Source organism: Nuphar pumila, chromosome 2, assembly GCF_984573655.1.
Source record: "Nuphar pumila chromosome 2, dmNupPumi1.hap1.1, whole genome shotgun sequence".
In the NCBI taxonomy this organism is placed as follows: domain Eukaryota; kingdom Viridiplantae; phylum Streptophyta; class Magnoliopsida; order Nymphaeales; family Nymphaeaceae; genus Nuphar; species Nuphar pumila.
Window position 1 is genome coordinate 61,799,971 of NC_143250.1, and position 63,871 is coordinate 61,863,841.

The 63,871-nt window shown below is 36.4% G+C and overlaps 1 protein-coding gene across 2 annotated transcripts; it reads left to right on the forward strand.

Annotated features, from left to right (window-relative positions):
* The first annotated feature begins 7,203 nt into the window (after positions 1 to 7,203).
* Positions 7,204 to 50,479, forward strand: LOC149845549 (DNA mismatch repair protein MSH1, mitochondrial-like). Of its 2 annotated transcripts, XM_089995820.1 has the most exons (10): positions 7,204 to 7,392; positions 7,607 to 7,742; positions 7,932 to 8,029; positions 15,862 to 15,937; positions 16,996 to 17,115; positions 17,611 to 17,658; positions 34,245 to 34,309; positions 42,420 to 42,505; positions 44,293 to 44,458; positions 50,158 to 50,479. In XM_089995820.1, exons 1-9 carry the CDS (start codon positions 7,280 to 7,282, stop codon positions 44,376 to 44,378), a joined length of 828 nt encoding a protein of 275 aa, XP_089851946.1. In that variant the 5' UTR covers positions 7,204 to 7,279; the 3' UTR covers positions 44,379 to 44,458; positions 50,158 to 50,479. The 2 variants fall into 2 exon arrangements, with proteins under 2 accessions (XP_089851946.1, XP_089851947.1); XM_089995821.1 differs by lacking the exon at positions 50,158 to 50,479 and having other exon boundaries at positions 34,245 to 34,293; positions 44,293 to 44,415.
* The last annotated feature ends 13,392 nt before the right edge of the window (positions 50,480 to 63,871 follow it).

The following is a 63,871-nucleotide window of genomic DNA, read 5'->3' on the forward strand; positions in this document are numbered from 1 at the left end:
GGTCTGCCTAACCTCAGCTTTCTCTGTCAAAAAAAAAAACTTATGAGGGAAAAAAAATATAGTACCGTGTGAAATTCTAGCCATCTTCTTTCTATACGTTTTGGAGATTATAAAAAGGCATACCATAATCAATCATTATTTGAACCATTGCATTAAAACATGCAACTGTTTATTGAAGAGGGTAAGTTTGATGCTTTTTTTTACCCACTATTCTATTTAAACTTTTTTAAAATTACACATTCTGTTTTTTAAGAAGAAGAAAGATACAAATGCCCAAACAATGTTTTAATTACATTACCCAAGCACATGACATGAATGTCATTAGGAAAAAAGTAAGAATCAAAATTTTGTTTTTATAATATTTAGGATAATGATAAAACTAGGTCACACTTGCCTACAAGCGCTCCTCTCATCTGGTAGGAGCGACTTGTGAATGTCACCAAGTTGACGGGACATCATCAGTTCAAAACCCATGAGTGGGCATCCTTTGCCGCAAAGTCAAAACTGGGTGTACTCTCCCGTGGGTAGAAAGGACTTCAAGGGTTTTATCATCCTAAGGCGCGATAATGTTTGGTTGGTGATTAACCACACAAAGAATACCATTTGCTGTATGGGTTACAAGTGGGTATAATCCTAAAAAGAAGAGGTTTTACCAACGGCAGGCCTACCAACGTGTAGCCAGTGGTAGGGGTTTCCCTTGGCCTAAGAAAAAACATTTCTCATAAGATGCAAAATAGCAGGCATACCAATGTGAAGCCAATGATAGGTCTTCCTCTTGGCCTATGAAAGAAAAAAAAAATACTCATTTTTTGTGGGAATTCAAACGGTTTGGATCCTTAACTGTTAAATACATGAAAGAATCGGATTCGAAACAGCCAATATTTGCAAAAAAAAAACATCATGGATGAGACCCATTTGCATCCCTAATTTCCCAAGTTCATCCAGCCATTAATTCACTTTTGTCGCGTTGCTAATGTTAAAAAGGTTAATCAAATTAGAATATATCACATATATGCACACAACTCTCATGAGCTCTTGTGTCAACAGACCATGCCATGGCTTGGAAGATATTTCCTACGTCAGTATAATTTTGAAAAAAATTAAAAACCAAAACTCTAAAAAAAAAATGAAACTAAAAAAAAAATGGTGAATATTAAAAAAAAATGATCAAAATATTTTTTCTTCTGAGGGGACAAGCTATCATCTTCATTGCAGGATCATACTATTCCCGTTGATAAGACTAAGAAAGCTTTTGTCAAACCTTCATTTATTTTCTCTGATCATTCTCAATAATGCATTTCTATCGAAATCATGCGCCGACATGTTAAAAGAATTAAAACCTACATAAAAACCTAGAAGTAGAGCATCATAAAGTCATGTAGAATTCAAATCTCTTAAACCATAAAAGTCATCTAGCAACTAAACATACAAACAACTACTATTAACCTGGTTTGATCTCATTTGACAATACTTAAGTGGTCTTGAAAGCCCAATTTACCTTTGGACACTGGCCCGACCTCGTTCGGCAAGACCACAAAATAGTCTTCACGTCTCAATTGACCTTAAACTAGTTCGATCTCATTCGATAGGACCCATAATAGTCTTGACAGTCCAGTTGACTTTAGCTCTCACAATCATAAAAAAAGGATAAAGCTTTGTCATGATGCTAGAAATATCATTGAAATATCATTAAAGGTCAGAGAACTTATCTCAAAATGGATTTCTCTCTATTCAAAACAGTCTTTCCCTCAAGTATGTCCTTATACCTGAGAGTCTGTTGCATACGACATCTAAGACTTAGAAAAAGATAAGCAAGTGACACAATGAAGCTAAGGGACTTTAATCAAATAATTTTAGCCCATGAGTCTATAAAGATGAATTATAATGTAAAAACCATAAAAAAAGGGTTTCGGACCCGGGTGGGGGTTGGACCCAACCCGGGTCCGTTAGGGTTGTAAAACCCGATGCAGGGGTGAGTTTTCTTAAAAAAAAAAAAATCTCCCCTGTGCACCGCACCCCACCCATGCCGCTTTTCCTCTCCCTCCCTCTACTGAAAAGGGAAACCCCTTTGTGGTTCCCAAATCAACTCTCATGCTCCCAGTATACCACGCAAGGGTGAGGGGGAAGCCCTCACCCATGCGCATCTCTTTCACCTCTCATACTCCCTTCCTCTCGCTCCCTGCATTCGATCGTCGCTACCGTTGTCGTCGACTTTCCAGGTACCCCCCCCCCCCTTCTCTTTTTTTCTTCTTCTTCTCCAACTTTTTTTTTCTCCTCTCTATCTCCCCTCTTTGTGTTGGCTCGCCAGGGGGGGCGACAAGAGGTCGACGGCCCCTGTCGCGCCCTCCCTCACTCTCCCCTTTCTCTGTTGTCTCATCGGGAGGCTAAGAGGAGACCGACGACCTCTGCTGCGCCCTCCCTCCCTCCCCTCTCTCTGTTGGCTCGTCATTGGGCCGCCCTTCTTCTCCCCCTGTCTTCTTTCTCCTCAGTTGCTAGATGGCCGACAGAAGTTCGACAGCACTTGTCGTACCCTCCCACTCCCTTTGTGCCTACTGGAAGGTCGGCAGGGGACCAACGACCCCAATTCCACCTTCCTCCTCTTTCTGGCTTTGTCAAAAGGCCGACAGAAGGCTGGCGACCCCCTGCCGCACCTTTTCCCTATTTTCTTTGTGTTGTCGGGAGGCTGCCAGGAGGTTGGCGACCACTGCCATGCTCTCCCTCTCTCTTTTTCGATGTCTTTATTAGGTAGGGGCCTCGGGCCCTGCCATTTGATGTCCATCAGGGCCTTGATCCCTACCATTCACTTTGTTTAGATAGGCAAGGGTCTCAACCTCTGCCATTCAAAGACCGTTAGGCACCTCCCCTTGTTGTTCGATATATTGTCAGGCAGGGGATGAGGTTTCTGCCATTTAAAGTCAAACTGACAGGGGTTGAGGCCCCTGCCATTCAAAGTCTGTCAGGCAAAGACCTTGGCCCCAGTTGTTCATTCATCTCTGTCAGGCAGAGGCCTCGGCCCCTTTTGTTCGCGAGGTTGTCAAGCAGGGGCTTTGTCCCCCGCCGTCTGTTTAGTTTCGTCAGGCAAGGGCCTCAGCCTCTGCCATTTGATGTTCGTCAGGTAGGGGTGAGGCCCATGCCATTTGATGTTTTGTTCGATAGTTTTCGTCAGACAGGGGCCTTGGCTCCTGTCACTCATCAGATTCCATACGATAGGGGTCACAACTTCTGCCGCTCATGCTTTCCACCGACAGTGCATACCCTACCACTTCCTTTTATGTTCTTTATATAACTATGGCATAATAGTTTTCACACTTTTGTAGATTTACGCATCGGGTATCGCTCGTGCCTCGTGGCCTGAGTCCTACATCACCTACACTCGTAACAACGACGTAACATCCCGAGGTAGGGAAAAGTTGCACAAGAATTTTGGATGAATTAAATAAACTATAAGGATTCTAAGATATAATAATTGATATTTCATACATGTGTATGTGTAGAGCAATATAACTTGTGATTGCCTGTTTTTTATTTCCTCATTCTTATTCTTTTAAAAAATCCATGCTTGATGTATTTTATATGGGTAGGCTCATTTCTACGACAATTCCTATTACTATGTTTTTGTACTTGCTCGTTGTTGTGATTACACTATAGATGTTTAGTTTGTTATTATACATTGGATCTTGATGCGGGCCTCGTGCAAGCCTCGTAGGATATGCAAGTGCGCGTATCATATTTTGTGTTTTTCAAAAATATACAAAATTGGGTACATGCGCCAAAATCTCAAGAAGAGGATCTTCCTAGTGCAAGGCTCAACTTTTTGAGCACAAATCCTGCTTTTAAAGTGAATATTTTATCTGTGCGTTATTAGATGCTACTAAATGTACCCCGAGTCGATTACTCGAAGGAAATTATTGGATCCACAACCATCCCAAGACTTGTTTGAGATTTTTGATTTTTGTAGTGATTAAGCATGCCAATTATATTTCTGCTTTTAAGTCATAAAAAACAATGTGATGAGTTATCCTTCGAGAAACCCATAACCTACTATCGTAGCCGTACCCTGAGTCAAGTATGGTATATACATTACGATAGGAAGTATGAAAGGTCGTTGAGTACCTCGAAGTGTGCAATGAGCACTTTGTTGAAATAAAAAATAATAATGATGTTCGCCTCCATAGGCCAGATGCTCAATGATCAATGGATGACAAGTTTGAACTAAATGAATTGCAACACATTCAAAGTTTCCCTCTCATCGTAGCCATATATCTAAATAGGTACGGGTGTACTTTTGGACAAGTACATCATGTTGGTGTTACGATGTTTGTATGATGAGGTCATGACAACCTCAAAGTGTGCATGTAGCACAATGATGACATCACATAAATGATGACAATTCGTCTTCATAGGAAAGATCCTCGAGTGGGTCTAACAGACCAAAGCATGTAGAATAGGACGGCGGTTAAGAAACCCCCGTTGTACCAATTTGACTTTCATGGTTCATCAAGGGCGAGGATAGATGGTACAAAAACTTTGATGGACAGGTTGTTAACAACCACCCCACAGACAAAACACTCGGCTTCCTCAGTCATCGAAGTTAGGAAAATTGAGATCACCATAATTTTTCCTAGGTGGTAACTCTCATGTACTTTTGTAGAAGTTGGATGCATCCATAGGCCACAAATGTCTTTGGTGATTTACTCTCTTGGTCACTGACCATCTCCTTAGGAGCGAACTCAGTCAGCCATTCAGGTTAATGAAAAACACTTAACATAATAAACCCCCGGTTCGGTCTGGCTAGTTTTACGTTTCATGTCAGTGCGTACCCACAAGCTAGTTAATATCAAAACTTAAAGAATATATTGTTCACTATAATTGTAGAGTAATTGAGATTCATACTACTTATAATGTTGTTTGTATCTTGTAAAGAATGTCTACTTCAGGACAATAGATATTTGCATATGTTTCACCTGCTAGAGTAGATTATACATTTTAATTATTGTTTTTAATGAAATAAACGGCTTATCTCATGAATGTCTTGCTTTATTTTATTACACATTGTCTATTCGTGTACCTACTAGTTCGTTATGAAACTTACTCATTTCATGAACATGTGACGAGTATGACTTTAGAGACAGTCGATGGCACGATGCAACATGGTTCAAGATTTTGTTCTTTTTCTTTTTGATGGCGCCTTGGCTCTAACTTTTGAGTTTTCTTTAGATTTTTTGATTGTGGAAAAAAATGCTTGTTTTTTTTGTAATAAACTCAAATTTCTATTAATAAGTTAGGGTTTTGTTCTGCACTTACCCTGAGTAATGATTTTATGAACGATGATGATTTTTTAGCTAACATGCCTAGAATTTGTTAACTTGTGCTCCTTTTTAAATTGCTTCCGTTGTCGATTTTAAAAGTAAAAACTCTAATCTTTGAAAGTTTTTTCATCAATGTTTTCAAAATTACAAGTTGAAATTTTGGGACGTTACATGTAAGGCACGAGAAGATTAGCAATGTATAAATGTAGATCTAATAAAAACCTACCTAGGCAACCAATTCTTTAGGAAAGAGGTTGGGTGTTGAATACCTTCAATGTTAACCAGTCTCATAAGTTGCTTATTCTCTTAATATTTTTTTTTTCATTTATCTCAATGGAGAAACCATTGAAATATGCTGGAAAAAGAAGAAAAAATGCAAAAAAAAGAAACAGCACAAGAGTCATTTATGCATTTAGGGAGACACCTACTATGAGTCCACGAGTTGATAGGTTTTGATTATAAAACTACCTTAGGAGTAGAGGTTACAATGAAAAAGCGAGAGTTAGGAGAAAGCCAACACTTACCTCTAAACCTAGGACAATATGACATATTTCAGTAATATTACCTTTAAAGGCAGATGTTGGATAGTTGCACCGAAAAGTCATAAGATTCATGGTTTCCCGGTCTTATGTCAAAGAATAGCAAAAGTAAAGAATAAAGCCCTCTCAGCTAAAATCAAATACTGAATAAAACTTACCTAGGGGTAAACAAATGCACTTGAATGTATTCTCATAAAATCTTACTTTTTCAGAGTTTAATAGGACTTTATCAAGTTGTGATTGTGGTTAAAAAGGCTGCATATTCTGCCGTTACATCTCAAGTAAGCACATTTCCTTTGATTTGGGTTTCGAGGCCATGCATAGCTAGCTGGTTGGGGATATAGTCATCGACACTGATTCCTTTCGTAAGACTTTGGAGTTGCTCTTTAAGTTGTATCACTTTTGATATAAAGTGTGTAGCGTATGCTTGTTTGAGAGCCGTCCATACTTCAAACAAGGCTTTCAAGCCTACTACTTGTTGGTTTGGTGGAGAAGAAGGTATGAGTTTGGGTGTCCGTGACCCCAACGATGATTTACCTAACAAGGGACGGCCCATTAAGTGGCCAAGCACTGCATATGAATATGAAGTGGATTGCCATCATTGTCTTTTTGTATATTTTCCACTATTACTCCATGAAAAATCATTCCATCACAATGATGAGAACATTATTTTCGTATGTCTCGTTTCTCACATGCAAGCAAACGTGAGAAAATGCTGCTATGAGATTCAAAAGCACACTACGTTCAGTTTGATGGGCCACGTGAGTTGGGAGCATGAACCATAATCACAAGACGCACTTGTGAGTACGATTCCCATGTAAATGAGAAAATGACTCTCAGCGATCATTTTACTCCTAGAAAACCCTGTGGCTAGATAGAGTCCTTGGCGACAGGATTGGGAGAGGCCCAAGGCTTTTGTGACCTTCCTTTAGATAAAGCTAGAAAACAGTTTCTGAAGGACGTCCACTTCTTGCCAACGGGGGCTCAGCTTGTTTGGTAAAAGCTGTTAGTGCGCTTCACCCTGTGTCGGGACGTTGCAAGTTCAAATCCCAATGGATGTGTATATCTCGTGGGGGTCTGAGCTTGCCTATAAAAAAAAATGACGTCCACTTTCTTTTTCAGGAAAGTCTTTTTTTTTTTTTCATGTTAAATCCTTCGAGAAGAAGTCGACGCAATTCGTCCAGCGATAATAATAAACGTTAATATCGCGTTATCTTTGCGCATGCGTAGCTGGACGTGTACCTGCCAACACCTAGGCTCAGACTGAGTCTGTTCCGTTCCGTTCCGTTCCAGACAACATCGTCCGAAATATAACTGCACCCGGCCACACAAAATCCCGCCTCTTTTACCCTATTCAACGGACCCTTTCCCTCCATTCTTCTACTTCCCTGCAACGCCCCAAGCCCTCTTCCTCCCTCGCGCACAGCCAGCATGCAATGGATAGCCTTGTCCAAGCCCGCCCTTCTCTCTCTGCCTCGTCTCAGATCGTTCCCTCTCCTATTCTTCCTCTCACGGCACCGCTTTCATCTCCCTCCCTCCCCTCGGTGCGCATTGCTCTCCTTCCTTCCTCTCGCTTCTCCTTCTTTTTTGCTTTATTGGACGGTCACGGGAACCATAAACTGATGTTTTTTTTTGTTTTTTTTGCGGAAAACCTTTTCCCTTTGTTTCGCATTCGCTGCTTAGAAAACCCTAACCCGTCTGCCGATTCACGTCTTTTTTTTTTTGTTTTTTCGTGTTACTTGGCCGCTCGCGGTGCAGGCGGCGCCTGCGCGTTGCGGATTCGATCGGGACTCATAAAATCGCCAGGGAATCCCACAAGGCGACGAAGAGAAGCAAGGATCCAGGACCGCGTCTGCGTGGAGAGGACCACGCACACTTAATCTGGTGGCAAGAAGTGCGACGGATTCATCTCTTCTTCTTCTTTTTTTTTGATTAATTGTATTTGGATTTAAGGTCGTTTGTGTATTTGCGTTTTGTTTCTGGGGTCAGAGCTTTAATTTTCTGTGTTTTGACCGTTGGCCGCGGCCTTCCAATCCAAACACGTTTATTGTTATCGACTGTTTTTTTTTTTTTGGTTTAACAGAGGATGGAGAAGTGCAAGAAACCTTCTTCTTGCCAATTGATCAAAAGGCTAACGTATTCCAATTTGCTTGGGTTGGATAGTACTCTCAAGAATGGGAGGTCAGATGTCTAGACCATCCATTTATTTGTGCCAAATGCATGATTAGCTTATTTAAGCTCCATCTCTATTATTGCTGTTGTCGTTGTTATTTACAATTATTTTTCTTGGTTTCCGACTTTCAGTGTGTGTGTGTGCGTGTGAGAGAGAGATGTAACATCGTACACCCTTGTCATCGAACTGACGAGTGTATGGTTGTGATTATACAACTTCATACAAGTGACCTTACAGGTGTAATCTACATGGTATGTTTAGTAGAAATAGGCTTTTGGATCATCTAATTGTGATATGTGATCAGGTTTTTATTGTAATGAAATGGTGGTCTTCAACAAATGCACAAATAACTCACAAACAAGTGTCTATTGGAGACACTACAAGCATGACCCTTGAAAGGGTATAAAAGAAAGAACACTTGAAAAATAAACAATACTTTATTCATGAACAAAATGCTTAAGAAGCATGAATGGTTTATATTGAAGGGGTTCACCCCTATATATACAAAAAAGTGGAAGAGAGAGGAGAGCTCATTTTGAGCTCTCCAAAAGAGACGTTGGATTCCGACGTCTCTTAATATAGCTGTTGGACTACAGTCCAACAACATTTATTATTATAGCTGTTAGACTATAGTCTAACAACATTTATTATAGCTGTTGGACTACAGTCCAACAGCTATTTGCACAGTCAAGTTCCAACAGGAACTTGACTAGATCAAATATCTAGTTTCTATTGAACTAGATGCTAAAAAGAAAATAAAGCAAAATAGAAAAAGAAAATAATAAAAGAAAATATAATAATATTAAATAATATATATATATATATATATTACAGTTTACATTTTAACACTCCTCCTCAAACTTACGGTACAATGAGCGAAAGTTTGTCTAAGAGGAAGTGAAATCTGGGAGCAGCGAGAGGCTTGGTGAAAAAGTCTGCTAATTGATATTCTGATGTAACATATGGCAGATCAATGGTTCCATGTAAGTATTCCTCTCTGACATAGTGACAGTCCATCTCAATCTGTTTAGTACGCTCATGGAATGTCCGGTTGCTTGCAATGTAGATCGCACTTTTGTTGTCACAACACATCTTTGAAGCTTGTGTTGCTTTATCTCCCATATCCGCTCGCAATTGTCTCAGCCAAACAACCTCCATAGTGGTGGTTGCCATAGCTCTGTATTCAGCTTTGGTGGAGGAAAGAGAGACTTTCTGCTACTTCTTGCACCTCCACGAAATTAAGGTTTCACCTAGGAACACACAAAAACCAGTAGTTGAGTGTCTATTATTGGGATCACCTCCCCAGTCAGCATCAGTATATGCAATTAAATTTAATGAAGATGAAGCAGACAAGAAGAGTCCTCGTGAAAGAGAGGATTTTAAGTATCTAATAATACGCAAAATCGCTCCCATGTGCACGGAGGTGGGAGCATGCTGAAACTGACTGACTGTATGAACCGCATGAGTTATATCTGGCCTAGTAATGGAAAGATAAGAAAGAGCTCCAACAAGCTGTCTATAAGGAGTAGGATCATCAAGAAGTTATTCATCATCAATTTTCATTTTAACATTGACAACTTCTGGAGTGTCTACTTTCTTATCATCTGTAATTCCAGACCTGGAAACGATATCAAGAGCAAATTTAGATTGAGATATCAAATACCCCCGAGGGGAATAAGCAACTTCAATGCCTAAAAAATATCTTAATAAACCTAAGTCAGTCATTTCAAAGTGAGTTTTAAGAAGAGATTTGATATTTGCAACTCCCTGGTTGTCGCCTCCGGTGATGATCATATCGTCCACATAGAGAAGAAGAATAATGATGCCTGCATCAGATTTCTTAACAAACAAAGCAATGTCAGTTAAACAGGGTTGAAAACCAATATCAAGCATAACATGACTAAATCGGTCATACCAGGCTTTTGGAGCCTGTTTAAGACCATAAAGAGCTTTTTCTAGACGAAGAGCTTTACCCTTAGGGATACTAATACCAGGTGGGGCTTCCATGTATACTTCTTCAACGAGATTCCCATTCAGGAAAACATTTTTGACATCTAATTGAAAGATAGGCCATGTTCTAATGGAGGCCAAGGCTATTAAAGTTCTAATAGTGGTCATACGGGCCACAGGAGCAAATGTTTCTTCATAATCGATGCCATACTCTTGGGCATATCCTTTTGCTACTAAACGGCCTTATATCTTTCCGGGGTCCCATCACTTTTGGTTTTGACTTTGTATACCCACCTACAACCTATAAGTTTCTTACCCGGAGGAATATCTTGTATCGTCCAAGTATTGGCCTTTTCTAGTGCATCCAATTCTATTTTCATGGCTTCTATCCATTCTATATGATTTTTTGCTTGAGATTAGGATGATGGTTCAACATATGATTGTATTAATGTAATTGCGGCCCTATACGTGGGTGAAAAAGATTCATAAGACACAATTTTTTCTGGAGGTTTAGAGATTCTAGATGTTCTTCTAGGTGAGACTTCAGAGTATTTTTGTAATGCACATGGAAGATTTTGCTCTCTACGTCTTAATATTGTAGACTAACATCCCTATGGATTTGCTCTTCATTATCATCATTTTCAACAACAATAGGACTTCGATCATTGTCAAGGTCACATCCAACATCACATTCATTGGATTTTGAAGTTGGATCAATTAAAAACGAGTATTCAGTGACATCCTTCGATTTTTCAAATTCAAAGAAGCTTTCTTTTTCCAAAAAAGATACATTTCTTGACACATATAATTTGTCATTTTCAAAATCGAAACACCTGTAGCCTTTTTGATTATCAGCATATCCTAAAAAGGCACATGGGATTGCACGAGGAGAGAGTTTGTCATTTCTGTTGGTGAAAACAAAACATTTGCATCCAAAGACTCTTAATCTAGAATAATCTGGAGTTAAATTAACAAGCTTTTCTATTGGAGTTGTATTCTTTAATGAGGAAGATGGCATCCTATTAATGAGGTAGGTGGCAGTTAGGACCGCTTCAGCCCAAAAACTTTTTGGAACTTGATTTGCAATTAGCAATGTCCTAGTAGTTTCCATAATGTGTCGATGTTTGCGTTCGGCTAGGCCATTCTGTTGTGGAGTGTGTGGACATGATCTTTGATGTGTAATACCATGTAAATTGAGATAGTCTTTGAATTCATTGGACATAAATTCTCCCCCTGAATCAGTGCGAAAAACAGAAATATTATTTTGAAACTTATTTTTAACCATTTTTTGAAATATTTGGAAGGTAGCAAAGACATCAGATTTATGTTTAAGAAAACAAATCCAAGTATGTCTAGAAAAATCATCAACAAAAATGACATAATATGTATAACCACCTTTGGAAATAACTGGTGCGGGGCCCCAAACATCCGAATGTATTAACTCAAGTGGTCGTGAGGAAACAAAAGTTCTACAAAGAAATGGTAACCTTTTCATTTTGTCAAGAATGCAGTCTTTACAAGAAAAATTTTAAGAATTACAAAATTTTTCCAAACTTGGAAAATATTGAATTCTAGACATATGAGGATGGCCAAGCCTTTTGTGCCATAAATCCAATTCTAATTTCTGAATATTATAACAAAATGCATTCTTGGGTAATTCCAAAAAGTCCATGTAATAAAGTCCTCCTTCTCTATGGCCTTCCCCAATCAGCTTCCCTGACTGGCGATCCTGTACCCAACAACCATGAGAAGAGAATGAGATATTACATCCATAATCAGATATTTGCGAGACAGATAAGAGATTCAAATTAAATTTAGGGATATATCTAACTTCTGGGATAAAAAATCTTTTGGATTTTTGAAGGTTTTCAAAACATCCTATTCCTTTTACTTCAAGAGATGTGCCATCGGCTGTAAAAACCTTTGACACACTTGAGTTATTTTTAAGACATTCAGATAGACTATTAACATTTGGGGTCATATGAAAAGAAGCACCAGAATCTAAAAGCCAAGGAAAGTTACCTGGATGGGAGAAAGATGCAACTGCCGCTCCAGTTGAGGCTTCGGTTGAGGAGGATACCCCTTTGAGAATAGGTTGAAGGATTTCCATCAGTTGAGCCATAGACACAGGTGCATCTTGATCTTTTGACTCAGATTCAACAGATGCAACTCTTTTTTCTTCTCTTCTTTTTAACTTTGGACATTGAGGCCTATAGTGCCCCGGTTCATGACAATGATGACAAATAACTTTTCTTTTATCAAAGTCGCCGTTTTACCTTCCAAAATGAGGCGGCTTGTAAGTACGAGTATGATTCCCCGGTCTAGATACAGCTAAAATGGAGTCATCATAAACTTTTGGAGTACTTTTTCTAAGTCTATTTTCCTCCATAGTGAGCTCTTCTATAGTATCAACAATAAAAGAAATTTTTCCACGATGTAAAATGGCCGATTTGGTGGATTCAAACTCCGGCCTTAGACCATTCACAAATTGATAGAAATGTTCCATATCAAGTTGCTTTTGGCGAAGCTCGATGTCTTCGGCACAATGCCATTTGGGCTCAAGAAGAGCCAACTCTTCCCAAAGTTCGGACAACTCATTATAATATTCTCGAATAGTTTTATCTTTTTGAGTCATTGTCCGAACTTTATCTTGTAAATTGCATACATGTGCAATATCTTTAAGGGAATACATGTTTTTGAGGTATTCCCAAGCCTTATCAGCATGCTCAAACTTAGCTAGACTAGAGCATTTTTTAATGTCTATGCTATTGATGAGCCATGACATAATTTTTGCATGCCCTATCCTCCACTCTTTTCATTTCTTTTATAAGTGGCTAACGCCTTACTCTTCTCTTCTTCCGTTAGAGGAACCTCTTTATCACCCTCTTTCTTGGTAAGAGATAGTTTAGGTTCCAAATCAGAACCATCCACTATACCCCATAAACCTTTTCCCCAAATGTGGTGCTTCATAATCGAAGCCCACATTACATAATTAGTATCATTTAGCTTCATAGGAATGATGGTGATCTTATCATTGTCATCCATCTTTTACAAGGGTAAGAGAGGAATAAATAGGAGGAGAGAGAGAGAGAAAAATAAAAAGAAAAGAAAAAGAGTAGACAAGGGAATAAGAGAGGATACAAAACCAAAATTTTTTGTAGCACAAGTTCGCCTTTCTTCAAACAAATCTTCTTGAGCCAAGAACAAGGTGATGAAACACCTTTTGTAAATGTGGCACGTAAATCGAGGTGGAAACACGTCAAGATCTAAGGATTTCGTAGCTTTGATACCATGTAATGAAATGGTGGTCTTCAACAAATGCACAAATAACTCACAAACAAGTGTCTATTGGAGACACTACAAGCATGACCCTTGAAAGGGTATAAAAGGAAGAACACTTGAAAAATAAATAATACTTTATTCATGAACAAAATGCTTAAGAAGCATGAATGGTTTACATTGAAGGGGTTCACCCCTATATATACAAAAAAGTGGAAGAGAGAGGAGAGCTCATTTTGAGCTCTCCAAAAGAGACGTTGGATTCCAACGTCTCTTAATATAGCTGTTGGACTACAGTCCAACAACATTTATTATTATAGCTGTTGGACTATAGTCCAACAACATTTATTATTATAGCTGTTGGACTATAGTCCAACAACATTTATTATAGCTGTTGGACTACAGTCCAACAGCTATTTGCACAGTCAAGTTCCAACAGGAACTTGACTAGATCAAATATCTAGTTTCTATTGAACTAGATGCTAAAAAGAAAATAAAGAAAAATAGAAAAAGAAAATATAATAATATTAAATAATATATATATATATATTACAGTTTACATTTTAACATTTATAAGGCTTAAAAAATCGAATGCTCAGAGTTTTCATAATTTGAAAGATTCATAAAATCATATTTTTTCACCGAGAATTATGATGCAACACTCAATTCCTAGAAAATGCAACACCCCGATCACATATGTACGGTCAGATGTGACAAACATGGCTTGAAATACTGAAAATCAACACTGTCACCATATGAACGTTAGGTGGAACCAACCTATATATATGTATGTATGTATGCTAGCTTTAGAATATGAGAACTGAGTGCAAAACCAATAATTTCATGGGTTTTTATTTATTTTTCTTAAATCTGATTGTACACATGTGTTCTGTATGGTTGGTTTTATAAGGATCGGCTCTTGGTTCATTTTATTATGATACATAACCCGATGTTTTAAGGCTTGAAAATTGTTGTTTCAAATTTTTCATGCATTTAAAAATCATATTATTCCATCGAAAAAGCATGGTCCAATAGTCGATTTCTAGCAAATGGATTGTGCCGAACACATCTGTAAGGTCGGATTTGCAAAAAAGAGAAAAAGAAAAAAACTGTCAAAAATTTCCTAGTTCATACTCCAGTTCTCATATTCTAATGTGTGTGTGTGTGTGTAATGCTTGGGAATTGCAGTTATTCATGTTCATATCAAGTGAGTGGCTGTGAGGGTAATGTGTTGGACAAAATGGACTTGACAGTTTTCCAATTGTGTCAGTTTTTTTTCATGCTTTATTGTTTTTATTTTACGTGGGGATTCTTTGTCTTATCTCTCTCTGTTTGCACACAAAAAAGTGAAAATGTTGTAGAAATATCATAAATGCCATAAATAGTTATTCTTACATATAAGTAGGGATGCCCAGATGATTGGTTGCATGTTGATTGTAGAACATGATGCACAAAAAGAAATTAAAAAAAGTAGTAGCCAAGATGCCAGCTCGAACGCTTGCAATGTGCTCTTATCATTTTTTTTAAAAAGATGACATCTGCAATTCAATAATGATTTTCATTTTAATCATTCTATTATGCATGGGATGCAATACGTTCTTCACATTTTTGCACTTGGCCTACCAATGGATTTTCTACTAACAAAACAGTATATAAATGATCATGCCGTTCAACTTATACATCCATTTTTCAGTGCTAGGACTGACTTATTTACATGGTGCCATTCTCTTTAGATCAGACATATTGCACCTTTGTATACAATTGAAAGACGGAAAACTTTAATATACCACGTGCGTGGAAAGTTGTAACAAGTACTAATACCATTGTATTGCACCCAAAAGATAAGGACCTTATAAAAAGATGACTTCCATGAAATGCGGTTGACTTGGTGGTCTTGGCTGGAATGATTGAACTAAACCAAGCTATTATTATGAACGACTATGAGCAATTGATGTTCACTCCAGGACATGGAGGACACATGTATCATGTATGCATGTATATGCATATGCCTATTGCATCCATATTCAAGCACGCATTAGTATACGTACATATAATGCACATATGTAGGCATGCACTTGCGCATGCATGTATTATGAAATTACTTTCATGTGAATCTTATCTTGGAAGTAGACATTTAAGGGTTTTGTTCAAGAAGAAAGAAAAGATGATTGGCAGGTCTCCGTGTAAGTTCCAAACAAGTCAGTATAAGGAGGAAACGACTTGAAGTTTAATAAGAACTGAAACACAAATTTTCCATATAATCATTTTGAAATATTTCTAGCTTATGTCTGTATGCGTGCTATTGAAAGTTCCAGTTAGAACACAACCTATTTACTTGTTTTATTGATGAGGTTGGTTATTATTTCTATTTGTCCTTTGACATTTTATATCTTCTTTAAATGTGTTGGTCAACACTTTTAGTTTCGTATTATGCATCATGAACAAGGCTATGCTTAAGTGGGACACTTTGCAGTTAGGACTAAAGTTTTCTTGAGATTTTCTTGTGGATACTAATACAGAAGCTTGACGATTTTTAAAATTTCTAGTCCTTCAAGTTGTTTTTATCTTGATTGAGTGTATTAACTAGTGTGTTTACTTGCATGTTGCCCAGCTTGAAAGAGGGAACACTTAACTGGGAGCTATTGCAGTTCAAATCAAAGTTTCCACGGGAAGTTTTACTCTGCAGGGTAGGCAACAGAATTTACCTTTAGTTACTTTTGAATGTTAAAACTAGAGTTACCGGAGGCTTCTTATACATGTGGGAAACACACGTCCTCGAAACTCGCTTTGGAAGCACGATACTCATCACTTCCGAAACTTGATGAGAATCTAGATTCTCCTTAGTTTCTCATTTCGTTTTCAAATTGATTCCTGGCTTCCGCTTCCTAGTTTGACAACCTTGGTGAAAACACCTGATTCAGGTGGAGATTAACAACATGGATACTTTTGATTTCACTGAGACTTTCACTTTCTTGAAGATATATCATATGTCAAGATGTCAACAAACTGATTGTTGTAGCTCCACTGAAAAGCTATCAGATCTTATTTGTAACAAATGGTATGTACATAAACCAGTGAAATAAGAAGCATCCAAACAAGCCAAAGTAGCATGGGCGTGTTTGAATCCCACCACAGGTGTATCCCGTGCGTAAGCCAGAGTAGCTGGCTTTGTGGTGGCGAGCAGGGGATCTCAAGGTTTTACACTGCCAGGTGTAGCGATTGTAGTTCGAGAGGGCATTCCAGCACAGCAGGTCTCCTGACCCAGTGTCGGATTCCCTGTGTTATCAATGAAAAAAGAACACAAAATCCATCAGTTTGCTCACACAGTTCCTCCCCAACAAAAAATTAATACTGTTCTGTTTGACTGATATTCAACTTGAGAAGATACTCTGTTGAGCAATGGGTGCCTGAATCTGGTCTTACAGAAGCATAGAACAAGGTGCTGGGAATGAAGCCATGTTAGCGGTCACTATTGAACCCACACAAACAGTAGGCTACTCCACTATTGCAATGAACAACAATGAAGGAAACATGAGAGTGGACTAAAGGACGATGGTTACTGATAGGTTTAGCTTTGTTACACGTTGTCGATAAAAAGTATATCCCTTATCTGTCAGACTGCCGCTATTGACTGGCATTGCTAATTATTTTTGAAACTGTAGTTGTAACTTTTTTACTCCAGATGTCCATCTGTTTCGGAAACCTTGTCACGGTAATGAACATGTTTATCATCTTGTCCTTTCAGGTTGGAGATTTTTATGAAGCTGTAGGCTTTGATGCGTGTATGCTTGTGGAACATGCTGGATTGAACCCTTTTGGGGGCTTACGATCGGATAGTGTCCCAAGAGCTGGCTGCCCTGTCGTGGTATTGTGTTGATCCTTTTTCTGGTACTATTGAGGGTTCACCAGAACAGGATGTGCAGCCTGTTTTAGGTTGCGTCCTGTTAAAGTGAGATGGAGTGGGTGGACCTGATTTGATGAAAGGTATCACAGGTTTGAAACCACTCCGTATTACTTGGAAGAACTTGAATGGTGGGAAGAGGTATGGTAGCCCTACTGCATGGGGTTTGGTAACCCAAGATTCTCACAACCAGGAATCCATTGGACTGGGCAGGTTCTCTGCTATCCTAAAAAGCCAAGGGTTGCAGTTTTTGGATGAGGCTTTGAAGGACCAAAGTCTGGTTGAGTGCAGCCTGCTTGTTTACCTGCTCATACATCACATAGTCTGCAGACTAGTTTTTAAAACTAGATTTTGTTATACTAGTATTTTCTATATTTATTCCTTTGTTTACTTCAGTTTTTAGTTATTTTGTTGCATGCTGTTCCTTGGGTTCTGAAAAATGCTTTCTTTTGTCTGCAGAATTTACGGCAGACTTTGGATGATCTTACTCGCAGTGGGTTTTCTGTTGTGAGTAACACCTCATGGTTGCATGCCTAAGATTTATATTATCCTTATAGTAGGCTTGAGAATATCAATAGTATGTATGCTGAGTTTTGCTTTCTTGGAACTATTGTCTTTTCTTTTAGTGCTGCTCAAAGTCCTAGCATTGCTGAATGAATGCTTTTTCAATATTTGAAAATGCTGGTTATTCTTGAAAAGTTATACATTCTGTGCAATACGAACAGGAACTGACCGTACATTGACACATATGAATTTGGATCAGTTATTGTTTGCTTCGTGGTCCATGATTTTTTTTCTTTGTTTTTTTCCAAAGAAACTTGTGGATAAAATTATATCCAACCTCTAACTGTGGCTTGGGGCTAGTTTTTTTTTCCAAAGAAACTAGTTCAAACCACTTGCTGATGCTACTTCCTTTTCTGGAAACATATGTGTTAGTCAAACGCGAACATACTTCTCTGTAATATTTTTGACTTCTTGGATTTATTGTGATGGACTGGCGGATGTTGATATTTTGGAGGCCATTGAATTCGTGTCTTGCACACAAGAGAAAAAAAGTAGAAGGAAAAACGAAAGAGAGGAGAATAGGGAACTTCTTACCTGCTGGGACGTCCCTTGTATTTATATTAGAAACATAATGCTAATTACAAACATACCCTTAATGAATAAAATACAAGACTGGACCAAAATACCCTTAAGTTACAAACATATATGCATATATATACGTTCCAACATGCCCCCTCAAACTGTACATGGATCTTCAACAATCATGGACAGTTTGGACTTTACGAACCAATGTCTCATGATAGGTAAAGGCTTAGTGAACAAATCTTCAACTTGATCTTCTCCATGGATAAAAATTGGTTGTAGTTCTCGATTTTCAACGTTTTCTCGCACAAAATGCTGATCTATCTCAATGTGTTTCATATTACTATGTTGTACGAGATTAGTAACAATGGATACCGTACTACGATTGTCACAAAATAGAAGTGATTGAGATACTTTCTGATGAAGAGCCATTAATAAATGTCTCATCCAGAGAACCTCTGCTGTAACAGATGCCATTGCTCTGTACTATGCCTTTGTACTGGATCTCGCTACAGTCTTTTGCTTTCGACTTGACCATGATACTAAATGTGGACCCAGGAAAACAACATAGCCTGTTACTGATCTCCTGGTTGATATATCACTTGCCCAATCTGCGTCTGAATATGCAAGAATCACCAATTCCATGTTCACAGATTTACCTGGGTCATGTTTCTTATACACACGACCATTTGGTACCTTTAATATATCTAAGCACTCTTTTGGGTGCCTCCATGTGACTAACTTTAGGAGCATGCATATATTGAGAAACCTAATTCACAGCAAAGACCAAACCTGGTATAGTGAATGCAAGATACTCTAAAGCTCCAAGTAGACTTCTATTTCGACAATAACTCGTCCCCATCGACATCTTGAGATAGCTTTACATTGATTGCTGCAGGTGTGTGAACTGGTTTCCAATCAATCATGCCAAAATGAATAAGCAAGTCAAAAACATACTTACGCTGTGTGAGGACAAAATGATCAGGCCGTTGGTCAACCTCGACACCGAGAAAATACCTTAGAGTACCCAAATCTTTCATGAAGAACTTTTGCGTTCCCATAAATGGCTTCTTTAATCAAAGAACCATGCTTTAGACATCTGATTCTGGATACCCTAATGGATGCTCCATATATACTTCCTTGAGAAATGTATTCTTTACATCCATCTGGCTAAGACTCCATCCATATGCTGCTGCCAATGATAACACAACGCCTATAATATCCATTCTAACAACATGACTAAAAGTTTCATCAAAATCCATTCCATGCTCTTGAGTATAGCCTTTTGCCACCAACCTAACTTTATATCTTTCGATGCTCCCATCTGCTTTGTATTTAATTTTGTATACCCATCGACACCCCACAACATTTTTATCCTTCCGTCTTGGGACAACTTCCCAAGTATCACATTCATGTAGTGCAAAGATTTCTGCATTCATGGCTTCAACCCATTTAATGTCTGTACTAGCTTCACTATAGAATTTGGGTTCTTGATTAACATCCATGGAAAAGGCAAAAATTTGAAAATCAACTGAAAAAGTCTCATTACTCATATTTGAATTGGATGTCGAATTTTGGTCGATCTTCTAGCTTCACCTGAATGGATTGTTTTGGTGACTCCTTCAGCCACATCATTTTTTGACTGCACAGTTGAGATAGGTTGCTGATTATTTTTCTGATATGTTGGCTGCACCTCTGGCTGCCTGCGCCTATGATAAATCTGATCATAGTACTGGAAACTTAAAGATTTTGCTGGAATCTCCATCTGTCCTTCACTGTTCACGGCATCTTCATTAGAAGTGTTCCGGATAACTGCTTGCTCTTCATTTACGTGATGAGTTTTTTCATTAATAACATGCTGGTCATGTTCTGTACTCGGTCAGAAAGAAGAGAAGAAGAGAAGAAGAGAAGAAGAGAGGGCAACAATTTTATCAATTATATGATCATGACCATTAAACTCTTATTCATGAAAGGTGACATGCCTAGATATCATCAATTTTCTTGTAGTCAAGTTGTAACAACGATACCCTTTGTATTCATTGTCATAGCCCACAAATTTGTAAATATGTGCCTTTGGAAAGAATTTGTTACGTAGAGAACTATCAATATGAACAAAACACCTACTACCAAAGGTCATTAAAATGGAATAAGCTGGCTCTCCATAAAGCATAAAATATGGTGTGTTTCCTCCAAGAGAAGTAAGAGACATACAATTTGGTAAAAATACGATCGTGTGATATGCTTTTGTCCATAGATCCAATCTAATCTTGGACTCCGTAATCAGAGCGAGAGTTGATTCTCATATATGCCTGTCCTTTCTCTCTACAACACCATTTTGTTGAGAGGTTATTGGGCTCCATTCTCACCTAGGTAATTAGAGAATGTCACAAAGACATACTCACCACTACCATCACTACGAAAATGAAGAATTTTGCGAGAAAATTGTTTTTCGACAAAAAACTTTGATTTTTTGGAAAGTAGACAACACCTGGTCTTAGATTTTAGGAAATATATTCAGGTGTATCTCGTGAAATCATCAACAAAAATAACATAATACCTTAACTTAGAAAATGATAATATCGGGGATGGCCCCCACACATCAGAATGAATCAATTCCAAAGAAAAATGAAGCTCTTTTATTAGAATTTCTAAAAAGGAGTTCATGACTCTTACAGACTCGACAATAAGAACAAGACATAAACATAACTGGGGCCTTATCATTTATGGTAATAAGACCTTTATTATATAGAATTTTAAGGAGCTTTGAATTGCAATGACCAAGACACTTGTGCCATAGTTGGGCACCTTTATTAACACCAACGACTTTAGAAACAAGAACTTGAGCACGATTGACAAGAGCTTCATCTACGACATATAATCCTTCGCAACACTTTCCCTTAACGAGGCTCCGCTTCATGTGAATATCTTTCACAGAAACAGATGAAGAAAAGAAGGAAACTTGAAAATTAGTTTGATCAGCGAGTTGAGAAACTGAAATAAGATTACACTTAATGTTAAGAACAAAAAAGGTGTTAGGAAGAGAAATAAAACCACTAGATGTAGGAATGATGACAATGCCTACGTGAGTATTGGAGTGGGTTTTCCCATCTCCTATGACTATCCTACTATTATCGTGATAAGGAATAAGGTTTCTGAGGTTACTTGAATTGCCCGTGACATGATGTGCAACACTAGAATCAATAAACCATGTATTGTTGGTGGGAGGAGATTGATGAGGCTGAGGAGGAGCAGGCGCCTGTTAAATCATATGTATAAGACTATAATACCCGATAGGGGTATTATAGTCTTTTCACATTGTTTATTAAACAATGTTTTTTCTTTTCTTATTTTCTTTTTCCTTTTTTATTTCTTTTATTTTTTGTTTTTGGATTCACGCCATAAGGGGCCCCCACCATAGAGTCATTGGGGCCCCCAACGACTCTTTGGGAGCCCCCCTCTTGGCTTTTTTTTCAGCCCTCTCTCTTTGTATAAATAGGGGTGAGACCCCTTGTATTCCTTAAGCATTTTTATGCTCTCTCTTTCAATAAAAGAGTTCTTTTATTTTAGTTCTACTTTTTATAAAGCTTGTGTTTGTGTTGTCCCATAGTGGACTTGTGTATTGCTCACTTTTGATATTTCTCCGTTGTTGGTGATTGTGAATGCATTTTTGCATACTTCATTACATGGTATCAGAGCCACTCGACTCTTGTAAGGTGAAGTTGTAACTCTCTCTCTTCTTCATTCTCATACTACCTTGTTGGTAGCAATGGAGGCCAAGATCGACCTATCATTCAAGCTAAATGGCAAAAATTACATGATGTGGACATCCGCAATGGAGAATGACCTCAAAGGAAAAAAACATTGGGGTTATGTAGTGGGGTCCATTTCGGAACCTCAACTTGAGCTCACCAAGATTAAAAGAGGTCAAGAAAAAGCTCTTGAGGGAGATGCTTGCCTCAAAGCTATTGAAGATCATCAAAGAAAAGTAGAAGATTGGGAGAGCAACCATGCAAAAATCCTAGCATGGTTTATGAACAATGTAGAACTCAAGGTATGTGCAAATATTGCCAAATTTCGCTGAGCCAATGAGGCTTGGCTTTTTATGAAGGGTATGTTTACCCAAAAAGATCTTGCAAGAGGCCATTTCTTGCAAAAAAAGGTTAGAACTACTAAGCAAGGTGAAATGAACATACTGTAGTGCTCTAAACCCTTTGTGGGATGAGTTGGCTCTTTTAGAGCCAAAATGCGTATCTATGGAGGATGCTGAACTAAGACAAAAACAAATGGAACAAGATCAATTGTTTCAATTTTTGTTCGGTGTACGTCCCGAATTTGAGCAAGTTAGGTCTTCACTCCTCCATAGATCTATTTTTCCTCCTATAGAAGATGCCATAGCCGAAATTACTCAAGAAGAAACTAAGCTTGGCATGAGTAAAAACATTGATGAAGTTCTTGCGTATCCAAACCCGACAACAATGTCAAAACATACAAACCACCTCATTTTGGAAAGCAAGACAACTATGGTGGAGGAAGAAAAATGATTGGATGCCATCATTGCCATGAGTCGGGTCACATTAAACCCGTTTGCCCGAAACTAAATGGGACATTCAAGCCTAAGGTGACTTCTCTTGAAGAATCCACTACCAAAGAAGATGAAGGCAAGAGCGGAAACCTCAAGGAAACGCTTGGTCAAATTTCTATGGCTCTTCAACAAATTCTCAAAGCTACTTCCTCCACATCGGGTGTGGCTATTGCATCTACTTCACCTCCCAGTACGTACTGTTGGATCTTAGACTCTGGAGCCTCATTTCATATATGCACCAATTCAAGAGGCTCATGTGTTTCTATGACCGATGAAACCTTTTTAAAAATCACAAGTATTAGAACTCTTGATTCTAAAAATTCTCAAAATCTTTTTGTTCCAAAGGATAGAGTTGCTCCAAAATTAAATCTAAATCTTTTTTTAGTTTCCCAAATTGCCCACCATGGATGTGAGATATCTTTCTCATCTAATGGATGCTATGTGCAGGATCTCCAGTCCGAGAAGCGGATTGGGCAAGGTCATAAGAAATGCGACCTCTACTATCTGGATCATGTAAACCTTCCTATAAATTCTTTTTGTACTTATGTCCAAGATAAAAAGATTGAAACTTGGCATAAAAGACTTGAACATCCAAGTATTTCGAAAATGTATATTTTTCCATTTAGAAACAAATTTTGTAAGGAAAAAGACATCTATTGCAAAGATTGCATTTTTGGGAAAATGAAATCTATTCCATTTCCAACTAGAACTTTCCTCTCTTCAAGACCTTTTGAATTGATGCACTCGAATGTATGGGGTCCATCTCCGGTTATGTCTAAAGGTGGTTACTCTTATTATGTCACTTTCATCGATGACTTCACTACATATGTTTGGATTTATTTTCTTAGTTATAAATCAGAAGTGTTTTCCTTCTTTAAAGAATTTCATATAAAAATACAAAATCAATTTCAAAGTAATATATCCATTCTCAGATTCAATTCTGGTGGAGAATGTTAAAATATGTGTATTATCGTCATTTGTAATCTCGTATATATTTATATTCATATATATATATATATATATATAGATACATATACATATATATATGTATATGTATATGTATATCTATATATATATATGAATATAAATATATATTCTTTATTCACCCAAAAGGGTATTTATGTAAATTCCTGTTTTGCGCATATTCTACTTTGGAATATTGCTTGTAATTTTCCATTTTTATTTTTTATTTTTCTTCTTTTTTCCCTTTTTAATTTTCGGCTTTTGTGCCACATAGGGAGGCTCCCCAAAGAGTCGTTGGGGAGCCTCCAACGGTCACATATGTGACCGTTGGGGGCTCCCAACGACTCTCTTGGGAGCCCCCTTTGTGGCTCCTTTTCTTGCTTATAAATAAGGGCTCTCTCCTTTGTATTTTCTCACTTCTTGAGGGAGCTTATGCTCCATTTGTAATGGGGTTTTTACCCCTTGTCCATTGTTTCTTCAATGATATGCAACTTATGACTTTATGCCATATTTTTTCCTTTTTATGGGTTTTATGGGTTAGCACATTATGTGCTTGTGTTGTTTCCCTTTAATGGGTATATTTGCACTTCACGTGCATATGTATGGGTTCATTATTGAACCCAATGTATTCCAACTCACTTTCTAACATGGTATCAGAGCAAGGTCACGATGGGGTTGTCCTTGGGTGCAACGGAAAGCGTGTCGCTCAAGAAATGGTGAAGTATTCATTGCTCTTCCTTTTTGTTTTGAAGTTATTCGGTATGTATCCCTTTTCTTAAAGTATTATGCATTTGAAAATATGTTTCTTGCATATAGTTTGTTCGTTTAATGGTTATGATAGTTGAATTATGTCTTTTCACATTTCGTATGCTCGTATATTTTAAAAATATCTCCCTCAAATTTGGTGAACTCGTTTGTTGTTCAAATATATAATTTGCGTCTATCTAACTACTCATCGCATATAATAGCAATTTATGGTTTTTAAAATTACCTTCAATTATGTGAGATTTATAATAATTCTTACATAAGTATCTCATGATTGACCTATAAGTTAATTTTTAAAATTATATATATGATTTCTTGCTAAAGTAATGATCTTTGCTTAAAATTTCTTAATTCTCATATGAACCCTAATTTGATTTGAGTTCCTCTTTTTGATTATGAATTTTAGTGCATTTTTTGAAAAATTTGATATAATCCTTATATGAAAATCTCTCACATCTAAAATCTTTGTTGAATCCTAAAGTAGTTCTTGTTAATGATAACTTATAAGAACTCCTAAAAGTTTTTCAATGTTTCTTTTTTGAAAAATTGTTTATGATAAACCATTAGGAAAGATTTTTTAAAAAAGGAATTTCTCACACTACATAGAGTGCATAGTTCATCTATTGCATCCTTTTGGTATAAATGATTTCATTTTTCATCTTTATAAACTTGTTGGTTTGTATTTTTCATAAGGTTTCGAAACCTCTTAATAATATCTTTTAAAAATGCCTACATTGGCCATAATATGGTTTTCTTTGTCCTCAATTGCAATTATTAAAGTTTGAGAATTTCAAGCATTGCTCTTTTTATAAAGTGCATACTTGCTCACTTTTGTGTATTTTTGTATTTTGTGCACATTTGTTTCTCAAATATTTGCGCTTGTATGCATTCCCTCTTTTTTTATGAAATACATGCCTTAGTGCATGTTTGTTTACACCTTGGTGTGTATTTGTTCAAGTATTGTATGAGTGCCTTCGTGCACATCTTTTATAAAGCCTTTTGTGCTTACATGTGTATTGTCTCTTCGTAGACATTTTTGCATTATGGAGCCTTTATGCACATTTCTTTTTGTGAAAAATATAATGAATTTAGATATTGAGTCCTTTTTAAATCATTGTAAGTGCTTTTAGCACTTTGTATGTTTCCGCATATCTCATCACAATCAAAGGATTTTTTAAAATTGTTGTATGGGACTTCATCCCTAAATCTATAAATTTTCAAGTGTTTTAAATATTCTTTCCTTGAGTATTGTGTTAAAGCCTTCTTTGTGAACCATTACGGTTCTTATGATTTCTTTGATTAAAAGCTTGATTGTCTTGATGAATTCTTTATGTTGTTGTGTTTATTGCTTAATAAGTTTTTGGTATAAATGACTTGTTTGAAGATTAAGCATAATTTGTGTTTATGCAAAATTGTTGTTATAAAGCACATTATTGATTATTGGACCTTTTTTAATCGGTCCTCTTTTCTTTGAAAAATGATTCCTAAAGTGTTTATTGCCTTTTTGTGGCATTTATATTTGTCCATCACATGTTATTTAATGCATCATTGTTTTGGCCTTATTATTGTTTTATTAGAGATGTTTGTTGAGGTGAGTTATGGGCACCTCGTGTTATATCATTTTAGATTGTCCAAATTGCCATATTATAGATGGTGGTTGAGGTGAGTTATGGGCACCTTGGGACTCTAGAATGATTTGGTATATGATCTCTAATTATGAGTGTGACACTCGTTGTTATGTCTTTTTAGATTGTCCACTTACCATATTATAGATGAGGGTTGAGGTGAGTTATGGGCACCTTGGGACTTTAGAATGATTTGGTATATGAGTGTGTCACTAGTTTGATGTTGGCCATTGATCTTATGGATGCTCTTATTTATATATAAATGTGATGGATATATGATGTTTGAAACCTTAAAATGTTTTAAGGTATATTGAAATCAAGGTTTTAGGGATTATTGCCCAACCTTCCATTGTTTATGAAAATTATGAGTGCATTTGCACATTTGTGATTTTGTGCCTTTTTGCACAAGTGTTTCATATGTTCTTGGTGTGCGTATGTTCACACATTTATTTTCAAGAATTTTACTTTATCGATTATAGTATCTTGTTGAAATATTTTTTTACATGCATGTTATTGTTATGAGAATTCATTTTAAAAGGAGTATTGTTTTATTCGAGGTTTATTTTCATTACAAGTTTATTGCCTCAAAAGTCTTTTCCTTTTATGCCCATTATCCAAGTGTCATCATATGTAGACAAGAATTTTATTACACCTTCGTGTGTTTTTAGCCCTTTGTTGGCTTTTGCTCTCTTGGTCTAGTAGCTGAACACATTTGACTTGAGTGTTTTTATATGTAGACAAGACATGTTGATTCACACTATGGTGTGTGATTTTTAGCCTATGTTGGCGTTTGTGTTCTTGTTGTAGTCGCTTAGATGTATGTCCATGGTTGACTTATTTCACTCATTTCAAGTGCCATCTTATGTAGACAAGATATGCATTGTGTTTTAGCCCATGGTTGGCTTATTACTCTTGTTCTAGTAGCTGAACATACTTGGTTTTAAGTGTATTTTTTACGTAGACAAGAGATACTTTTTAGTCCATGTTGGCATGTATTCTCTTGTTCTTTTCGTAGATGCACTTATTTCAAGTATTATTATATGTAGACAAGAGGTTCTTTTACACACCTTTGTGTGTGTCTTTGGCCTTTAATGGCTTTTATATTCTTGATCTAGTAGCTTATACACTTGATTTATGGGTCTTGGAGGACTAATGAGGTAGTTGTTTGTAATGGATGAACTATTGTTGAAATTTGCAAAATCTCATTCATGACTTGTGTTTTTCAAATGAATCATATTTTTGATATGCATATCAAGTTGATTTTTTAGCATTTAATCGATATATTAAGTGCTTATTGTTTTTGCCACCCTTATATGTAGAATGTGTTTTTTGTCAATTAAGTGTGACTTTCATAATCAATTTTAAAACCTTGTGAACTCTTGGGTTTATTTTGCCTAAAGTATGCTTGGAAACTTCGTTTCTCTTGTTTGGGACTTCATTACATGTTTGAAGCATGATCATTAATGAGTTCTTTGAGTATTAATTCATTTAATGATAAGTATATGCATATGCTCTTTATGGCCTTTTTTGGGCTCTCATTCAATAAAGCATAGGTATTTTATGCCTCTTCGTAGGCTTCTTGTGGTATCCCTTTGTGGATCATTTTGTTATTCCCCATTATGGGGTTATATTTGTTCAATGTTGGACCTTATGAATGCATTATGCATTCTTGCAATTTATTTTTGCATAATTTGCTTCTGCTCAGTTTGTTTTAACATGATGTATGATTTTGAAACTTTAAGTGTCATTTCTGCATAATTTCTAACATAGGTCATCCATAATTATGCTAGTTAGAAATGGTCCATTTGAGTAAAAGTGCAAAGATATGTTTTACTTGTTTCTTTGTTGATTCTCTACAGGATCGCTAAAGATGTGCAACATTAGATGCATCATGGATTCGATCGATGGGGAACTGGACTTGAAGACCTAGCTCAAACTGTCATGAAGATGGAGTTTTTTTTTTAAAGACTTTTGAAGAATTGGACTTCGTCTCAAGACTTCCCTTTGATTTTCCAAACTTTCGGGTTTTTTCCCCGCAAAGTTTGAGGGGGGATGTTAAAATATGTGTATTATCGTCATTTGTAATCTCGTATATATATATATATATATATATATATATATATATATATATATATATATGAATATAAATATATATTCTTTATTCACCCAAAAGGGTATTTATGTAAATTCCTGTTTTGCGCATATTCCACTTTGGAATATTGCTTGTAATTTTCCATTTTTATTTTTTATTTTTCTTCTTTTTTCCCTTTTTAATTTTCGGCTTTTGTGCCACATAGGGAGGCTCCCCAAAGAATCGTTGGGGAGCCTCCAACGGTCACATATGTGACCGTTGGGGGCTCCCAACGACTCTCTTGGGAGCCCCCTTTGTTGCTCCTTTTCTTGCTTATAAATAGGGGCTCTCCCCTTTGTATTTTCTCACTTCTTGAGGGAGCTTATGCTCTATTTGTAATGGGTTTTTTACCCCTTGTCCATTGTTTCTTCAATGATATGCAACTTATGACTTTATGTCATATTTTTCCCTTTTTATGGGTTTTATAGGTTAGCACATTATGTGCTTGTGTTGTTTCCCTTTAATGGGTATATTTGCACTTCAGGTGCATATGTATGGGTTCATTATTGAACCCAATGTATTCCAACTCACTTTCTAACAAAGAATACTTGTCTATTGAATTTCAAAATTATTTAAAGCAAAATAAAATGTCATCAAAAGTCGTGTCCTAGGACCCCACAACAAAATGGACTAGCAGAAAGAAAGCATGGGCATATTATCGAAACCGCTAGAACTTTACTTGTATCTAAAAATATTCCAAAAAAGCTTTTGGGCCGAAGCCGTCCTGACATCAACATATTTGATCAATAGAATGCCTTCTTCTAAACTAAAGAATGTATCTCCATATGAATTTTTTTTTAAATTTCCTCCTGACTTCAATCGTCTTTGCATCTTTGGTTGTAAATGCTTTGTTCTCTTGCATAAGAGAGACAAGTTATCTCCTAAAGCGATTGAATGTGTGTTTCTAGGTTATGGGGAAAACCAAAAAAGCTATAGATGTTTTGATTTTAAAAATAACAAACTATATGTTTCAAAAGATGTAACTTTTTTGGAAGATGAAAATGAATTTGAAAAATTAGATAACCAAAACGAAGTTGATTACATGTTTCTACATGACCTTATTGATGATGTGTGTAATGATTCCATGAATCATCTTGAGGATATAGAGGATACATGTGATGTATCCAATATTGATATATCACCATCTAATGATGATATAAACATTAATGTTTATACGAGAAGAGGTCAAGAAAGGCCTATTAGTGCCTTGGAGAAATTTTCTCATCTCACCGAATCTTCAGAAGAAAATCCTATTAGAAGTTCTTCTAGAGAATCAATCCCACCTAATAGGTTTGTGACATATGAGTATCTTACTCGTAGCTATCGAGTATGTTTGATAACACTACATTCATATTATGAACATGCTCATTATAATCAAGCCAAAACTATACCACATTGGGTTGAAGCCATGCAAATTGAGTTAGATGTCCTAAAAAAAGCCAAAACGTGGAAAATTGTAACCCTACCTCCTCATAAAAAGCCTATTGGATGTCGATGGGTTTTAAGGTTAAAACCAAAAGCGATGGATCCTTAGAAAGATATAAAGTCAGATTAGTGGCTAAAGGATATGCTCAAGAATATGAAATTGACTACGAGAAAACATTTGCTCCTATAGTCAGAATTACAAGTGTTAGAACCTTAATAGCTGTCGCATCAACCAATAAATGACCTATATATCAACTTGATGTGAGGAATACCTTTTTAAATGGAAATCTAATTGAAGAAGTCTATATGGATCCGCCTCCTGGAGTTAACATTAGACAAAGTCAAACTCTTAAACTTTTAAAAGCCTTATATGGTCTTAAGCAAGCCTCAAAGGCTTGGTATGATCGATTTAGTGATATCATGAACAAATTGGGTTTTCGTTCCTATTATACTTACAACTCTCTTTGTGAAAAATGTTGGTACGAATATTGTTATCATGTTGCTTTATGTTGGTGACATGATTTTCACAGGAAATGATCAACATAGTATTGTTAATGTTAAAAATATGCTAAAAGATAGTTTTGACATGTCTGATCTAGGTTTTCTTCGGTATTTTCTTGGCATTGAGGTTGCATATTCTTTTCGAGGATATATATTGTCACAAATGAAACTTGCTGCAGATATATGTGCTAAGTCTGGTATTTCAGATGATAAAAATGTGGAGTCTCCAGAAGTAATCAATGCAAAATTAAGGTTGGAGGATGTGGTTCTTCTAGAAGATCCCACACCGTACAAACAACTCATTGGATCTCTCACATATCTTACTATCATCAAACCTGACATCGCTCATGCTGTTCACTCTGCTAGCCAATTTCAGCATGCCCCTACAACTGTGCATATGAGTGCTGTACACCGGATCATCCGATACATCAAAAATACTATAACTAAAGGGCTATTTCAATCCTCCTTCTCTTCATTAAATTTACTTGCTTATACTGATGCAGATTGAGGAGGTAATCCTAATGATAAAATCTTAACTACTGGCTTTTGTGTCTTTTTAGGAGATTACAAGAAGCAATAGAAAGTCTCAATATCCTTTACTGAAGCTGAGTACCGGGCTATGACAACTACTATAATGGAACTTGTGTGGCTTCGAAGTCTTCTCAAAGACATGGGGGTAGATATCACTGGCGCCTCAAAACTGTGCTGCGATAGTAAAAGTGCCATTTATATTGTCAGCAATCACACATTCCATGAATGGACCAAACATATTGAAATGGACTGTCACTATGTTCGAGATGTGTATCTACGTGCAACAATTGCATTGCCATATGTTACTTCAGAATATCAGCTTGCAGACCTTTTTACTAAAGCATCCGTCGTCACCTCGTAAAGTTTGAGGGGGGTGTTAAATCATATGTATAAGACTATAATACCTGATAGGGGTATTATAGTCTTTTCACATTGTTCATTAAACAATGTTTTTCTTTTCTTATTTTCTTTTTCCATTTTTATTTCTTTTATTTTTTGTTTTTGGATTCACACCAAAAGGGGCCCGTCATAGAGTCATTGGGGCCCCCAATGGTCACAAATGTGACCGTTGGGGGCTCTCAACGACTCTTTGGGAGCCCCCCTCTTGGCTCCTTTTTCAGCTCTCTCTTTTTGTATAAATGGGGGTGAGACCCCTTCTATTCATTAAGCATTTTTATGCTCTCTTTCAATAAAAGAGTTCTTTTATTTTAGTTGTGCTTTTTATAGAGCTTGTGTTTGTGTTGTCCTACAGTGGACTTGTGTATTGTTCCCTTTTGATATTTGTTGGTGATTGTGAATGCATTTTTGCATTCTTTATATTTCCTCATACTTCATTACAGAGCCATCCATGAATGCTGATTGAAACTCATAGGCCATTGCGGACTAGTAGGAATACCTTCATACGTGTGGGTGTTTTGCTGCACCCCCATTTGACTGAAGGAAGTACTCAGGGCATCCACATCTTGATTTTGATGTTGTATGGTAGAAGTAGACGATCCAACTGAAGTAGGGTTTCCTGAATGAAAGCCTGCATTGAATGCACCTGGACGAGGACCTCTGGGATTTCCAACATTGCTGCTTGGAGGAGCAAACTGCCTAAAACGCGCTGGATAGGTCACAATAGGTGGCCGATATGTAGGAACAAACCTCCAATAACAGTTGGAACTGACGTGTCCATGCTTCCCACATACCTGACAGTTAACATTTTGTCCCTGACCTCCATTAGGCTGATTTGGGTTAGGTAGAATACCAGCTCCCGTAGGGTCAAAGGAGCCATGGCCATGTCTACGACCACGTGACGAATTAGCCACAACAAGAACTTCGTGTTGGGGAGATGGATCTTCCTTTTTGGAGGAAATGTTGAAAGTAGACTCAAATTCAAGAAGTTGGGTTCTCTCAACTGATTGAAAGCCCCCTTTTTTTCTATGCCGATGTTGTTTGCAATAAAAAGATTATATTCTTCTCCCAAACCTTGAAGCATCTGAGTGATCATCTTCCGGTGGAGGACTTCCAATAGCAGCTAATTGATCAACGATGTGCTTTACTTTATCAAGAAAATCCACAACATTCTCGTTTCCTCTTTTCAAGGTACCAAACTCCGATTTAAGATAGTAGATCTCAAGTAGAGATATTTGTTCATACCATTTGTGCAAAAGATCCCATAACTCATATGCTGTCACACGAGTGGGAGTGTGAAGAAGAACCTGCTTGGATAACGTTCAATAATGAACGCAACAACTGACTGATCATTCTTGAACCATGAAGTGTAATCTGAATTTCTGACAAGAACCATCACATCTTCCACGTTCTCTTTGTCTTTTCCTTCTGTATTCCCTTGTGGTTTAGACACAAATTCCTGTGGGGCTAGTTTGGATCCATCAAGATGGCCCATAAGATCAAGGCTGCATATGAAAGGAATAATCTGTTTTTTCCATGTGATAAATTTGGTCTCATCCAACTTTTCAGTCACAAGTTGTGGTAGAAAAGAAGAGGAAATATGAGCAGAGGAATTCATGATGAAGAAGAACGAAAATCAAGGATAGATAAATGAAAAGAGAACAAAATTAATAAATAAAACAATCAGAATCAGAAATTACTATTCAATATCCCTGATGTCATCCAATGACTTGAGCACGGACATCGATTTTTTTTTTGAGAATAAGCTAAACTATAGCAGAGTGTAGGCCAATCTGATCTAAAGGAGCTGAATGCACAATCGATTGAAAGATTGAAAAACTTTGAATATTTAGAGTGAGAAAAGAGAACATTTACGACCCAAGAAATCTTGTCTGTGCGAACTCGACTCAAGAAATCTATAAATTAAAGACCAAAGGGAATGAAAAAAAATGTGGATTTAAAGAAATCACAGATTTGATTGATTTCTGCGTGAAACTGCAGATCTGACTTGGTCGATCTGCTGTCTAGAGCTGGTCAGATCTGACCCAAAATAGATCAGATGTGACGCAGGGACAGAATAAAGAAAACGATGAAAGAATAATAATAAAGAAGGAATAAGACGTGAAAGATGATTCGAACGACGAAAGAATAAAGGAAAAGAAGGAGATGAAGGAAGAGAAAAACTGATTTGAATATAGAGAGACAAGAGAAGGAATATACAGTTTGATCCACGGGACTTACCGACGAACCTGCTCTGATACCATGATATTTTGGAGGACCTTGAATTCGTGCCTTGCACACAAGAGAAAAGAAGTAGAAGGAAAAACAAAAGAGAGGAGAATAGGGCACGTCTTTCCTTTTGGGATGCCCCTTGTATTTATATTAGAAACATAATGCTAATTACAAACATACCCTTAATGAATAAAATATAAGACTGGACCAAAATGCCCTTAAGTTACAAACATATATGCACATATATACGTTCCAACAGTGCTTTAACCGAGGTATATTTTGCCTTGCGTATTAGCACTCAAAGTCTAGTGTGATCCCAGTTATCTAGTCAAGCTTGTCTTTGCAAGATGTTTTCTCATGTAGCAATCTGCTATGTTCTTTTTGTCTGTTGAGTGGTTCATGGAATACTGCTTGTGATCTTGACTGGCGTCAGATTGGGAAAAATTAATGCATGCAGGAATCAAAATTTGAGATGACATACTGGTGAAAATGTGTTGCTGATTGAAAATTGACTTGCAAATACGATATGCACTATTTCTGCTGCATGCCACTTAAGGTTTCCTGCCTTGGTTTGGTAATTGGCACGTGTATTTGTCATTTAAGCATACAACTGCTTGCTTTAATCTTTGGGTTCTTTTGTGTGCTTTGGTTCCACGTTGAGAATTGTTGCTTTCTTCCTTTATATTTTATCATATTTTAAGATTAAGAGGTTATGGTTTGTTGTTGATACTTTCGTATGCCCCATGAGTTTCTCCTGGTGCCATCGTGTAAGTTTGCTTCTTTAATTATTCTCATGCTGTGCTCATCTTGCTTTCTTTAATTTCCTTTGTGCTAATTATGATTTCTTTCTTGACAGTGCATAGTTGAGGAAGTTCAAGGGCCAACTCAAGCTCGTTCTCGTAAAGGTCGTTTTATATCAGGGTAATTAATATTTATAATGTGATCTTGCTAGGTTGCTTCGAGATTTTCTTTTAGTATGATGCCTCAAGCATTCATCCTTTTATGGCATTCATTTGACAATCATGCATCACAATGGTGGATACAAGTCAAGTGCTTCTATAGTCACGCTACACCGCTTGCCTTTCACATTCAAGCCACCAGATGTGGAGTATTTTGCAAAGATTATCGCAACCTTTTGTTTTTTTTGTCCTCTGTAGTTTCTTCCAAGGATGTAAGTATCGTATCGTTACTCGTATTTGTTTGGTCCAAAGTAACATCGTATCGTATCATATTGTAAATTTTTAATAAAAAATTCTAAAAATTCCAAAAAAAAAAAAATTAGCATAAATTTTAAAAAAATCATGTCACATAAAACAATGACGAATTGCACAAAATACAACCATAAAATCACATATGAAGACAACTACATAATTTAAATTAATATCAATGTAAATAAAAGACAACTATATAATTTAAATTTTAAACACAATTAAGGCCTTATATTTAACCAACTAACTAACAATTTTAAATTCACATCCAAGTCGTACTGAAATGTCATAAGTCATAACTAAACTACTAAGAGTTATTGATAACTAAAAAGATTACATTTAACCAATGTCTTACATGCCAATCTTCATCTCTAAACTTCTAAACTATAAAGATCCTAAAACTAAACTATCTTCTAGAGCTTATGTGCCAAACATTAGGAGTCAGGATAGTATTTCCTCAATTATGCATCCAACTGTCGCTGAATGATCTCTTTTATTATGGATCATTTTTTGGCAAGTGGGTTATTATCATCACCATCATCTTCAAAATCGGGAACAATGGTTGAAAGTCCTTTGCATTTTTTGCAAAATTCTTCTTCTTCGAATATCTTCTAGTTCAACAATAACATCAATACGAAAAGTTGCAGGAATAGATGGAGAATCACATGGACATACATCTTGATCTTGACATGTAATATGTTACTTAAATCTATGGAGTCCACCTCAAATAATAGCATCACAAAAAAACATCTCAAATTCAATGGTGACCGTAGTCATGGTACATCATCAATGCTTCTACAATATTGCCGTGCGGGATCATCTTTATGACATGAACATGAAGACGATATCGAATGATCTAAAAAAAACATAACCAATTAAAAGACTCAATAACAAGCAAAAAATAAGAAGCACCAAACACACCTTTCTCCAAAAACACTCAATAAGAAGCAAAAAATAGGGATTTTGTACTTTAACCTACTTCCTTGAGTGAAAAAATGATGAAAATGCACTCTTGAAAAAATCGTAAAATTCCTCTCTCTTGCACACAAATCGGCTCCCAAATCGATCTCACAGAACCTAGAGATCGTGGGTTCCCTTCTAATGGACTCTAGACATTGTAATGAAATTGTGGTCTTCCACAAATGCACTTGAATCCACCAAAAGAATGTCTATAAAGACACTTCAAGCAAACCCATAAAAGGGTATAAAAGGAAGAACACAACAAGAAATAAATAAATATTTATGGATAATTAAAATGCTTATGAAGCATTCAAAAGGATTATTTATAAAGGAGGGGTTCACCCCTATTCATACAAGAAGGAAGAAGGTTTGGAAGAACTTTTCCAATAGAGTCGTTGGACCTAGTCCAACGACTCTATTTCTAGCCATTGGACTAGGTCCAATGACTATGGGTTTAGGCAAGATCTCTTCAAATCTTGACTATGTAGTTCAATTTGAACTACAAAAAGGAAAATAAGAAAAAGTAAAAAGAAGAGTAAAAATAAATATATATTATATTATTGTTTTATTATATATATATATATATTACATGTTTACATTTTAACACTCCCTCAAACTTACGGTACAATGAGCGAAAGTTTGTCTAAGAGAAAGCGAAATCTGAGAGCAACGAGAGGCTTTGTAAAGAAGTTTGCTAATTGATACCCTGATGTAACATATGGTAGATCAATGGTTCCATGTAAGTACTCTTTGACATAGTGACAGTCCATCTCAATGTGTTTGGTGCGCTCATGGAACGTCCGGTTGCTTGCAATGTAGATAGCACTTTTGTTGTCACAACACATTTTTGACGCTTGCCTCACTTCAACTCTCATATCTGCTAGCAGTCGTCTGAGCCAAATAACTTTGATAGTGGTAGTTGCCATGACTCTGTATTCAGCTTCGGTAGAGGAAAATGCGACCTTTTGCTGCTTCTTGCACCTCTACGAAATAAAAAATTCACCTAAGAACACACAAAAACTCGTGGTTGAGTGCCTATTATTGGGATCACCTCCCCAGTCAACATCAGTATATGTAATTAAATTTAAAGACTATGAAGCAAACAAGAAGAATTCTCATGAAAGAGAAGACTTCAAGTATTTAATAATTCGTAAAACTGCTCTCATATGCACAGAGGTGGGAGCATGCTGAAACTGACTACCAGTGTGAACAACATATGCTATATCTGCCCTAGTAATTGATAGATAAGAAAGAACTCCAATAAGTTGTCTGTAAGGAGTAGGATCGTCAAGAAGTTCTCCATCATCAATTTTTATTTTAACGTTGACAACTTTTGGAATTCCAGACCTAGAAATAATATCAAGAGCAAATTTAGATTGAGATATCAAATACCCACGAGGGGAATAAGCAACTTCAATGCCTAAAAAATATCTTAACAACCTTAAGTGAGTCATTTTAAAATGAGTTTTAAGAAGAGATTTGATATTTGCAACTCCCTGTTTGTCGCCTCCGGTGATGATCATATCATCCACATAAAGGGGGAGAATAATGATACCTGCTTCAGATTTCTTAATAAACAAAAAATGTCAGTTAAACAAGGTTGAAAACCAATATCAATCATAACATGACTAAATTTGTCATACCAGGCTTTTTGAGTCTGTTTAAGACCATAAAAAGCTTTTTTGTAGACGAAGAGCCTTATTCTTAGGGATACTGATACCAGGCGGGGCTTCCATATATACTTCTTCAGTGAGATTCCTATTCAGAAACACATTTTTGACATCCAATTGAAAGATATATCATTTTCTAATTGAGGCCAAGGCTATTAAGGTTCTGACAGTGGTCATATGGGCCACATGAGCGAATGTTTCTTCATAATCGATGCCATACTCTTGGGCATATCATTTTGCCACTAGGCGGGCTTTATACCTTTCCAAGGTTCCATCACTTTTGGTTTTAACTTTGTATAGACACCTACAACCTATTAGGTTTCTTACCCAGAGGAATATCTTGGATAGTCTAAGTGTTGGCATTTTCTAATGCATCCAATTTTGTTTTCATGGCTTCTATCCATTCTATATGATTTTTGGCTTGAGAATAGGATGATTGTTCAACATATGATTGTATTAATGCAATGACTGCCCTATATGTGGGTGAAAAAGATTCGTAAGATACAAATTTTTTAGGAGGTCTAAAAATTCTAGAGGTCCTTCTGGTGGAACGTTGATGTATTTTTCTAATGCACATGGAAGATTTGGCTCTCTACGTCTTGAATCTTATAGACTAACATCCCTATCGATTTGCTCTCTGTTATCATGATTTTCAATAGCAATAGGACTTTGATCATCGTCAAAGTCACATTCATTGGATTTTGAAGTAAGATCAATTAAAAAAGAATATTCAGTGACATCCTTGAATTTTTGGAATTCAAAGAAGCTTTCTTTTTCCAAAAAAAAACATTTCTTCACACATAATTTTTGATTTTGAAAATCAAAACACCTGTAGCCTTTTTAATTAGCAGCATATCCTAAAAAGGCACATGAGATTGCACGGGGAGAGAGCTTGTCATTTTTGTTGGTAAACACAAAATATTTGCATCAAAAGACTCTTAATCTAGAATAATCTGGAGCTAAATTGACAAAATTTTCTATTGGAGTTATATTCTTTAATGAGGAAGATGGCATCTTATTGATGAGGTAGGTGGCAGTTAGGACTCCTTCAGCCCCAAAACTCTTGAAAACTTGATTTGCAATTAGCAGGGTCCTAGTAGTTTCCATAATGTGCCGATGTTTACGTTTGGCTAGGCCATTCTGTTGTGGAGTGTGTGAACATGATTTTTGATGTGTAATGCCATTTAAATTGAGACAGTCTTTGAATTCTTTGGATATAAACTCTCCTCCTGAATCAGTGCGAAAAATGAAAATATCATTTTGAAACTTATTTTTAACCATTTTATGAAATATTTGAAAGTTAGCAAAAACTTCAGATTTATGTTTAAGAAAATAAATCCAAGTATGTCTAGAAAAATCATCAACAAAGATGACATAATATGCATAACCACTTTTGGAAATAACTGGTGCCGGGCACCAAACATCCGAATGTATTAACTCTAGTGGTCGTGAAGAAACAAAAGTTCTAATACAAAATGATAATCTTTTCATTTTGCCAAGAATGCAGTCTCTACAAGAAAAATTTTCAGAATTACAATTTTTTTCCAAACTTGAAAAATATTAAAATTTAGACATGTGAGGATGGCCAAGTCTTTTGTGCCATAAATCCAATTCTAATTTTTGAACATTATAACAAAATGTATTCTTAGGCAATTCCAAGTCTTTGAATTCTTTGGATATAAATTCTCCTCTTGAATCTTCCAATAGAGTCGTTGGACCTAGTCCAACGACTCTATTTCTAGCTGTTGGACTAGGTCCAACGACTATGGGTTTTGTCAAGATCTCTTTAGATCTTGACTATGTAGTTCAATTTGAACTACAAAAAGGAAAATAAGAAAAAGTAAAAAGAAGAATAAAAATAAATATATATTATATTATTGTATTATTATTATATATATATATATATATTACATGTTTACATTTTATCAGACATATGAAGAACTCGGCCCTCAAGAGGCTTTTTAAACCCAAAATATAAAAAAAACAACTTTCGGCCTTTTTTAAGTTCACTTATACTGTATCGTACCATACAACACGATACATGGGTGTATTATATGATACACCTGATATGGGTACGATACACACTCGTATCGCGATACGTACAACCATGGTTTCTTCTCTTTTTGCTTGTTTGTTATTTGAAGTTATCTTTTTGTCGGGTTTGAAAAGACTTTTCTATACTATTTTGTTTTGTAAAATTCCATCTTAGACTATTACTTCTTAATTTAACTTGTGAGTTTTATAGTTATTTAGCATCTACTTTGTCAGGTTTTGACATTTTTTCTTTTAAAAGAATTTCTTGGTCTTCTTTTTTTATTTATTTTTGTTAGTCTCATTGTTCTTTGTTGTTTATTTGTATTTTCATCAACTTCTTATTTGTTTGATGATTATTGCATACTTTTGAAGTTCTTTTGAATTGATATAGTCAGTTTTGGTTGTCATATTAGACATTTCTTTAGTTTATCTTTATATTATTTTTGGATCTGGTGTGTCTTGTCCCATGCAACTGATGAATCACCCCTCCATCTTTTTCTTGTTGGAGATATCCCTTCTTTTGTGCTCTAGAATTGGCCTTTGGAGGATGGAGTGGTTTTTTGGTCTTTTCTTGTTTTAGAGGTAGGATCAGCACAACCGTATTGGCTATATATCGTCAAAAAAAATGTGATATATCGCTTGAAGACCCAAAATCTGGATGTTACCTAAAAAACAGGCTAAAAAAACGGTATCATGATATATCACAATATCAATAAAGGAAGAACCACAATTTTTTACCTTTAGATTTGATTTTTTGTGAAGTGCACTAATGAAAGCAGCAATTTTTTTGCTGGTTTGGGTGGGAAACTTTGAAGATTCTAAATAAATCAGGATTCTCCATCAAAATATTTATGGAAACTGTCAATTTTCCCTTTCTTCATTCTTTTTTCGATTTATACCTTTTAATCTACCCCTCATCTCCACTCTCCAGAATTATTTTTCCTCATTGAGGTAAACTTCAATCAGTGAGTCCCACTTTTTTTCGTCAGACAGAGGATAACTTTCAGCACTTACATCAAAGGGGGAAAGAAAAAAATGTAGGCCTTTAGAGAACAATCAGTAAACATTAAACTAGAGTTTTTAGAGCGTCCGACTGCAAATGTAAAATCTTTTCATGTATCCAGACTTTGTTAGTATAATCTATATGACAGAAAAAGCTAAAAAGCAAGAAATTCACTAACAATTTGATTTAAGATCAATCAAAGCTTGCAGCTAGCACATTGATTTAAGATGATTGATTGTTGTATTATTTAGTAGTCTTAATTTACTCTTTTGTGTATATGTTTTAGATTTTCTTATGAGCTTTTATCTAGTTTAAATTGTCGATAAATTATCTATATATGGCTGATATATGATATGGATGGCAAACAATAAGTTGGTGATATGTTAACTTGTGACTATGGGTAGGATAATGGTGTCATGAGCTAAAGGGAAGGTGAAGAAGTGGTCCCTTAAGTGGAAGTGGTGCTTACTGTTGAAAAGAAAAACTGTAGAATATTTGATAATCAACTATTCCATCTATCCTCATCTGTTGGCAAGTTGAGAAGTACCTCTCCTTACTGCTGAAGGATAGATCGCTTGGGAGGGGCATGCGCTGGATAAATAGCATCATTGGCTAATCTAGATTGTTTGGTTAGGGCTGACGGTTTGTCATCCCATATTTTAGTTTGTCTTTAATTATAACCATAGTCGCCGATATTTTGAAAAATATCACGATAAGGTCAGCTGATAATATGAGCAAAATATCGTGATATTTTCAAATTATTTCCAAAATTCAAAATATCACCATATCATCATGATATTTTAAAAAATCTTATTGTTATTTTTGTTTCTTTAGTATTTTAAAAACTTTTCAGACTTATATCCTTATATTTTGCAAGAAAATTGATACAAAACCTATTATTTTCTTATCTTTTATTATTATTTTTTAAATTTTAAAACCAAGTTTTTACCTAGAAAAACCACTTATTTAAAAAAAAATCTGAGAAAAACTCTTGGTGAGAAATTACCTTGAACATTTCAGGTGACTATGATTATAAGGCATTTCAAAGACTGCTTTTTATGTTGCCAGAACTTGGTTTGCATAGAATTGGAATGTCATCAATATCATATATGTTCTTGGATATTGCATAAGTATAATTAGATGTTAAATTCAAACTATCATTGAAATGGGTTCCATATGTGGATGTAGAGTCGATCCTCCTGTAATTTTTTGGTGTGAATAGTTGCTGTACTGTCATACTGATGCTTTTATTTTGTAGGTTTCCTTGTTCACTTTCTGCATTTATTTTTTATGAAGTGAAATAATAACTAGGGCATTAGCATTTTGCTATTTTCATTTTTTCTATTTTTCCCACAAGATTTTTTTAACTATATTTTATTTTAAATTCTTATTATTGAAGCACTTTAGCACAAATTCATTTTTTTTGACTTGCTGTTAAGTTGTATGCATAACTTTATATATATATATTCAAGATATATGTAACTGTAAGGAATAATGTAATTTGGGTTGTCCACCAGGGTCATTTTGTACAAGTTAAAAAATAGGTTTTTATTTATTATTTTTCTTTTTAATTTTCTATTTCTTTATGGAAAGGCATTGTTGTATATGCCTTCACATAGTCGTTGGGAGTAATCCCAACGGTCATGAATATGACCGTTTGGAGCCTCCCAACTTCTATTTTGGAGGCTCCCTCTTGGCCTCTTCTTGTCTATAAATAAGGGCTTAAAGCCCCTTGTATTTGAAGCTTCTTTGAAGCTCCTTGATGAATAAATTCATTATTTTTAAATGTTGTCTTTCTTTTGATATTGTATGTACTCTTGTGCTTGTGTGAACCGTAGTGCTTTTTTGGATTGTCCCAGTGGACTTGTGCATGCATAAGCCCTTAGTGGTTTTTGTGTTTTGGACCATTTGTGGGTGTGATTTGTGCCTCTTGAGTGAGGTGTGTGAAGACTCCTTATTTCATTACACTTGCATGGTTGTAATTATTATAACAAGTTATGTGAAGTTATGCATTTTGGAATTGAGACTTTCAAGTCATCATTTCTGGTTCTGCACATGGATCAGATGGATATGTTTGGAACTTTGGATACTAGGCTAATTTTTTCCGTCTTGATCAAGTCGCCTGTTCTATTTATTCACCTTGTATCATATTTCAGGCATGCACACCCTGGAAGCCCTTATGTATTTGGCCTTGCTGGAGCTGATCTTGATGTTGATTTTCCTGATCCGATGCCTGTAATAGGTATCATTTTGTAGCTTTTTATATAGAAGACTTTTGCTTTGCCAATGATTCCATATTCTTCGATTGAACGACATTTATACAAAGAAATCAAACTGAATGGAATTGGGATATGGATGGAATATAATGAAACAAAGCCCAAAGCAATTGAAGGGAAATTTGATAAAAAATTGCTGTTCTATCATCTCTATGGAGTGCTTATTCATGGATTACTCGTTTGTGTTGATCCATGTAAGGGTTGCATACTGCGACCTCCAACATTTGGGAGTGCTTGATAGCATTAGCATATAAATATGCTTTCTATGAAATGCGCCATGACAATGATACTGGAAACCAACTATGAAGACAGCTTATTCTGGTTTTGTGGGTTCTGAAGCAAGTATAGAAGTATTAAACCCCCCCACTTTTGGCAGAGAAAAATTGTGGAACTCTCATTTTTTTCTACTCTTAACTATTAGTAATTTTCCTTTCTGGTTTGTTTGATATTACATCATTCTCAAATGCTTTATATGCTAGGGTAGTCTTCTTGTGCTGTTACTCTTACTGCTTGTGCAGCAAGTGGAAATTAATGTGTTCAAACGTTCAAAACAGATCTTTCAGTGGGCCATCTCTAACTAGGGATTGTAATGAAACCAACAATATCTCAAAGAAATGCCACAAATGCTACTATGAGATATCAATACAATAGTGGTCACTTATGGACCAAGGGAATTCACACAATGAAAATACATACCAACAACTCACAAGTTAAAAATAATATAACCTTCATTAACAAATGCTTAGAAAAGCATTAGAGAATACATGGGGAAAACCCCTATTTATAACCAAATGAGAGGGAGAGTCGGGGCAGCCCAACTAGATCTTGGGCTAGCCCCCAACGGTCATAAATAGTTGGGCTGACCCCAACGATGACCGGCGGGAGCAGCCCAAGAGCTAGTTGAGGCTCTCCCAATCAGACATGATATAAAAAGTATAAAAAACAAAAAAGAAAAACAAAAAAAGGAGAATTACAAAGTCAGTCCCTAGTGGACTGACCCCTATTACAATAGGAAATGACCGAAATACCCATCAGGGGTATTTCCGTTTACATACAACTATATATATATATATTAGGTACACAATCTTAACAGGGATATGGATGTCTTTTATGTATTTTTAGTTGTAGATGCCTCATTTTAGACAATTGCATATTACTGATCTGTGATTCCGTCTTTTTGAGTTGACCAAATTATTTTCCTCGGCAATGTGTGATAAAGCTTTATTTGAACCAATGTGATATATACATAATTCTTTTAAGGGAAATTTTCACAAACACACCTAAAGTTTTGGCAATAATAAAAAACAGACCTAAGTTTTGAATAATGCACCTAGCTTTATGCTCTGTTAATTAAAATCACATTTGGTCCATTTAAATTGGGTTATCATTAACTCAAGTTGAGTTAACAGGATAAACTTACTAATTTACCATTTAAACACATTTTGCCTTTAAAAACGTGTTTTCAGAAAAAACACTTAAGTTTTTAAGAAATTTTCATAAACACACCTAAAGTTTTTTCCATAACTAAAGATATACCTATATTATACCTGAGATTTCCCCCCCTCTAGCTTGATTTAATGAGAGTTTTAACTCTATTCCTTTAACATCTTTTGCTCACTTTATGTTTCCCATGTGAAAAAAGTGTAGCTTTGTCTTCATTTGCAAAGTTTATCTTGAAAATTTCTAGTGTTAGACATTCTATAGATGTCTGATCTATCACTTGATTGTTCTCATAATATTCAAATTTGATTAGGTATATCTCATTCAGCTAAAGGATATTGTCTTATTACTATATTGGAAACAATGAAAACATATTCAGCTGAGGATGGGGCTGACTGAGGAGGCCATAGTTACCAAACTTCGTACTGTTCGTTATCATTACTTATTTCTGCATAATTCCTTGCGGCACAATTCTTCAGGTATGTGTACTTTATGTCATGATTGTTCTGGACTTTTAAATTGCTTAATCTTCTATTGGAGTGGCAAGAAAAAGAATTGAGGTGTGACTGTTACATTAATTATTTTGTTTTGCTAGTTTTTACTCGTTATTGACAGGTTCTAGTGTATATTTGGGTTTAATTGATTGCATGTCTGAAAAAGTGTACTGTAACTTGTATCAGCCAAATTCAAAATAAGATACGTATCGTAAAACATCACATTTTTTAAATAAAAAACCCAAAAAATAAAAAAAAGGATACAAGAAAAGATAATTTAAGCATTATGAACAACTAAACATAGATATGTCATTTACATCAAGTAAACTATATAAAGTCATAGACATAAATGCTACAAGATTTTATTACATAATTTTTTTGTGATAAAACAACAAAACTCACAAGTTATCTTCATCATCAAGCATTTTGCAATCTACATTAGAAATGGTATCTTGTTGTGGGCATTGTGACTCTTCATGCATTAGTGAGTTGGGGACTCAGGTCATTGGTAAATCTAATCACTATAAATTCAAGTATTTTAAACAAAAGTATCACCACATACAAAAGCCAAAAGGTTTCCATATTTCAATGCAAAAGTTATAATTACAAGTTTAAAGAACACAATCTAGGACCAAATGCCATACAACCTAGAGCTCAATATATATATATATATATATATATATATATATAATGTAAAAGTTATTTTCAATATCATGCTTCAACTCAATGATTTTCTTTGCTTACTACAATGTCCAAGAGTCTAAGATGGTGATGGGTTATCTTCGTCTTTAGAATCAAGAATCACCTTTGGCAATTTTTCTCCAATGAATGCTGCATGTGCTTGCACTTTGCTTTTATCATGTTCTATAAGGGAAGTAAGAAGCTTAATATGAATATCAGATGGAATAAGATGGGTATAGGATTGTACTGTGGATTTGCTATGCTCCATAATGTAACATTTAAATCTATACAATTCGCTATGGATTATAAAATTACAAACATTACACTTTACCATTTCTCTCAAACCCATTCTCAAGTCAACCGGTTTGCAATATTTTCATGCTGGATCATTTGGGCAGGATCCTCTACCCTCCATCGACATCTTAGGTTATGATTTTGAGGGTTAGGACTCGGTATTCAGGTTTAAAAGCATAAAAATAAGTGCTTTGCGATGAAAATAGGTAGATCTAAGTTCAATCACACATCTAGGGATAGATTTTGAGTTCTATGGGCACATAAAAAGGAGTTAGGGGCGACTTCAATCTCGTACAAATCAAGCAAAAAACAAGTTTTTCCAACCTCAATGAACATTTTGGGTGGATAGTGAGTGAAAAATGCTCTCTTGTGTGAAAAATGTAAAAACCCTCTCCCTTGTGCAATAGTCGCCCCTCAAAAAGGTTTCTATCCTCCTAGTCTGCGTAGGTTCCTCTCAAATAGTTTCTAAAGAAGTGAGGAAATCAGCTCTAGGGGAGTCTTTAGAATTCAAAATAAAAACATTAAGTTTGCCGCCTTTTTAAGTGCGTTGAACACGTATCGTTGTGTATTGTATGATCTGTGTATCATATGATACATACGAATGTGATACATGTATGATATACACTCGTATCGAGGTACAAGTGTGTATCGTATCATATTGGTTTTTATGATAGTTATGATATGTATCTTATGCACTGATTGCATGTTTTAGTTTTAATTCTTAAATTTGTTTTTTGATTTTATGATTTTTCTTGATTTTCTGAATTATATATAATTTTCATTATTTTTTTTTGAAAATCTAAATTTATTTTTCGCTCTATCGTACAATATGATCCAATATGGTCCAATACAACTATATATTAGACTTACAACAATGATGCACATACCTGTATCAGTTATATGAATGTGACCAAAAGGATTTTGTGATTCATAAAGGGAACCATGATGGATGTTCTGGTGTTGAGGCAACCGGCAATAGGTTCTTTCATCACTTGTTGTTACTCGCTTTGGTGCAAACTAGCTGGAGTCCTCACAACAAAATGATAAATGATGGGATTAATTTGATGCAAACTAGCTAGAGACCCAACAATGATATGGTCAATAACAGGCTACTATGCGCTCCTTGGTCCTCACCTGGATTCCTGGTTTGTAAATGACAATGGACTGTTGTGTGCTGAAGTACTGAATCCTAGTATAGAGCCATTGCTTCAGTTTCATTTGTGTGATGGACACGACATTTACTTGTTGCATCAAAAGATTGACTAATCAGTTGTATATTCATAGTGCTATTGCTTTTGCAACTAAGCCGGCTCAGCATGGAAAGCAAAACATATTGGAATTAATCAACATTTTGTTTGAGAAAAAGTTGAATGACAAGTACTGAATCCAAGTATAGAGCTATTGCTCCAGTTTCATTTGTGTGATGGACGTGACAATTACTTGTTGCATCAAAAGATTGACTAATCATGTAACGCCCCGAAATCTTAACCCAAGTTTTGAGGATTTTTTTTTATATATAATATATTACAGCGGAAACAAGTAATACTATAAGGTTAAGCATTCCAGAACATTACAGTGGAGAAAAAGCCAAATCTTTTATTTCATTTCATTATCAAATGAATAATAACATCAGAGTTTAATGACATATTTTAATAATTAAAAAGGAAACCAACATATCCCAGGAACAATAAATCCAAAATCTCGATCGAAGCTTCATCCCGCAGTCACTTATAAAATCTATTCTTCACCTGAAAAATGATAAATTTATAGGAATTAGACTACAACTGTCTAAGTGAGAATTACTGTAATTTTTGTTGCAAGTATATCATGTGTCAAGTATGTGATGTGGGTGTTGTGTGTGATTTTTAGCATATGCAAGAACAAGTAAAAAATCTATACTATGACAACAACAATTTATGAACACTAACTAACAGCTAACAATATTAGCAAAATTTAAAACATTTTTTAACCACATGTTTCATTGCATGCTAAAAGTAAATGCCCACAAGTCAAAATAATTGTTTATGTGTATAATGGTAAATCTGTCACTACCTACTTAGATGTGATACCTAAAATAATCTAATTTAGATGTTTATCTTTAATTATTCCACGAGTACACGCGGACCAAGGCAACCATTTTAGAAGAGAACATTCGAGGGTTCATTATTTATTGGTGTTTTATTAACCCGAACATTATAAGCAGAAGAATAAAGAGCTACCACCTAGGACACATTGGTAGTCTGCCCCCAACTCCGAGGACTGCGTACCAACGAACCATTTTTGCTCGAAACACAAAACACATGTCCCTAGATTTTTGTACTACCTACCCTCTCCAAGGTAAACCCGAATCTGAGTGGGTGAATCTTTTCATTTATTTAAATTACCCAAAATACAAGTGCATTTTCCCAAACTACCTTCTACTATCATAGTAGTAGGTCCCCAACCTTAGTCATTTTACCAAAGCATACACATCCCAATTTTTTTTCATATTGATTGCACAAACCCACTCAGAGTATTCCGGTATCTTTAAACCAGTCAAGCAGATAAGCCCTGGTACTTTTAAACCAGTCGAACAAAATATCTCAAATTATTTGTGGAAGTACCTACATTTTATAAGGTAGTGTGCTCACAATACCCCATTAGTTTATTTTAGACTCATGCCCAATCGAGGGAATCTCTTGTACGTGTATACCATATAGGTCATAAAACACAATCACAACACCACCTTTGCACATGGGGCACCACATTGGTACCTTTGACCCTATGCTCACTCATAAGACAAAACCTGTGCATGCACCATTTTTTTTTGTAGCCACAAAATAAAATTAATGTTGTTGCTTGATCACTCATGTAATGCACCTAAATGCTTAACCCAATGAAATGGTTGTTTTCGCTGTTATAAAAAAAAATCCTCTAAAAAATTTGGGTTAAAATTTCGGGGCGTTACAAATCAGTTGTATAATCATAGTGCTATTGCTCTTGCAACTAAGCCGGCTCACCATGGAAAGCAAAACATATTGGAATTAATCAACACTTTGTTTGAGAAAAAGTTGAATGAAAAGATTCTTCCCAAATTTGTCAGTGGTGTTCTTCAACAAGCTGATTTATTTATGAAGCCTTGACTACTGAGGTTATTGGATTTTGAAGGACAAAGTCCATGATTATTAGCCATCACAGTCTGAGGGGCAATGTGAGAAATATGGATCCCATGAATGGCATTTTGGTTACTTCTGTATGTGTTTTACTTTGTGGTACATATCTGGGGCATGTTTGTAATTCTTTTAGTTAAATGGAATGTTCAACCTAAGATACAGATTTGATGATCTCTCATGACGCCAACTCTCCTTTCTCTCTCCTTCCTCATTATTGTTGGAAACAAAATTTCTCAGGTACTGAAGGCAAATAAGGTGCACATTGTCCTTTTTACAGGCATAGTAATGGGCTGATTTCTGAGGTTTTTTTCTGTTGCAGAAATTGATTGTACATGATTCAACATGTTGGTTTTTTGAACTTTTTCTCATCTCATTCCTTATAATATTGGAAAAAGTTAAAAAAAGGGAAATACATAACTCATAGAACAGCTGATCCATGTAGGTGGTATAAGCTTCATGATGATATAGGCAGAAAAGTAAAAAAAAAAGATAATTGTGAAATATCTCATTTATTTACAAAATCACAAGGGAAAATTTGATTGCGGCAATATTGTATTATTCACATTTGGTGATATTTGTCTTTTTGTTCGGAAACATGCATGCAATCGTTGTGAATATCTGGGAAGAAATGTTGACCATGGGTGGAGGTAGTCTTTATTTCTATTGGCATTACCAATAATCATTGAGTGAACCAAAATATCTGTAGTCCACATCATGTCTTGTGGAACTCCTTAATTTTTGCTTCCCAAGTTGGTTTGATGGCAATATCTGTAATGAAACAAGAGTGCACAATTACAATGCCAACAAAGGGCTACACAAGTGCACAATATGGTCTCTAATGGACGGATAACAATCTCATAAAAGAGATACACAAAAATATGAAATCCACAAGATCACAAAGGCACAAAGCTCACAAGAGCATAATAAAAAAGTATTGCATTAACACACATCAAATGCTTTAGAAAAACATACCTTTACATTGATAAGTGAGCCTCTATTTATAGAGCCTCACATTGCTTTAAGGGAGGCAGTCCAACAGTCGTTGGACTGTCCTTCCAACAGTCATATTGACTTTACATTTAAAGAAACAAAAAAGAAATAAAAATAAGACTTTTCAGTCCCTAATGGACTGTAGTAAAATATATATTATAAAATGACCAAAATACCCCTGATATACGTATATTGTATAAATATATGTATATCAGTCAGTTATGAATATATACTCAGTATTTTAACAATATCATCATTTTAGAAGCCTACAGTCTGGATTCATCTTTCTTGAAATTGGACCCTTGCATCATCTGTCCCAAAGGTACAAAACAACACAATTATCTCTCTCCCTTGCTGATCACCCACAAATTCCCTAGATGGCTATGCTAATTGTGTTGTTATAACAAGCACATGAACTCCTGACATTGTGGTTGCTGCTGTTTTGTACCTTTCTGGTTTCATTGTTCTCATCCTTTTGTTATGATAGCATAGTGGCTTTCTGTGTCATTTAGCTACCTGTTGGTCTTGTGTTTTAGGTAATCATGGGTTTGTTATTGGTTCATGTAGGGACAAGTCGTTGGGGAGAGTTTGGAGAAGGTGGATTGTTGTGGGGGCAGTGTAATGGGAAACAGTTTGAGTGGTTTGATGGCTCACCTGTTTCTGAGTTGTTGTGTAAGGTATAAGATAGGAAGCAACTGCGAGTTTTTCATTGGTTTTCTTGTCATTTTTTCTTGTTTGTCATCTTTCCTTTGTTCATCTTGAATAATTCTTCAGATGCTAGCTTTTAAGTCATGATTGGGAAAATTTGACGGTGCTTGATGATGCTTTTGTAACTAATATATTAACTTGATACCTGCACAGCTTTTGCTTATATATGCCATTGCCATAACATCATTAGAAGGAAAACACAGAAAGAAAGGGGTAATAAGAAACTGAATTTACTATTCCTCTAACAATGCTAATTCTTGGTCAAAACTTGAAAGAATTGTAGACTGATAAGAGAACCTTTTTCAAATCGGAAGTATAAAATGCTTGTATACATAGCTTTTACTTTTATAAGCCCAAGGGACACCAGATTTACTGGTAATGTGAGTGGGCTATATTGGTTTGGGTTTGGGTTTCATCAAAACAATTTTGAATCGGGTCTAATAGTTGGATCCAAACCCAAACTATTATGGATTTTGGGTCCTGGTCTGGCTATACCTTTTTATTGCAGGCCCATTGGGGTCACTGGGTTCAGGTTTACATTGGGTCTGGACTTTGGAGAAATGGGTTGGGTAGCTAGAGGGTCAGTCCTTCAATGAATCAAGTCAGGTTCATTTTGGATGTTCAATTGGCTGGGCCATAATAGTTTGGGTTGAAACTGTTAAAATGTAAAACATATATATATATATATATATATATATAATAATAATAATAATAATAATTTTTATATTATTATTATTATATATATATTTTCTCTATTTTTTTTGTATTTATTTTTGTATTTTTTAGTGTCTAGTTCTAAAAGAACTAGACTACACTTATCTAGTTAAGTTCCACTTGGAACTTAACTAGAAAGGTAACTATTGGAATATTCCAACGGTTACATTTCTAACCCTTGGACCATTCCAACGGCTACAAGGAGAGCTCCTTAAAAGCTCTCCTCTTCTTCCCTTTTTCAAACTTGTATATATAGGGGTGCAGCCCCTCTTGTAAAATAGTTCCAATGCTTCTTAAGCATTTGATGTTTTTCATATCAATAAAAGAATATTTTATTTCCTATTATACCCTTTTTAAGGGTTATGCTTTAGTGTCTTTTTAGACACCTTCTCGTGCGGATCTAAGTTCGTGTTTGGAAGATCCTCATTTCATTTCATGGTATCAGAGCAAGGATCATCCTACGTCGTGAGAATTTCTTGCCTCGTTTTCTGTGCCAAGCTTACAAAGGTGCTTTATCACCTTGGTTGGGTTCTTTGAAGCCTCTTTTTGAAGGAAGGAGAAAAGAGGAAGGCTCGTTGCATCAAAATCTTGTGTTTGCTTTCTTTTAATCTCTCTTCCCCTTTATTTCTTTTCTTTCTTCTTTTCTTCTTTTATCACATTTGTAAAAGATGGATGATCAAGATAAAATCACCATCGTACCCATGAAGCTAAATGACACAAATTATGTAATGTGGGCTTCAATAATGAAGCACCACATATGGGGAAAAGGATTATGGGGCATAGTAGATGGTTCCGATTTGGAACCTAAACTTGTCCTCACCAAAATGGAAGGTGATAAAGAAGTTCTCTTAACCGAAGAGGAGAAAAACAAAGCCTTAGCCAACTTTGAAAAAAGTTGGAAGGAATGGTAAATAGCTCATGCTAAAATTATGTCATGGCTAATTAGTAGTGTTGACATAAAAAAATGCTCTAGTCTCTTCAAGTTTGAGCATATCGATAAGGCATGAGAATATCTCAAGAATATGTATTCCCTAAAAGATATTGCACATGTGTGCAATCTTCAAGAAAGAGTGAGATCTATGACCCAAGGAGATAAAACTATACGTGAATACTATAATGAACTATCGGAACTTTGGGGTGAATTGGCTATTTTAGAGCCAAAATGGCATTGTCCCGTGGACATTGAGCTCCGGCAAAAGCAACTTGATATGGAACACTTTTATCAATTCGTAAATGGTCTAAGACCGGAATTCGAGTCGACTAAGTCGGCCCTTCTTAATCAGGAAAAAGTTCTCTCTATTGTCGATACTATAGAGGAATTAACTATGGAAGAAAACAGAATCAAGAAGAATACTCCAAAGACTGAAGATGATTCCGTTCTAGCAGTATCTAGATCGGTGAATCGTGTACGATCTTATAAACCTCCTCATTTTAACTGACAAAGTAGTGACTATGATAAGAAAAAGGTTATTTGCCATCATTATCATGAACCTGGACATTACAGGCCTCAATGTCCCAAGCTTAAGGAGCTGAGAGAGAAAAGAGCTGTGATTGCTGGATCGAAGCCCAAAGATCAGGATGCACCAGTTTTCATGGCTCAACTAATGGAGATTCTCCTCTTCATCTGAAGCTTCAACTGGCGCAGTTGCCTCATCTTTTTCCGATCCATGTAACTTTCCTTGGCTCCTTGACTATGGTGATTCTTTCCATATGACCCCAAATAATCAAAATTTATCCGAATGTGTTAAAAATAAAATAAGTATGTCAAAAGTTTTTACAACTGATAGAACTTCTCTTAAAATTGAAGGAATAGGAAATTTTGAAAAAATTAATAAAACTAAGAAATTTTCTATCCCAGGAATTAGACATATTTTCAAATTAAATTTAAATCTTTTATCTGTATCTCAAATATTTGATTATGGGTGTAATATTTCCTTTTCTTCTCATGGTTGCTGGGTTCATGATCGCCAGTCAGGAAAGCTGATTGGGGAAGACCATAGAGAAGGCATACTCGATTACATGGATTTTTTGGAAATGCCGAAGAATGCCTTTTGCTATAACGTTCAGAAAATTGAGTTGGAACAGTGGCATAGAAGACTTGGTCATCCACATATAGCCAAAATCCAACATTTTCCAAATCTAAGGAAATTTTGTAACTCTGAATCATTTGATTGTAAAGATTGTATTCTTGGCAAAATGAAAAGATTACCATTTCAGAACAAAACTTTTATCTCTTCAAGACCACTTGAATTAGTACACTCAGATGTTTGGGGTCCTGCACCAGTAATTTTTAAAGGACTTGCTTATTACGTTATTTTTGTCAATAGTTTTTCCCAACATACGTGGATTTACTTTCTTAAACATAAGTCAGAAGTATTTTCATACTTTCAAACATTTCATAATATGGTTAAAAACAAGTTTCAAAATGATATTACTATTTTTTGCTTAGATTTAAGGGGAGAATTTTTATCCACAAATTTTAAAAATTATCTTAATTTGCATGGCATCACACATCAAAGGTCTTGTCCTTACACACCTCAGCAAAATGGGCTGACAGAACGCAAACATCACCATATTATGGAAACCACTAGGACTTTATTAATAGCAAATCAAGTCCCAAAAGATTTTTGGGCAGAAGTTGCCTTAACTGCCACATATCTGATTAATAGGATGCCATCATCTTCTTTGCAAAATATAACTCTCATTGAAAAACTTATGAATGTTTTTCCAGATTACTCTAGACTGAGAATATTTGGATGCAAGCGTTTCATTTTTACCGACAAAAATGATAAACTTTCTCCTCGTGCGATTCCTTGTACCTTTTTAGGATATGCTGAAAATAAAAAAGGTTATATGTGTTTTGACCTAAAAAATAATAGATTATATGTGTCTAGAAATGTTTCCCTTCTCGAAAAAGAGAGCTTCTTTGATTTTGAAAAACCAAAGAAAATCACTGAGTACTCTTTTTTGTTAGATCTGACATCAAAATCTGATGAATATGATCTTGACTATAACTTTGACAATGATCAAGGAATTATTGATCTTGATCATAATGGTGACAATGAAGAAGTTCATAGACACTAGTATACAATATTCCAGGCGACGAGAGCCCATTCTTCCATGTGCACTTGAAAGATATTTTGACATTCCAACTAGATGGTCATCCCGAGTCTCGAGGCCTCCAGGAAAGTTTGTGTTATACGAGTCCTTCTCACCTACGTATAGGGTTGTCATTGCATTAATTCACTCATACGAAGAACCATCTATATATCTTCAAGCAAAAAATGATGTCAAATGAATAGAAGCCATGAAAGCTGAATTAGATGTACTTGAAAAGGCTTCTACATGGACTATTCAAGATCTTCCTCCAGGCAAAAAAACTATAGGATGTCGATGGGTTTATAAAATTAAAATCAAGAGTGATGACACCCTTGAAAGATATAAAACTCGATTAGTAGCCAAAGGGTATGGCCAAGAATATGACATTGATTATGAAAAAACCTTTGCCCCTGTGGCTCGTATGACAACAGTCAGAACCTTAATTGCCTTAGCCTCCATCAAGAAATGGTCTATCTTCCAAATTGATGTCAAAAATGCATTTCTAAATGGAAAGCTAGTTGAAGAAGTATGCATGGAACCTCCTCCAGGTCTCAGTATTCCTAAGGGTAAAGTCCTTCGCTTGGATAAAACTCTTTATGGACTTAAACAAGCACCAAAAGCTTAGTATGATAGGTTTAGTCGGGTTATGATTGATATTGGTTTTCAATTTTGTTTAACTGACACTGCTTTGTTTATTAAGAATTCTGATGCAAGAATAATTGCGCTTCTTCTCTTTGTGGATGATATGATCATCACCAGAAGCGATAAACAGGGAGTTAAAATGATCAAAACACTTCTTAAATGTCACTTTGAAATGATTGATTTAGTTTTATTGAGATATTTTTTAGGCATTGAAGTTGCCTATTCTCCTAGAAGATATTTATTGTCTCAAACTAAATTCGCTTTTGACATCGTTTTTAGGTCTGGTATTACTGATGACAAGAGAGTAGACACTCCAGAAGTTGTAAATGTTAAAATGAAGATTGATGATGGAGAACTTCTTGCAAATCCTACCCCTTACAGATAGCTTGTCGGGGCACTTTCCTATCTATCCATTACCAGACTAGATATAACACATGCTGTTCACACAACAAGCCAGTTTCAACACGCTCTCACCTTTGTTCATATGGGAGCAGTCATGCGTATTATCAGATACATCCAGTCCTCTATTTCACGGAGTCTTTTCTTGTCTTCCTCCTCCTCCCTTGATTTAATTGCATATACTGATGCTGATTAGGGATGTGATCCCAATAACAGATACTCAACCACTGGTTTTTATGTCTTCTTAGGTGAATCATTAATCTCGTGGAGGTGCAAAAAGCAGCAGAAGGTCTCTCTATCATCCACCGAAGCTGAATACAGAGCCATGACAACCACGATCATGGAAGTAGTTTGGCTCCGGCGTCTGTTTGCTGACATGGGAGCTGAAACAACAAAAGCTTCACAAATGTGTTGTGACAATAAAAGTGCGATCTACATTGCAAGTAACAAAACATTCCACGAACGCACCAAACACATCAAAATGGATTGTGTTATTACGTCAGAGAGAAATATCTACATGGGACAATTGATCTGCCATATGTTACTTCAGAATATCAGCTAACAAATTTCTTTACAAAGCCTTTCGCTGCTCCTCGTTTTCACTTCCTCTTAGACAAACTTTCGCTCATTGTACTGTAAGTTTGAGGGGGAGTGTTAAAGTGTAAAACATATATATAATAATAATATTTATATTATTATTATTATTATATATATATATATATTTGTATTTTTATTTTATTTTTTAGTGTCTAGAACTAGACTAACCTTATCTAGTTAAGTTCCACTTGGAACTTAACTAGAAAGGTAACCATTGGAATGGTCCAACGGTTACATTTCTAACCGTTGGACGATTCTGTTCACGAATATTTGAGAAGCACCGAACCCTAGGTAGAGAGAGAGAGAGAGAGAGAGAGAGAGAGAGAGAGAGAGAGAGAGAGAGAGAGAGAGAGCTGTTTAGAAAAGAAGAACTCATGAATCATATTAGGGCTACTCTCTATGTTAAATAGAGAGATGCTAAAAAGGAGAAATTACATATACGTCCCTTATTAACTTAAAATTTCAAGAACCTCTAAAAACCTCTTACTCTCAACACTCCCCCTCAAGCTGGAGCATAGATATCAATCATGCTCAGCTTGTCACAACATTTTAAGAAATTTGGTCTAGCAAGAGGCTTTGTAAACATATCAGCAACTTGGTCCTCTGACTTTAGATATTTGGTAGAGATATAACCAGCTTGAACCATATCTCTTACATAGTGACAATCAACCTCGATGTGCTTTGTTCTCTCATGAAAGACAAGATTGTTTGCTATATATGTGGCAGCCATGTTATCACACATCATGGTCATAAGAGAGGAAACCTTCACTTGAAGGTCATGAAGAACAGTACAAACCCACATCAATTCAGCAGCGGTTTGGGCCATAGCCCTATATTCTGATTCTGCACTCGATCTAGAAACCACATTTTGCTTCTTACTTTTCCATGAAATCAGGTTATCTCCCAGAAACACACAGAATTCTGCGGTAGATTTTCTATCCACTATAGATCCTGCATAGTCAGTATCAGAATAGGACACTATCTCTAGATTACCACATTTCCTGAACAATAACCCTTTTCCAGAAGAAGATTTTAAATACCTGAGAATCATTATAGCTGCATTCCAGTGTACCTCAGTTGGTTTGTCCATAAACTGACTAACTTTGCTTACTGCTAAAGCAATATCTGGCCTTGTAACAGTTACATACAGTAGCTTCCCTACTAGTGAGCGATAACTTTTGCTATCAATCGGTTTTGACCTTTCTTCAAACAACTGAACTTTATGGTCCATGAGAATATTTGCTGGTTTAGCTCTGATACCATGTTCAAGAATATTTGAGAAGCACAGAACCCTAGGTAGAGAGAGAGAGAGAGAGAGAGAGAGAGAGAGAGAGAGAGAGAGAGAGAGAGATGGCTGTTTAGAAAAGAAGAACTCGTGAATCATATTAGGGCTACTCTCTATGTTAAATAGAGAGATGCTAAAAAGGAGAAATTACATATACGTCCCTTATTAACTTAAAATTTCAAATAACCTCTACAAACCTCTTACTCTCAACACATTCCAATGGCTACAAGGAGAGCTCCTTAAGAGCTCTCCTCTTCTTCCCTTTTTCAAACTTGTATATATAGGGGTGCAGCCCCTCTTGTAAAATAGTTCCAATGCTTCTTAAGCATTTGATGTTTTTCATATCAATAAAAGAATATTTTATTTCTTTTGTTTCCCATTATACCCTTTTTTAAGGGTTATGCTTTAGTGTCTTTTTAGACACCTCGTGCGGATCTAAGTTCGTGTTTGGAAGATTTCATTTCATTTCAGAAACAAGTTCAGGCATGGACCAATTCAGATCTATAACAGTTTGCATTTGGTTTAGCTTGGGTATGAATTGGCTTGGTTGCCATCAACCCAGGTTATTTAAGAGGGTTGAGTTTCACTAGGAAATTCCTTGACTTTAGGCTAATTGCTGTTGAATAAAGATTTTGAAAAGGTTTTGATTTGATAACTACACAATTTTACAAATATATCTATATTCATGTATGGTTCAAGACAGTTTGTATAAGTTTGTTCATTTTTTAATCCATTGGGATATGAATTGGTATGGGTCTTTATCAATTTAGGTTGTTATTAGCACGAGCATGAGTTGGTTCCAGTACAAGTGGGTTTGGTCCATGGCTGTTCAGGTATATCTTGTAAAAAACCAATCGTGGCAGAGTATCCAAGCGGGGTCGGGTACAAACTAGTTTGTATCCAATAATTTTCATATCCAAGAACTGAACCATTTCTGAAATGGACCTGGATATTGAACTCAATCTGACGTATTGATCTATAAAAATTTGGCAGGCTCAAGTCTATGGGTGTGTTTGAATATCGAGATCCAAGGATCTGATCTGGTGGGGGGCCCAAACCAGATCTCTGGTATTTGCGAACATGCCATCCTCAAAACTTGGGTCACTTTTCTCATTCCTCCCCCCTCTCTCTTTTCAAGCACTAGATCTATGGCCAATACACTATCAGATCCTAGGATCTTAAATCCTTCCTAAAAGAGAGAGGGATCTAGCTAGCCGTTAGACCTAGACCAATGGCTAACTTCAAATGGACAAAAGTGCCCTTAAAGGACATGAAAAATACATAAAAAAATTAAAAATTCAGAAAAATAAATACAAAAAATACGTAAGTACAAACTATAAAAAAATCATGTAACTATATATATATATATACATGTACAAAGAGAGATTTATGTATATGTATAAACATATATATGTTTAACAGAGTTATCAGAAGCGCCTAGGCATATGGGGAAGCGTGCTTCCTCGAAGCGCGTTTCGGAAGCGCGAAACGTCGTGCTTCCAAAACGCGCAGGTAAGTGTTTCCCTTTCTTGGGAAGCGTGCTTCCCCCTTTTTTCATTTTCCCCCTCTTTTTTCGCTTCCCCCTCGCTTTCGGTTCGCTTCCTAGGTCGTTTCCGAGACGGTTCGTGATTCACTTCTAAGTCGTCCCACACTTTCCGCTTCTTAAAATTTTGAAAGGGCCTCGCTTCCCGCTCCCGCTTCTCGTATCGCTTCCTCGACTGGCAACCATAGTTTAACACCCTCCCTCAAACTTACGGTGTAATCACCGAAAGTTTGCCAAGAAGAAACATAAAATGAGGTGATGGCAATGCCTTGGTGAAGAAATCAGTAACCGATATTCAGATTTGACATATGGTAACTCAATTGTTCCTCTAAGATATTCGTCACAAATATAATGATAATCCATCTATATATGCTTGGTGCACTAACGGAAGGTGTGGTTGCTTGCAATGTAGATAACACTCTTATTGTCGCAACACAACTTTGATGGGGTGAAGATGGTGATGCTCATATCTTTTAAGTTTCAATAGACTTCGCAACCATACTATCTTAGAGGTTGTGGTCACCATGACACGATACTCTGCCTCAGTAGAAGAAAGATACACTTTTTGTTTTCTTTTACACCTCCAAGAAGTGAGTCACCTAAAAAAACACAGAAACCAGTAGTTTAGATAAAATCATTGGGATTTTCTCCTCAATCCGAGTCAGTATAGGCAATTAAATCCAAAGATGATAAAGAGGATAAAAATAGCCTTTTGGTTATAGTGCCTTTGAAATATTTGATGATTCACATTACACTCATGAACCATTGTAGGCGCATGTTGAAATTGACTTGCTCTCTGAACTGCATGAAAAATGTCAGGATGAGTGATGGATAAGTATGTAAGAGAGTCAATCAGTTGCCGATAGAGAGTAGGGTCTTCCAATAAGTATCCATCATTCACTCTTATTTTAGCATTGATAACCTCCAAAGTGTCAGAAACCTTATCATCTTACAACTCCGATTTAACAATAATATCAAAAGCCAATTTCATTTAATACATGATGTATCTTCTTGAGGACTACACAACTTCAATTTCTAAAAAGTATCTTATAAACCCAAGGTCAGACACATCAAAACTTTCTTTAAGAATATTTTTAATATTATTAATCTCCTTTTTATCTCTTTCAGTGATAACCATAAACATATAACAATAAAACAACTATTTTGGTTCCTGCATTTCTAACAAAAAGAGTGGTATCAATATAACAAGGGGCAAATCAAAGATTTAACATGACTTTGCTAAAACGATCATACCAGGCCTTAGGAGTCTGTCTTAAAGCATACAAGGCTTTGCTAACTCGAAGCACTTTACCTTTTTCAATGTCAAGTCCAAGAGGAAGATCTACGTAGACTTTTTCATTACGATCACCATTAAGGAATGCATTCTTAACATCTAATTGGTAAATATGCCACAGTTTGATAAAAATAACGACAATAAGGGTTCTAATATTCGTCATCCCAACTACGGGCACAAGGGTTTCCTCATAATCAATACCATATTTCTGTGAATACCCTTTTGTCTTATACCTCTTTAGTGATCAATCACTTTTAGTTTTGACCTTAAACATCCATTTACACCCTATAGCTTTTTTTTCCAAAGGGTAAGGTCACTATTTCCCATGTCTTGTCTCTATGGAAGGCTTTTACTTCCACTTTCATTCCTTCTATCCACTTGGGTTGGTCTTTGGTTTTACAATAGTTGGATGGTTCATAGTAGGAGTGAATGACCATTAAGCATGCTCTATAATTTGGATAAAAAAATTTATAAGTTACAAACCTACTTGGTGGTTTATATATCCTTTGGGATCTCCTAGGATTAGGTTCATCTATAGCTTGTTCTTGAGCGTACTTCTCTAAGGCACATGTATGCTCCCGATTATCTCGTCGGTTCTTGACATGAAGCTCATGTGAGGATTCATTATTTGAATTGACACTATCAAAGGAATCATTGGTCATGCTATTTTCATGAACATCATTATTAATACATAATATCATCACAATCATTTGAGCTAAAGATTCCATCACCTTTCTTAGGCAAAAATCAAATAGAAATGAATAATCTACTTCTTCGGACTTTTTGTAACGACCCCAACTCATCCCCATTGAAAAGTGATTTTCTTTTTTTAAACAATTACGGAAACCATACCTAGAGATCCGGGACCGTAAAGACATAACACAATCCAAACCACAAGGGATCTTATATTAACCCAACAATAAACTAATTAACTTTATTAATCAATAATTGAAGTTTAGAACATAATCAAATAAATGTCAATCATAATGGAGCCACACATTCCCGAAGAAAATATTAGAAAGTAGTCACGCATCCTCGTAATCCCCATATAGCAGACGTCCTCATCACTGGGCTTCAGGGCCTGTGAAAAACATTAAAGGCACAGGGTCAGAATCAAGATCCTGCTTACGAATTCCTCTAAAGATCCAAATAGGCAAGAAAAACATAAATTAAATCCATGCAATATTTTTAGAGGAACATAACTATAAAAATCTCACAATTCAATAGCTATTCATGCATTCAAGATTAAATATCTTGCATTGACAATAACCAGCAGAGAAATAAAAAGTAAAATTCCAAGAACTAATGCAGAACAGTAAATATGCATGATATCAATGCACATGCATGCGTAACTTATTAAATTCTTATCAGAGTTTTCTTTTGTATTTATGTCCTTATTAAATGCACACAAATTTAGTTCCACTTTTCATTAAAACCTGCAGATACTCAAAACGAGCATAACAATTTTCGAAGTTTAAGATAGGTGTCAGTTGTAGTTTAACACAATTTGTATTTTATTAGTGAGTTCCACACTTGACCCTCTACCGATATAAGGAATCAACACCATCCATCGGAACATTAGAAATCAATATTTAATGTCGGGACACTAGGGAAATCAACATCCACTGATGTCACTTTCTTGGTATACCAATAACCACAGTTGTGTCTACACACTACTTCCAGGCAAAGTGACGAAAAACTCTCTAAAACCGTGTTCGGGAGGCGAACCACCATATCGGGTTCAGGGGCACAATCGCACACGGAGTTTTAGTATCTTCATTGTTACCAAAAAATTGCCATTCAGGATTCCCACACTCTCAAACGGACATCTAGGACGAACAACATTAATTACACTGTTTTATCTCTTTAGCAAGAGTCAGATTCCTTACAAAAGAATTGTTTTGCAAATCAACATGCAAAACATAACACGGGACCTTAGCCCGTTACCAAATGAAACAGTACAATTAATTCAGAAATTCAATAAATTTCAAATGAATTTTTATAATGCATGCTATAAGACTTAGAGCAACACCTGCTTGTGGCCCACATGGCCTATAGTAGTTCACATTCAGACCACTGATGTATCTCATGCAAAAACCATAGTGAACATGCAACCACAATAATTCAACATGTCCACAAGCACACATTCATTCACACACAATAAGAATGTACATGTAAAACAATTTACATATGCGTATGAACACATGCTTACAACATACATCCTGTCTCATGATTCATCTCATGCATATTATGCAAACATGCACATGATCATGTTAATGCAACAACATTATAACTTCAGAATTCACGTGTTCATAATATGCATATCTATGCCAAGATTGTATTAAATCTCATGAGCATATGCAAACAACAAATATTTTTGCCATTTTGGGCAAGCTCGGAATACAACACATACCCATCGAGCCTGAAGCGGTGCTGCCCTGCACACGGGACAACATTAAGACTATTGACACTTGGCTGGGCTTAGACAAAACAATCACAACCCCAACCGATGACCATATACAGTCTCAGTTAATTTTCTGCACGTATGTGATGATTCTTTACTAACACTAAAACACATTTTTCTGCACCAACCGAACATATATATGAAGACACGTTATGTAATAACCCTTGTAAAAAAATTAAAATTTGTTGGACCCGGGTCAGATCAAGATTTGGACCTGACCCGGATCCAAATAGGAAGGGTGGTCAGGCACCGCCTCACTACCCACCGCCTGTGTGTTTTTAAGATAAAACACAAAGGGGGAGGGACAGTGGAGGAGCCCCTCCCCCACGCGTCGACCATCGCTGTTCCCCCTCTGCTCTCTCGTTCTCTCTCCCCGACACTCACTCTCTTCCCTTATTCCCCCCGACTCGTCTCTGCACCCTCTCTCTCGCTGGAGACCCCTGTCAACCTGCTGCCGCCACCGGCGATCACCCTTCTCCGGCGAGCTAGCTCGGAGCTCTCCGCCGCCATCGCTGCCGCTGCGTCCGACGTTGGCACCGACGACCCTTGGTACGCCTCCTCCTTTTCTCTCCCTTTTTCTTTTCTTCCTTTCGTCGACTGACAGGGGCAAAAGCCCCTGCCAGTTGGTTTGTTACGACAGAGGAGGGGCTCGACCCTCCTCTCTGCTCCCTTTGTCACAACAGGGGAGGGGCCGAGCCCCTCCTCCCTGCCTCCTGTTACGACAGAGGAGGGGCTCGACCCTCCTCTCTGCTCCCTCTGTCACGGCAGGGGAGGGGCCGAGCCCCTCCTCCCTACCTCCTGTTGCGGCGGAGGAGGGGCTCGGTCCCTCCACCCTGCTCCCTCTTTTCTGGGGTCGACAGGGGGTCGAACACCCCTGTCGTCACCTCGGGTTGACAGGGGGCGGAGCCCCCTGTTCCTCCCTTTAGGCAGGGGCATTGCCCTTGCCTCTGCTGTTTTTCGATAGGCAGGGGAAAGGCCCCCCCTGCCTCCATCTTCTCTAGTATCGGGCAGGGGCTTCGCCCCCTGCCTGTTTACGTGTTCGTCAGGCAGGAGCCAAGCACCTGCCTCCTTACACTTTGTCAGGCAGGGCCGCAACCCTGCCTACCCTTGCCTTCTGAGGGCAGGGGTGCGACCCCCTGCCTCCCCGTTGTTGGTGGTCAGCAGGAGCCACGAACCCCTGCCCTTGTTTTTTGCGTTAGTAGCAGGTGTGCAGGGGCATGCTGCCCCTGCCTCTGCTTCCGTTACGTCAGGTTGGCGACAATGCCCCTGACCTACTATTTTTGGTGTTTGCTTTCTAAGGATATCACTTTTGCAGCTCGTACGATGGATCATGCTCGCGCTCCGCGACCGGAGCCGTCCATCGCTTACACTTGCAGACGGCAGCAAGCTTGCAACTCTCAAAGGTAGGGGAAGATTGCACAGAATACTTGGATAATTGAATTAAGTTCAATTAACTAAAAATGGACCATTAAATAAATATATATATTTATACGAGTACACATTTAACTGAAGGATGCAGTTTCGCGATCCTGGTCC

Coding starts and splice junctions, on each gene's coding strand:
- LOC149845549 (XM_089995820.1), top strand. CDS start 7,280: ATGCAATGGATAGCCTTGTCCAAGCCCGCCCTTCTCTCTCTGCCTCGT. Junction 17,116..17,610: donor GAGCTGGCTGCCCTGTCGTG/GTATTGTGTTGA, acceptor TTTTGTCTGCAG/AATTTACGGCAGACTTTGGA. Junction 34,310..42,419: donor AAAGGTCGTTTTATATCAGG/GTAATTAATATT, acceptor ATCATATTTCAG/GCATGCACACCCTGGAAGCC.